General features: G+C 47.8%; 1 protein-coding gene across 1 annotated transcript; it reads right to left on the reverse strand.

The window, feature by feature from the left end:
- Positions 1-19,455: 19,455 nt before the first annotated feature.
- On the reverse strand, positions 19,456-56,385 carry GSC2 (goosecoid homeobox 2). Its single transcript, XM_069620293.1, has 3 exons — positions 56,274-56,385; positions 32,017-32,264; positions 19,456-19,879 (listed from the first exon to the last, which is right to left on the reverse strand). The coding sequence occupies exons 1-3, from the start codon at positions 56,383-56,385 to the stop codon at positions 19,772-19,774; spliced, it is 468 nt and encodes a 155-aa protein (XP_069476394.1). The 3' UTR covers positions 19,456-19,771.
- Between the last annotated feature and the right edge of the window lie 15,704 nt (positions 56,386-72,089).

Genomic DNA, 72,089 nt, shown 5'->3' on the forward strand with positions numbered 1-72,089 from the left:
TTGTTGTGAAGGCCCAGCTAGACTGGCTGGAGCCTTCCCAGTGACTGTATGTTGTGGGTACCTCCTGTGGGTGGGACCTGGGTGAATGGAGTGTGTGACCAATATACACTTCTTGTTGTGGTTGTCTGGTTTCTGGCATGAGAGACAAAGACTGAGACAGCCCTGCCCGAAACTGGCCTGAATGCAGTGTGTAGTGTTGAATGGCTGGGTACTTGTCCCAATCCACATTCCTTGTTGTGAGTGTCTGGAAGGGAGGAGTGTGGCCTGAATGCACTGTGTGCCTGATTGGCTGACTGACTGCATGAATGCCCTGCAGTATGATTGGCTGCTGAGTGTGTGCCAGCAGCGTGGATGAGAGAGAGGATAGTATATCTGGGGACCTCTCACCACTGAAAAGTGTTCAGAAGCGTTCAGAAGCTGAGTCTCCACTCAAGAGTAACTGGAACTGCTGATCCTCGACGTCCAGCTGGAAGAAGAAGACTTGCTGTTGCATTTGCTTCGACCGATCCGAAGGCTGTCGAATTCGTCGAGGGCTGACCCGAGAGAGGACCTGGTAAGGCGCCCTCTTCCCGTGCTCTGAGGGACCATCGAGCACCGCTCCATCTTCGCCGAAGCGCCCTGGAAGACAGATCCTCGAAAGGCTGTCGACCCGAGACAGGACCGCCGGGGAGATCGAAGTGAAGCACCCGGACATCGACGCCGTCGAAGTCCATTGCCGTCGACCAGGGTTCGCAGGTTTGTGGAACCGCTGGAGGCCCGTCGAAGTTGTGTTGCCCAGCCATGGGAACCACTTGACGCCGTGCCGCCGACGACCGGAGCCGTCCGCTCCATTGCCTAAGAACATTCAATCGAAGGACTCTCTCGACCACATCGTCGACCGCTTATCCTGCCGGAGAAAGTCGAGGACGACCAACGCGCCGAGGAGAAACCTGCCGGTGGGTTTCCCGCCACCCGACGACCTCAAAGACTCGGACTCGGCTGGGCTCCCGTCCCTACAATCTTTGCGGTCCAGAACTATTGTCATCGAGGTGCCCCGCACACCTCCGCCTTGCAGGACGCCGATGCCCCGACGCCGACGAGCACCGCTTGGACGAAGCTGCAGCCTCTTCGACATCGTTCCACCTCGTTTGTCGACGGACGTTCGACGCCCCGTGCCTCCCGCTTGAAAGGGAAGGCATTCAAGAAGGGCCGTCGATTCCCCGTCGCCGAACAGCGAGTCCCTCGACGCTTGTCGACGCCTTTTCGAGGAACTCGACTCCACCAGGTACATTGGGGGGGTACAAACATTATAGGAGAAAATAAGACTTGCAGAGCAATATATGGACTGGGCTTGTACTATATCTTTCTTTACAGGTTGCCCAGGTGGGGGGATCTCCACACAGAACTGTGCCTAGTGGTAGGGGTCAGTATTCTGCCTATTGCTCAACCATCTTATTTTCTCTCCTCTCTCTATTGCTGGTTTCACTCTATTGGTCTGTGTGACATTGTACAGTATTGTTCATGCACTTCAATGAGATCTAGGGTGGTACCACTTTAGGATTGTAAATATTTGTCATTGTAGATTTTGCCGGAGTACAAAGTGAGTTATCATGATGAATGTACATAACCTTAACTATTGATTATATAAAGACTGTGTTCTAACCAATACAGAGTGTGGATATTCCTTTGTGGGGTCTTGGGGATACACTGTACTTAAGAACCAGCCTGCATCACCTCCTGAGAAGCTAGGCCTTGATTGCTTGACCATTGCTACCGAATAGAGAATCTTGGCTGGGGTCTCCTGTGCCTCTCCTCCACCATATAGGGAGTGGGAGTACAGACACCCCCCACCAGTCGTTGAGGCCCGTTCACTCACAGCGGCGCCGACCCGAAATGTGGAAGAAAAGCCGGTAAGTATTATGGCTGTTAATCAGGCTTTCCTTCTGTGTTCCTTCTGCTCACCTTTTGTTTCTTCCTCTCTCCCCTAGGTGCAGAGATGTGGCGTCCGATGCTGACAGCCGCGATGGAGCCGGGAGATGTCTCGAGGACAGGTAAGTGAAGCGTGGCGCTGCAGCGAGCAACACAATGCTTTTAAATGGAAGTCTTTCTTCAGGGATGCTGGCGAGAAGATTCCGGATGCAGGTAAGACGTTTGAAATAGTTCTTGGTTTTCACCTTTCTCTTCTCTTCCTTCCTTGCAGGTCTTCCAGGTTCGAGGCGGGCGTGGCTGGAGTCCAGGAGCAGGAGCAGACATGGTGAGCGTTAAACTGCAGGAAGCAGAACAACGCGAAGCATGAGCTGCTGTCTGGGCGTGGCTTAAATAGCCTCCAAAGACGTCCCAGGTATGTATCCTTCCCCAACTAGGTATGTATCCTTCCCTGGCCACGCCCGAGTGAAAAAATAGTCCCTATGAAAAAATAGTCCCTTTCAGGTCTCAGGGAGGCCTGAAGCGTGCAGCATGGTCTGCATCAGGTAAGTGCACAAAACACCTCCCTTTATGAGCCTGGCGCCTATGGCGCCAGGACTGATGTCCAACATGAGCCTGGCGCCAAAGGCGCCAGGACTGATTCCAAAGAGCCCCTATAAGGGGCCGCTGGGCTTTTACCCGAGGGCATGATGCCTGCTTCCGGGGGTGCTGGGCCTGGCCTGGTGCTCCGGGGGTAGGCAACATGACAGCACTCCCCCCCAGGGTCCCTCCCAAGGTCGTTCCTTCTGGAGGTTTCGGTTTGTTTGGGAAATTCCGATGGAACCTTTTTACCAGCCGAGGTGCATGTACGTGATCACTGGGTTCCCAAGACCTTTCCTGAGGCCCGTACCCTTTCCAATCAATTAGATAGAAAAGTTTTGATTTTGAGATCTTAGAATCCAAAATGTTCTTCACCTCGAATTCAGGCTCCCCATCTATCTGAAACGGTTCTGGTGGCTTTGTTAATCTGGTTCCTGGGTGCACTGGTTTCAAAAGTGACACATGAAAAACGGGGTGAATCCGCATGTTAGCTGGTAGATCAAGCTTGACTGCCACTGGGTTGATTATAGCTTTGATCGAGTAAGGGCCTAAATACCTTGGATTAAAAGTTCGAGGCCCCTTGAGTGATAGGTGTTTGGTAGCCAACCATACTTGATCCCCTATTTGGTATGGAGGCGCCTCTCTTCGATGCAGATCCGCATTCTTTTTGTATTTCCCTTTCGCATGTTGCAAATGTGCAGTTGCATCCTTGAAGGCTTGAGTAATCGTAGAATGCAAATGGTCCACTGCGGGCATTTCAAAGCTCAGAGGTGAGTCCAAGTCTGAAGTACGAGGGTGATGTCCATATAGGGTATAAAAGGGGCTCTGACCAGTTCCAGAGTGTATCGAGTTATTGTATGCATATTCAGCCACCCATAAAATGTCCTTCCAATTACCCTCCGATTGGTGCAACATACATCGTAGATATTGTTCAAGGGTCTGGTTTGTTCTCTCCGTCTGACCATCGGTCTGTGGGTGGTGGCTGGTCGAGAGTCTTACGTCGATTTGTGCCAGTTGACAACACTTTTTCCAAAAATGAGAAATAAACTGGCTTCCCCGATCGGAGACTAGTATGGACGGGAATCCATGCAAACGGATGATATGTTCGAGGAATTCCTTGGCAAGAACAAAGGCTGAAGGTAATCCTTTCAACGGAATAAAGTGGGTCATTTTGGAAAATAAATCCACCACGACCAGAATAGTATTGCAACCATTACAAGAGGGCAGGTCCGTGATAAAATCTAGTGACAGGGTGTGCCAAGGAGCTGGTGGAATGTCTAAGGGCTGAAGAAGACCGGCGGGTCTTGTCTTTTGACCTTTGTTTTGGGCACAAACTCCACAGGACATCACGAAAGATTTAATATCCTTTCGCCAGGAAGGCCACCAGAATTGTCATTTAACCTTTTCCTCTGTTTTGGCAATGCCAGGATGTCCTTCCATCAGGGTATAATGATGACGGGAAATAACCAGTTCTTGCAATTCCTTTTCTGGCAAAAATAAGCGTCCTTGGAAGTAAGGTAAGCCATCCTTGACTGAAAAGTTAGACCCCCTTTTGATCCAATCCTGCAAGGCTGAAGAGTCCAGGAATTGTTTCACTCGTGCTTGAATGTCTTCAAGGGTTTGTAAAGTGGTTATCCCCAAAATTCTTTGTTCGGGAATTATCGGCACAGGTTCTGCGTTTGTGTCTATTTCTTCCATTCCAATTCGGGATAGAGCGTCCGCCTTACCATTCTTATAGCCGGGGCGGTAGGTGATTACAAAATCGAACTCAGCAAAGAACAAAGCCCATCGGAGCTGTCGAGACGATTGAGCCTTGGCAGTTTTTAAATATTGTAAATTTTGGTGATCAGTGATCACGGTGATGGTATGCCGGGCGCCGAGGAGATAATGCCGCCAAGCCTTAAAGGCGGACTTAATGGCTAATAGTTCCTTATCGGTGATCGCATAATTTATCTCCGGCGGCGAGAACTTTCTGGACCAAAATGCTACGGGGTGTAGTTGGTTGGTTTCAGGGTCTCTCTGAGACAGGACAGCTCCCATGGCTAAGCTGGACGCGTCGGTTTCGACTATGTATGGGAGATCGGGACGCGGGTGCTTCAAAATAGGTGCGGACGTGAACTTAGCTTTCAACTCCTGAAAGGCCTGTTCGGCTTCCTCGGTCCATTCAAAACTTTTTTTTCGCAAGAGTGCAGTGATGGGTTGCACCACACGTGAAAACTCTGGGATAAACCTGCGATAAAAGTTGGCAAAACCAAGCACGCTTTGGACACCTTTCACTGAACTAGATGATGGCCATTTGAGGATGGCATCCACTTTCCGTGAATCCATTCGGACCCCTTTAGGTGTCAGGATGAATCCGAGAAACTCAACCTCGGTGGTATGGAAAACACATTTTTCCAGCTTGGCAAACAGTTTGTGCTGGCGCAGTTTCTCTAGGACGGCCCTGACATGCTTTCTGTGATCAGATTCCGAAGAGGAGTACACAAGAATGTCATCGATATACACGACAACACAGACATTGATGAGTTCCCGAAGGACATCGTTCATGAAGAATTGGAAGGCTGCAGGCGCGTTGCACAACCCGAAAGGCATCACCTGGTATTCGAATAGTCCATATTTTGTACGGAAGGCCATTTTCCATTTGTCGCCTTCTTTTACTCGTACCAGATGATAAGCCCCCCGGAGATCTAACTTGGTGTATATGCAAGCGTCCTTCACCTGGTCAAGGAGTTCAGGGATCAGAGGCAGAGGGTAACGATTTTTAACAGTTATCTGGTTCAATGCGCGGTAATCGATACAAGTTCTAAGGTCACCTTCTTTTTTAGGCACGAAGAACAAAGCTGAGGATGCCGGGGACTTTGACGGGCGTATGAAACCATTGGCGAGGTATTGATCTAAATATTGTCTCAAATGCAGATTCTCTGGTTCAGTAAGGGCGTAAATCCTGCTACAAGGGGGTTGTGCACCGGGCACCAGATCGATTTGGCAATCGTACGATCTGTGGGGAGGTAACGTGTTGGCCTGTTCCTTTTGGAAGACGTCCTGAAAGTCTTGGTACTCTGGAGGTAGTTGCACGGGGACAGAGGTTACTGATGCTAGATTAATCTTTGGATTTTCTGGGTAGCAGGTTTGTGCACAATCCGGGAAGGTTATTCTCTTCGCTCGCCAATCAATTCGAGGATTATGTGTCTCTAACCAAGGGATTCCGAGAATAAGCTGAAACTGTGGAGCCTTGATTACATCAAACACAACTGCCTCCCGATGGCCATCCGGGCCTACAAGTGTCACCTCAGCTGTGTTACCGGTCCAGAGGCAATTTCGGTTCCATCTACTGTGGTGATGACATCTTTGTTGGTTTTAGGACGCAGAGGGAGGTTTATCCTAGAGACCAATTCTCGATCCACATAGTTTCCTATAGCCCCGCTATCGATGTATGCCTTTATAGCATGCAACCGTTTAGGCTGTTCCGGATCTACGAGGACCATTGGCACAATGAAATGCGAGGTCTGAGAGTTCGTTTTCAAGCTCGGCAAGCGGACACCTACGCTTGCCGGGCGTGGTCGTTTCCCGATACAGAGTTTCCATGGATTTTATCAGCGGCTCCTACCACCTTCTTGGGTGGCTTAACCGGGCAATCTCGTAGAAAGTGTCCAGAGGACCCACAATAAAGGCATAATTGCATCTGTAGTCTTCTTTCCCGTTCTTTTTGAGTTAGGGGTCCTTTAACCCCTCCGATTTGCATAGGCTCCAAGCCATCAGCCCCCTTGGGATTAGCGTGGGTCTTGGCCAACACCCGGCTTTCAAACTTGGACCGATCTGCTTTTCTGTTTTGCAGCCTGTGATCCAATTGGACCACTAAGTCTACATATTCAGCGCATTCTTGGGGCGGATTTACAACTTGTGCCAGGACATCTTTAAGTTCTCCGCGTAGACCTCGATAGAATAACGTGATTCTTTTATCCTCTGGCCAACCAGTTTCCACAATTAGTCTATTGAAGGTTGCAATATAGGATAGAAGGTCTTGATTGCCCTGTCGCAGAGATAGAAGTTCGTCATCCAGAGCCTGTCCCTCGGAGTGTCGAGCAAATAACCTTTCCATGCTTGTTTGAAATCCTTGAAAATCACAAAGAATCGGGTCATCTTGAGTTACCAGTGGGACTGACCAATCGACAGCACAGCCGCTGAGATATGACAACACAAAGGCTACCTTGGTCTGATCATTAGGGAAGGCCCCCGGTCTGCATAGGAAGTGCAAACGACACTGATTCATGAATACGGCGAATCGTTTGGGGTCCCCAGCAAAAGCGTTCAGGTGGGGCCAGCGGCATGTTTCCAGGTAGATTAATCTGCACCGGGTTACTGGAAACCACAGGGGCGGGGTTCCCCCCGGAACAGGGTAAAGGAGTTTGTCCAGCTTGACCTTGCAAAAGCTGTCTAACCAGGTCATCAGCTCTATCCTTTATTACAATCACTTCCCTCCTGAGGGCACTAGTCTCTTGACGAGCGGCGTGTACTTCGCCCCTTAATTCCCCCAGTAATTGGGCCAACTGGTCAGTTTCGGAAGTTTCCATAGCGCCTGGGTGGGAATTTGTAGGAAGGCTTCGCGTTCTGTAACGCTCACTTGGTTCCCACAGGGGCGCTGGTCTAGTCTGGATTGCTGTGGCCTCTTCTAGCGTGATGCGCAGGACCCGGAACACCGATTGGACAGGACCTCCAAATCGTGCTTGCCTGGCCCGTAGGAATATCCTTCTGCAGATGAGAAAGGGGATTAACAGTCTGCAGAATAGTGTGCTAGCTCTCCCTTATCCCCCCTTCGTTCCTCTCTAACTTCCTCCAAACCCCGGTTTAAGCTCACCTTATGGTTTGGAAGGATGAACTCTCCATCCTGCTTTTGGTGCAGGGCCGCGCGTTCGTCCAGTTACTTCACTGGTTTTCAGAATGGCGCTGGCAAAATCCACTTGACTTTCCTGAGCGATGCGCCGTAAGTATGAAAGTTCAAAGTTCAAGTGAGGCCCCCTTTATGTTGTCTTTCTAACCTGTGATCTGTCCTTTATTTCAGGTGCAGAATGAAGGCGATGCGTCGAGGGGTTAAACTGCAGAGGTGAGTAGTGATGAGGGCGATCCCTCTAAATGTCCTTATCATACCCCAGAAATGTCTCTTGTCCTTTCCCCATAGGGGCCGGGGTACGGTACCTGCCAACGGGGCGGCGCCGACCCGAAATGTGGAAGAAAAGCTGGTAAGTATTATGGCTGTTAATCAGGCTTTCTTTCTGTGTTCCTTCTGCTCACCTTTTGTTTCTTCCCCTCTCCCCTAGGTGCAGAGATGTGGCGTCCGATGCTGACAGCCGCGATGGAGCCGGGAGATGTCTCGAGGACAGGTGAGTGAAGCGTGGCGCTGCAGCGAGCAACGCGATGCTTTTAAATGGAAGTCTTTCTTCAAGGATGCTGGCGAGAAGATTCCGGATGCAGGTAAGAAGTTTGAAATAGTCCTTGGTTTTCACCTTTCTCTTCTCTTCCTTCCTTGCAGGTCTTCCAGGTTCGAGGCGGGCGTGGCTGGAGTCCAGGAGCAGGAGCAGGCACGGTGAGCGTTAAGCTGCAGGAAGCAGAACAACGCGAAGCATGAGCTGCTGTCTGGGCGTGGCTTAAATAGCCTCAAAAGAAGTCCCAGGTATGTATCCTTCCCCAACTAGGTATGTATCCTTCCCTGGCCACGCCCGAGTGAAAAAATAGTCCCTATGAAAAAATAGTCCCTTTCAGGTCTCAGGGAGGCCTGAAGCGTGCAGAATGGTCTGCATCAGGTAAGTGCACAAAACACCTCCCTTTATGAGCCTGGCGCCTATGGCGCCAGGACTGATGTCCAACATGAGCCTGGCGCCAAAGGCGCCAGGACTGAGTCCAAAGAGCCCCTATAAGGGGCCGCTGGGCTTTTACCCTAGGGCATGATGTCTGCTTCCGGGGGTGCTGGGCCTGGCCTGGTACTCCGGGGGTAGGCATCATGACAGCGTGTGAGCCGTTTTTCCAAACAGAGATTTGGGGGTAGATCTTTATCCTCTGCAGGTGCCTCCCTCTGGAACAGCCTCCCTGCCTCTCTCCACCTTGAGTCAGAGCTCCTTAAGTTCTGGAAACTCAAGACCTTCCTCTTTTCTTCCTCTTTCTCTCTCCCTCGCCCTTGTTAGCCTCCTCTCTCTTTTTCTCCAGCCTCACTCCTCCATCTCTCCCTTAACTCTGTTCAGCTTTTGTTGACTGCTCGCTTGGTTCACCTCCAGAGCATCACCGGTCCCAGGCTCCCCCGCCAGTCATGCACTTGCCTCCGGGCCTCTGCACTATGCTCAACACTACTGCACTTTCATCATACGTTCCATGAGAGGGGTAACCTCTACTGCACTTTCAGGATACGTTCCATGAGAGAGGTAACCTCTGCACTTAACCCAGGGCCCTGCTGGACTGGGCGCACTTGATCCCCCTAGCCCCTCCCTTCACTTCCGATTGTATAGTTGAATGACCTGAATTTACTAGGCCTAGTAAGTTCATTCTTTTCCCCTCTTTGCTTCCCCTCCCTAATCTGGTTGCACCTGATCTACTTCAAGCACTTGCACTAGGAGGAATGCCGTCAGACCTAACACGCTAGTTACTTTTTTGTCAGATCATTCAGAAACTTCAAGGCCTAAGAATGACTACTGTATTCCCTTGCTGCCTTCCCGCCTTGAAGCGCTTTGAAACACTTCACTTGTGTATAAGCGCTGTACAAATAAACAATTACAATTACCTTCTCCTGGATGGGATGAATTAACGCGATTAAAATGGTCATCTCCCCAAGATTCTTTATCTGTTCCAGATGCTGCCCATACAGATCCCTGACTTCTACTTCAAGGCAACCAGGGATACTCTCTTACGATTCCTCTGGCAAGGAAAGAAATCCAGGGTATCTAGCATGGTCTTGAGTCTTTCAAAGGACAGTGGGGGACGGGAGGAGGTACACTCAGACATACAATTGTATTATAAAGACACTCAGCTTAGGATCATAATTCCACATTTCAGACGGTGGGAAGATTTGCAATGCGTGGGCCTTGACAACTATCACTTACGGCTGGCGATGGTTGGGGAATCACTGTGGGCTCCTAGGTCGAAGCTACTGCGTAGGATAAGGGGACACCCCATTTTGGGCACTATTTTAAGCATTTGGCGACAGGGAGCAGGATTGGGTGGCGTTACAACTTGGCCAACCCCACTGGGTCATCTTTGGGTGCTGGGGATCAGGGACACTATTCCGAACCCGGAGTATGAAGTGGGTCTGGAAAGGGTCGGACATTTTTGGAGGGATGCCGGATTCATTACAATACAGGAGTTGAAAGAGGCATTGGGACTGGGCACGCTCTCCTTCTTCTCAACCTACAGTTGAAGGGGTGATGATGAGGGAGGCCTGGGAAGAGAAATTACAAAGGGAGCTTACATCCTTCAGAAGATTTTAGACACCGGGTCTGGTTCTAAGGGGCTAATTGATGCATTATACAGGCCCTAGTGGAGATGACAAGGGGATCCTCAGACAGGATGAGCCAGCGATGGGAGGGAGATCTGGGGTTGGAGCTTTCCCCCCGGACTTGGCAGAGGATGTGCCAGGGGGCCTCCCGGACATCAATTTCCTGCCAGTACAAACAGCATTCTATTAAACTGTTGCACAGGTGGCAATATGACACGGTTAGGCTTTCCAAGATGTTCCAAAGTATGAGCCCCATGTGCTGGCATGAGTGTGGATCGAGAGTCGATTACTGCCATATGTGCTGGGGATCCGAGGTGGTCCAGTCCTACGTGGATTAGGCCCTTAATTGGATTAGGGAACTGGATAGGATCACGAGGGGGAAATCACAGATGCTGATACTGTTTGGCCTGCAAGAGCATGAAGGAGAATACATAAGGTTGCCGAAAATGGTCCATAGTTTGCCCCTGGCTGGGAGGGCGTGCTTGGCTGCACACTGGAAAAGCAAACTCCCCACTGAAAGGAAGAATGGGTCATCACGGCCCGGAACTTATACCGGATGGAACGTTTAACAGCGGCCATTCACAGTGACGCTGGGTCTGTTGAAATGGAATGGTCGGATTGCTGTGAAAAATACATCCAATAGGACTGAGGAATACCTGCCTCATATGTTAGTGGGTGGTAGCCACAAAGCCTTGACTTTCCCAATCCCGAGGTTAACATACACAGACTGGAATCGACACTTCCCCAGGAGACAAAGGATCCCCCCAGAGGTGTAACAATGTATAGGTGAACATGCGAGAGCCGTTCTTTTGTTAGGTTAACTAGGGAGGGGAGGTTTACAAGTGGGATGGGGAGAAAGGCGGTAGACGAAAGGATACATTTGCGTAGTTTGTTCTCTTTGTTTCTGTTGTACTGCTGTCGATCCAAGTTTACGGATCTAATGTTTCATACGTGAACTGTAATCCTCATGAAAATGTAATAAAGCTGAAATTAAAAAAAAGGGTTCGCATCTTGGGTTGGGTAATGTTCTGTCAGTTTTACAACTTCTAGGTTTAAGGTTTAAAGAATACTTGTTCTTAATGTTACAAGGTTCAATCTTCAAAGGAGAAAGTAAATTCTGTTGTATAAAGCACCTTACAAATGCTCAATAGATAAATAAATGAATTAAGCAAACGCAACCACTCTTTAAGGTAGATCTTTAACCTTAAATAACTGTAAGTGATTGTATTCCCATTAATTAACACAGAGATTCTGTCTAACTCCTGTCGGGAATCACAATTGGCCAAAGGCGAACTTCCTTCGATGCCATGAGCTCTTGTAACAATTGTAAAAGTTAACGATAGGGTTTTGGAGTAATTTAGAAAGCGTTCCCCTTTTTAATTGGTGAAACGCGACCACACCGGCAAAGTTAATAGTTTAACAATGGGAAATGAAATGCTTGTCTTCTTACACAAGCACTCCGACTGGTACTTCAAGTGCGTGTGATACATTTCTATTGTCAGCAAGACTCTTCACAATGACCAACAGTTTATACTCCCTTCTACTCTTACGCAAGTCAATTTAGAGCTGGTAAAAGTTCCCGGCAAGGTTTTCAGAGTGATCTTAAACATGGACCTTTACTCACCGGCTCCAGGAACACTGGGGTTGCGGGCTGCTTCACATTCCTGACTTCTTCCTCTGCTACTACGGCTTCAGTTACACTTTGGATCCACACCCTTTTGCAGCATGCGTGTCTCAGGTCCGGCCATGCCAACTGGGAGTCTCCTTTACTCCTCTGTCCATTGGTTCGCTTCTTGCTACGGCCCTCTGTCTTCAGCACGGTCAGAGCTCTGCAATTACAGCCACTATGTGCACCTGTGAAGACCTTCACTCTCAGCACATCTCTCTCAGTGCAGCCACAGCAAGGCACGGTTTGTGAACACAGGACCCTCTCAGAACTTGCAGGTGAAGTCTGCTGTTTCCACGTCCCGGTGTCCCTTAAGTGATCACACTTCCTCATGAACTGACAGCCTTGTCCTTTTCTGCTTCTGCTACTACTTCCAGCCTTCCAGCTCCTGCTCCTTCCTTCTACCCTCTCCTTCTTCAGCCTTTTATGCCTATTAGGTGGGGCAATTGGTTTCCGGTGCAAGCCATAGCTGTCAATTTGCCGACCCCTGCAAAGGCTATTAGGCTTAATTGCCTGTCCTCTGCATTGACATGCCTCTTCAGCCCTCTTCTTTATCTCAGTCCCTGTGGGATTCTGGGACATGTAATTTATTTTCTCAAATGAGATTGTTCTATTTCTTGTGTATTTTATAAGGGTAGATTTTATTCCCTTACCACTTTTAATAGACGGCTGTAGGTTTTAACTTTATTAGAGGAAATGGAGAAGGAAACACTTTTGCTATTCCTTGTATTGGTATTGAGGAAGGCATTTGATGTTAGAGACCAAAGGGATTCTTGTTTTTAGTATAATAGTGTGTTACAACCTTAGGTTTTACCACCTTAGATGTAATAGGAGTTAGATATTAAAATGGCATAGTGGTAAGAATCTCTGGCAGAAATAAAAATACTGTGTCTCATCCCATGGAATCTCCCCACTTCCCTGGGCCTTGTCTCCACCCAGGAGATTCTCCTGCATTACACCACCCACAGGGTTGGGATCAGGGGAAATCTGCCTTCCTCGGGCCACCTTGGAGGAGAATTTAGGCTGGTTTTCAATTCAGGATCTGCAGGATTCTTCACAACCCCCAACGGATATAAAATCACACTAGTATATGGACCAATGGAATATCATGGTTTTAACTATTACATCCACCCCACCCTCAGCAGGCTCCTAAGTGAGCTGTCTGAATTTAGACTTCAAAGACTCAAATGTGTTATCCCCACTCACCCACCGACTATGCAAGTATAACATGATGGAAGCTGGGACGGCTCACTCATACGTTAATAAAAAGGCCAACATAGCAGCAAGCCTGTTCTCGATCAGGGGTCTGAAACCTTTGGCTCGCCAGATGTGTTGGACTACAACACCTCCCTGCCCTAGCCAGCATAGTGAGGCATCATGGGATTCATAGTCTTAAACATCTGAAGAGCCACAGGTTGTAGACCGTTGCTCTAGATGAACTAGCAGTTGGATTGACTCAACACATCCATGCCTATAGCTGGGTGGAACCATTTGAAACCCATCTGATTTGTGCATCCCGACATTAAGAATTGGCCAAAGCAAACTGATTGACTGATGCAAGCATAGTTCATGGGTCCATCTATCTGATTGGCATACTACTGAGTTCATGTCAATGACTAGGGCCCTCATGGATGTCACGTATGCATTAGCGATAGTTGTTTGTTTTCCTTGAAATCAGTGTGCCCAAAACAATCAACGAGTTGGAGACAGATCTCTCGCTTCGGCCTGTGCCTCCCTCTGGAACAACCTCCCTGCCTCTCTGAAACTTGAGCAGAACCATCTCCGGTTCCGGAAGCAGCTCAAGACTTTTCTCTTTGATTCTGTCTACTTTCTTTCACTTCCCTGTTGATTTCATGCCTGAAAATGCACTGGTTACCTGGATATCCTCTGAATCACGGACCCAGGTCCCTGCACTCCCAGATGCACGCTTGCATTGCCTCCTGGTAACCCTGCACTCTGGGGCTGTATTCTGCATCCCTACAGTCTCCCCTACTTGCACTTATCCAACACCTGGTGTCTGCACTTAACCCCTGCACCGCCATCTGTTGGCTGCACTTTTTGTATGTCTTTGTTTGTCTCGTGAGGATAGCTCAGGGGCAACGTGCTTGCCTTGGAAGCAAGACGACATGCAGCAACACAGGTTCGATCCCCGGGTCCGTGCTTAGAAACCTCGGAGTATTAAGCATGTTATAAATAACATATATCATATATTGTTTCTCGCACTTCTCCTCCTCCCCTTGCCCCAGCACTTTTCCCCTTCCCTCTCCCTGCACTTGTGCTATCTCAATGTCACTTCGCCTAGTAAGACCGTTGTCTTGTCCTCTCTTGCCCCCCATCACCTAGTTGCGCCTTGAAACACTTGTGCTATAAATAAAATATCATATCATATCATTCTGCTTTCAAATCCAGGGGGCAGTTAGTTCTCCGAGCTCCACACACAGACAAAGAGAAAAGAACTGATACCCTTTCACTCTTTGACAAAATACTGAGCTAGGGGTGTACATTTGAGGTCAATGAGGATTGCATCTGCAAGCCCAAGTCTCACCCTTGCCTACCTTGTGTCTGCATCTGGATCCATTTATGGATGGGATTTATAAAGCACAAACTTTGAAAGGTATTTATTAGTTGTACACTTATTATACAGTTTTATACCCACAGCCTGTGATTTTTATCATGGCCAAAAAATGTGTATTGAGCTGAATTGCCACCATAGTTGTTTCAAACCTGATTGCGATCAAAAGTCCTATGTTGTCACTTCCATTGATGGCAGAGAATCAGGGGGCATGTGATATAACCCATGATACGCCTGTTATTTTGATAAAATGACACAAGAGGGAACCAGAATTATAGTTACTCCAATATTGATAAATGATGTGTTCCAGTTGGACCATTATTGATCTTATCCCTGGTAGTGTACACCGAAAAGACATATAGAAATAAACAATTCCGGAAGAAGACGTCATAAACTTTCAGATAGCAATTGATATAGGTTGAACTTAACACTAAACACTGTACAACCTTACAAATGGTAGACCGCCTCCAAAATGTCATAGTGACAGTCATACCAACACTTCTCGCCCAGTTCCAGGAAAGCAGCAGGCCACCTTGTAGCAATCTAGAGGTCCTTCCTCGTGTTCTGTAGAAGGATGTGTTGTTATTGCTTTTTGCCGGAACCCATCACAGATACTATTGTTCCCACCCTGGGCTTGAGGCCACAACTGTTGAGAATTCATTGAGTTGGAGGTGTGTGGGTATTACCCCTGTGTTTTCCGGTTAAGTGTGTGTCCATAGTGCTTTTCACAGAAATCCAACATGGATATTACTGTTCCAAGGCGCTGGGGTGGGTGCTGTATGTGAAGATGTACCAGCCTTTTTTACAGTCCAGGTGCAGCAACCTTCAGGCGGTGGGGCGCTCTCACCGGAAGCCTTTGGTACGTAGCCATGTCGTCAGTTTCCCCCTTGAACGCTGGGAATTCAGGGATACGGGTAGGGGGCATAGGGTCCCAGAGTGAGACTGCTGTTGTGAATACTCTGCACATCTTAGTGGGGAAGGAAAATGTGGCTTTCAACTGGAGAAGCTTCTTGTGTTGTGGAAGAGTTATCTCCCATTGGGCACTGTGCTCAACCTTTGACTTTGGGATGAGTGCTAGTACTAGACCTCTGTCTTCTGTAGATTTCCCAAGAGACCGGTGTCAAAAAGCCAGGAAAACTGAGTCCCATTCCAGGCTGAGCCAGGCTGGGTTCTTTCCTCGACATAGCATCTCAGAAGATCATACAGCCAATTGAAAAGCAGATCCTCCCCATCAAGAGCTAGACCGTCTACAGGCATCTCCTTCCGATCAATCTTGAATTGTATGGAATTGACCTTTAAATTAATGTGACTGCGTTCCTTTTGCTACACATTACAATCTAGATCATATTGCATCATTAATTCTAAAAGGAGGCTCTACCCACATTGGTAAACACCAGGTTTCTGAAACTACAACACCCAGAAGCCTCAGCAGGGGTCACGGCCATCATTCACACAGAACAGTTGGGGGCAATGGAAAGCTCTACCTGTGAAAAGGCTGGCACCTGATGCAGGGGTTAATTCAACACTAAATATCAATGGCGCCTGGTTCTCACATTCGCATTCACGGACTGGCTTTCCTGGAATGTCTCCCTGACTTCCAAAATCAGTTCCCAGAATGACCTGGCCATGCATTCCCTGGTTATCTAGCAGTTACACTTTGCCTATACCTTGACACTCTTGGTTACCTTATAATATAACTGGGCTCTCTGTGTAACATCCCTGCTCTTTATTTTTTTAACTCCTTCTTAGCTACTGTTTGTCCTTTTTTTCCCTGAAGCAACGTGTTATTTACAATGGTCTCTGCCCCTGTCGGAAACCATCTGAGTCTCTTTCAAATACTTACTTCTTCTTACCTCTCACATTTCCATCTGGTTTTATATTGGGTTTCTATGCTCCTGTCTGTACATGGCTTCCCAGAACCTGACCACAGTAGCCTGTTTCTCTTTTATGTTATTGTGATTCTTTGGATGGTTCATGGAAATGGCCTCCAGCTGTGTAGTAGTGTATTACACTACCTGTCGGGTCTGATGGCATGCCATATAACCAGGCAAGATGAAGTACATTGGCTTTGAGGTCTTTCGCTGCGGTTGTGGTCTCGGTTGTGGTCTTGGTTATTAGTGATCTTTTCCTGCAAAATAGGAGCAACAACTGTGCTTTACTACAAATCTCACTGACTTTGCAGTACTGGAGATGGTCCGATCTGGTAAAGGCCTGGTCTGTATTGTGCTTGTCTTCAAAGGTCCTTCCCAATGCCAGAGCAGGTGAACACATTTTTATGTTTGTGGATGCTTTGTGGTATTAATAAAAGTGCACCAACAGAAACATCTCGAGCATCAGGGGGAAAAGTCACGCCCAATAAAGACCTAGGGGGGTAGGGTAATGTGTGTGGTCCCCCAGGAGCGTTGCCTGGCAGGGGTTCGCTCTCAGTAATGCATATACTTCCCCCAATAGTGCTATTGGCCTAACAGCCATCCCACCCTACATAGTGCCCTTCCCCTGATGCAGCGGCACTAGTGGCAACCATAGGATTGCAACAGCTGAGTAGATGAGTCCTTTTCCCGCAGTGCATCCTCTGCCAGCCCAATATACCACTGGTCTCTTTTTCCACTGGTACCACCACTGCATGCAGAGGAAATATGACTGCAGCGGCCATTAGAATCTTCCTCCGAAGTAGGCACCCCCAAAAGGCCAGTGTTTCAGGGAAGGTCTTGCCTGAACCCACAGCAGCCTTGCGGGCTCGTCTTCCCATGGTGTGCCTAGCAGAACCATGTATCAGAGAAAGTCTTTGGTATTTCTGATGAATGTTCCTTCCCTGTCCCCCATGCACACCGAGGCTGGGGTTTAAACAGATAAGCATATAGTGGAGCCCCTGCACATGCTGATACCTGCATCTTATCAAAGAGAGTCACAAGAGGGCGGCACGAGCCATGCTCTAGACCAAGGCTGTGACGTTCCCAGGGATTCCTTTGGAGAAGGGCCAGGTGGCTATTCTGCCGCCACGCATGGATGTGGAAGCATGCCCACTGGCAACGAGTGAAGAGGAGTGGGGCTGTTAGCAGATGCAGCGCAGTGGCTCCTGGCATTACCGAAGATAAGTAGGACGTTAAGAGGAACACTAAATAGATTATTTTTTCTTTATGGGGTGAAGTGTGTACTGCTGAGTAGGGCTTGAAATGTGATCACGTTCAGTTCTGTGGGGACTGCCGTGATAATATGCTGTACTTAACCTTACTTCATGCATGGATCCTTTACATCGAGGAGGCCTTGAGCAACGTGTTGCTTTGCAGTGTGGCATCACCCTTCGTGTGTGCATGTCCACTCATCCAAGTGTAGGGCTGATGGCTTGAGCATCACTGCAGTGCATCTTTGCTGGGGACTATAAATGCTGCAGACCTCTGCTCTAGGGACTTTTCCAGGACTGGTACTTTCCGGTTAAGCAGATCCTATCCAAGAGGGCTTTGATCAGTTAACAGGTGCACCTTCTGGATTACAGTGCATGATTTCTGTATGTGGATAACCGGTTTCAGATTTAGTTCATTCTCTGTTGTGATCTTGCAGGAAATGCCTCAAGTGGAACTTGGGCCCCAACATTTTAGGAAAGTCCACTTTAGCATTGTGTGTAGTACTCTGCTGGAGAGATCCGTGGCTTCTCCCCATCAGCTACGCAGTCAGTCATCGCAGATGTCTTTTAGCTGACAATTCTAGAGTATCATTGAACTGCGCCCTCCTCTGACACTGATTATGCACCCAACGCCATTCATTACCCCATTAGTGCTGTTTGCTTCACTGCCACCAGCCCTAGTGTATCAGTGTAATGTGCACCCTAATGCCCCCCTTAATCCATCAGTGGTCCTCCCAGTCTGGATGCGCTTAGCCTGTTAGTGCAGCGCATGCCCAGCACTGCTTCTCTTGTTGTGTTCACATGCTGTTTTCAGATAGGCCATTGCAAAAATACAAGGTAATCAGTCAAGAGATACAGAAAGACAAAGACATGGACATCTAAAGGTTGCTGCCCCTTCCATGATGGTACCTCTAAGACATGAACATCTAGAGGTTGCTGCCCCTTCCATGATGATACCTCTAAGACATGGACATCTAGAGGTTGCTGCCCCTTCCATGATGGTACCTCTAAGACATGGATATCTAGAGGTTGCTGCCCCTTCCATGATGGTACCTCTAGGACATAGCCATCTAGAGGTTGCTGCCCCTACCATGATGGTACCTCTAAGACATGGACATCTAGAGGTTGCTGCCCCTTCTATGATGGTACCTCTAAGACATGGACATCTAGAGGTTGCTGCCCCTTCCATGATGATACCTCTAAGACATGGACATCTAGAGGTTGCTGCCCCTTCCATGATGGTACCTCTAAGACATGGATATCTAGAGGTTGCTGCCCCTTCCATGATGGTACCTCTAAGACATAGCCATCTAGAGGTTGCTGCCCCTACCATGATGGTACCTCTAAGACATGGACATCTAGAGGTTGCTGCCCCTTCCATGATGGTACCTCTAAGACATGGACATCTAGAGGTTGCTGCCCCTTCCATGATGGTACCTCTAAGACATGGACATCTAGAGGTTGCTGCCCCTTCCATGATGGTACCTCCATGTCTCTACTTTGGGTGGATTTGGTTTGGAATGTTTGCTTACAGGTTAATCCGAAGCTCACACCATTACGTTTGTTGGTTTTTTGGTGAGACGCCATCTGGCAACCATGCGGGTTGAACTTGGCATGTATGCTTTTGTTCAAGCTTCATAACTGACCGTCATTGTCATACACATTTCCCCCTATTCCCTCGGTTCCATGTCCTACAGGATGGTGGTTGCATTCTCCATGTTTCCTGCCCACTTCCTGGTTGCTCAATGCCATCCAAGGCCAGCTGGCAGATGTGTGTCAAATCTCCCCCTCTGTTTTCTCTAACACCAGGCTTTACCCCATTCTTCACATTAATCGTCATGTGGTTGGTGTATCATCAGGCGGCCTGAATAGGAAGTGGTGAAGGTATGAACTTACAACCTCACAACCGCCTGTATTTTTGCATTGTTCAAGATACAGGCAGCTCTTTAATTTGACTGTGCTACCCTTAGTGTTGATGTCCCCGGTCTATTAGTGTAGTGTGTCCTTCAGTGCCATTACATTTAATCAATCAGTGCAATGTGTCATCCTATACTGATGCAGTGTCCCCAGACCATGCCACTTCTCTTGGTCCATATGTGCAACTGTTCACAGCCAATTAGTACAGTGCACTCTCACAGTGCTGATACTTTTAATCCATCAGTGCATTGTGCTGCCAATGCAGCACCTCTTGGTTCATCAGTTCAGGCAGCCCCCAATTCCTTTGCCATCATTTTATTAGTGTAGTTTGCACCCAATGCCACTTCTCTGAATCCATTCATACAAGGAGCGCACGCTAGTGCTACTGCTCTTAGTCCATCAGTGAAGCAAGCCCACCAGGTTTCACTGTTGTTACTTCACTAGTACAATAGGGCTCTAGTGCCACATGTCAGTGTGCTTGCTGTTCCTATTCCAAGAGCAGGCTTCCACCAGTTGGGGTTCTCTTGCAGTGGGCTAGTGGTCTTTCTCATTGATGGATTTCTTCGGTCCATGAAGGAGGAAACCAGATGTTGACACTCTCTTCTGACGCCTCCACTTGGCTCTTCGGTTCTTGAACCAAACCTGCAGGCAGAGCAAAGAACATGTGAAGACTTAGTTTAGTGTTTTCTAAATAATATTGCTCCTTTTGCTCTAAGTGTTGCACACTTTAACACGGAACACAGTCACATCACCACGCATGGCAGAACGCATTATGAGGTGCTCCAGTCATAGCAGATTTAGAGATGTGATCAGACCAGACAGAGTTGGAGAAGGCTTGAGTGTTCCTGAGAGAAGTACTGGACCCATAGCAAGATAGTGAAAAGTGCAAACCCATGCACCTCCCGTCCTCCATGACTCTTTATTCTCACTAGATCATATGACTAGTGTAACAAATGTATTAGGGAAAATACACACAAAACTCCTCATCTCTGCCCCACGCGGAAGAACTTGAGTGGTAGACACAGAGTGGGATATTCCTTTCCTCCTTTTCTTCATCTTTATCCTATTGCTCTCAGCTCACTTGCACCCATCTAACGTTCTTCCATCCCTTACCTATCTCCGCCGCCCTCACGCTTTTCTCCTCCTGCTCTCTCATCACTCTCACATTCATACTCTGACTACCCCGTCCCTTAACAACCCACTCAATTTTAACTCCTGGCTCTTAATCGGCCATGGGGCGAGCGTTTCCCTGTGTATCTTGTGTTTTTCCTCCCTCATAGTTCTTCAAAGCACAGCGGTCTTTCTCTGCACATGAAAGGAATTGCAGACCTCAGCACCTCTGACTGACTCTATGACGCCTTCAAACGTTTTAGTAAGTTGCTACCATTCACAACAATATATGTAAGCACAACACGGAGGTTTCTAAGCGCAGACCTGGGGATCGAACCCGTGTTGCTCCCAAAAGTGAGCACGCTGCCCCTGAGCTATCCTCCCTAGACCAGGTGGTGACAGAAACCTGCTTCTAATAAACTATTTATATTCTTTGATGATGTTGACCACACCATTCTTCAGGACTGCCTTTATAAGCCTCCAGTACGTAACACGGGCCTCTGACTGAATAGAGTTATTTTTATAAGGTCAATTCTCCCTTTGAGTCAGTGCCCAGAGAAACATTCTATGGGGTTTCTCAGGGTTTTAAAAGATCCCAGTTATTCAAGATCTCAGGGGGTTAGAGAATGGACTGGACATAATGTTCAGGTGCAACTCTGAAAGAGATTAATCTATGCAAGACAGTGCACCTAGAAGGTTTTGACCAGTCAGTGAAAAGGTACCTAGTCTAAGGGACTGGCGGTCCAAAATCCATCCCATGTCTAATATAAATTAAAAAACTCCCAGGCATATGACCAAAACAGAGTTTCGCCAGTCACTCACAGTCTCACGGTTTATATTTCTATTTTATTGAATTTGTATAGCGCTAAATGCCAAAGCGCTTAACAAAAAAAAAAGCGCAGTGAATTCATGAAGATGACAAATAGTCGAAAAAGGGTGAAAGAAGACATTGGCGGTGCAGCGAAAAAGGTACGGTAATTCTGTTACCGCCACCTTTCCTGCACTGCAAAATTACAAATTTACCAGAATTACCAGCGGCAGAATTACTGAGTGTAAATTCCCCCTATTTTTGGAGGAGAAGTGGAGGATTCACCTCCTGCTAGATGCTGGAGGTAAATCCTCCACTTTTAGTCCAAAAATAGACAGAATTACCATTCTGTAATTCTGCCAGAGGTAATGCTGCCAAAAACACTGCCTACCACCACGGTAAACCCACTGGACCAAGTGGTGGTAACAGTAATTCCATTTGGCAGCATTTCGGCAGATTTACAGATGAAATAACACAAAACTCGTAATGAGGCCCAAAGATCGAAAATCGAGAGGGAGTTTATTCTAGAATTTAGAAGCAAGAAGTCAGAAGGAATGAAAACCATTTGGTCAAATGGGGGGAGAGCAGGCTCAGCACCAACGGCATGCCCGCGCCTCTCCTCCCTCCAGTCCCCGCACACATGCTGGCCAGAGGCTTGCGCGGCACCCGCGGCTCCACTTCCCCTCATCGTGACGTGTACTACCAATTCCCACCAGGCCCTACAATCCGTCACGTGGCATTGATGCACCACGCCATACCGCATTACCCAGAACTGCCCGCATTTAAGGAAACATCACTGTGGAAACCGTGCCCCTCAACTGTGTTCTTGTTGCTATGAGTGGTGTTCTGATTCTTTGATCTGTTCCCTGTATTCTCTGACTTTGGCTTCTGTATTACTCGATTGGCTATGGCCCCCCTGTTGGTTTACTGTATTGGTGTGCTGTAACTTCCTCACAAACTCCTTTTTTGTTTCTGGACTGCATCTTGGATTCGCGTGCCTGCTGTGTTGCTTTGGAACATGTGCCTTACCTGGAACTCAACCTTGTTTCTGTTCTTCTGGATTGGTTCTGGATTTTTCTGAACTGTGCGTTTTTTCTCCTAGATCCCAAGAGTGTTTATCCTTGTTTCCGGGATTTCATTTTCTTCTCCCTTAGTTTTCACCCTCGAGGCATTCGGGTCAGGTCCCTGCGTTTTCACCTGCAGACTTTTTCACCCGTTGGCACCTGCGTTGGGCGGGCATCTGTGACTTATGGACTTGCATCAGCCAGTAGGAATACTATTAGGTGCATCAGTCGTTTGACCTCTGGAATCAGGTAGCAGTACTACAAGGGGGAGGTGGATGGTCTTGGCTGTTCTCAGCGATTCTTTTAGTGAATGTCTTAAAAGGGTTTCCCTGCTTTTTCTCCCATGCAGTGCCTGCTTCCTGATGTATTTCTACCGTTTTGCCTGAGTCGTGACTTATAATCACCTTGTATCTTTCCGACAGCCCCCTCAGGTGGAAAGTCTCCTCTGATTGGGGGCTGCTGTCCTTCGCATTACTAGGAGAGATAGTGGTGTTTGCGGAGGTCATATAGTTCATGACAGAAGAGCAATGTCATGAAGACAGTTAATCCGACAGAGAGAAAGTGGAAAGGTAAGCAGGATATAAAAGAAAGCCATTGAAGGAAAAATAGAGTCCAGGGAGAGAGAGACGAGAGAAAAAGAAGACAAATAGAAGAGCTGTAAATGGAGCGGATAGGAACTAGCTGATAGGCAGGAAGACCCAGAAGCAGAGTAGAACAGTAGAAGAGCTGAGAGAAAATGAGAGATGAAACAAGATTCTTAGTGCCATGAAAAGAGGGTAAAGGACAGACGGGCCTGTCAGACATTATGGAAATCGAAGCGATAGAAGCGGGCAACAGAATAAATATGGGAAAGGATAGGAAAGAGTCAAGAATAGCCACAATGGTTTACAATGTAAGTGCACACTTCTTTCAATAGTACATGCTTCTTGTCATGGCTGGAGCCTTTGTCTTGATTAGGTCTTGACACTTGGCATAGTCACATTTGATGTTTTGGTCCTAGAAGGACGAGGCAACAGCCTCAAAGCAGCTACTGTGAGACAGGCATGGTATCTAGAGATGAGACGGACAACCAAGGTTTAAGTGTTAAACAGTTAACTTCTTTATTTAAGGTCAGGATGTTGTAAAGCCTAGCTTGCCCTATATCTAATTTGGGATTTCCCTCAACTGATGCAGTCAAGGAAAATCTAAGTCTGTATCTCCAAAACAAAAGTTTGTCTGCATCAAAACCTATGCTTGCCATCACATCAAACTAAACACAGTATGGGGATTGTCTTGCTCAACAAAAATAGTGTTAAAAAGTAAAATGCAAAAACAGAGTTCAGCTGGAGCGCTTCTCTGGCTCCCTTCTTCAAGTTCAAAGAATATCAGTTCACAAAGTTTAGCAAGGTTTCTCAGGGTTCCCTTCCCCAAGCTTTAAAGCATTCTGATTCATAAAGGTCAACGGGCTTCTTAGGGATCCCTTCCCCACACTCAAAGCCCCCTGGTTTCACAAAGTTCAGCAGGTTTCTCAGGGCTCCTTTCCCAAGCTCGAAATGCCTTCTGTTTAACAATGTTCAGCAGATTTCTCAAAGTTCCCTTCCCCAAGCTGTAGTACTTTGATTCACAATGTTCAACAAATGTTCTCCATTATTCAATAAGGCTCTGGGTTCTCCTTCTCAAAGTCCAAAGTCACTTGTAACACTATTTAACAGTCTCACTATATTTGACAGAAGCTCTGGATTCCCTTTCCCAAAGCTCAAAGCACTTTGAATAGTTCACAATATTCAACAGTAGATTTCTTGGTCTCCTTGATTACTTTCATTGTTGGTTGGGGCCCTCTAGTCTAGGAGCGGTTGATACACCACACTGATCTGGTTCTATGTCCTTGCATCGGCAGGCCTTTCAAAGCCTGCATTTCAAACGTGCATAAAATAATGAAAAAGTTCATTGATTTGTTTTTGGGGGGGGTCCAAACCCTCCTCCCCCATTTATTTGTAACTATACCCGACCCCCCAAACCCTTATCTGCCTTTTCCCAACCCCCAAAAGAAATTCAATTAACTTCTTTTGTTATTCTTTACACGTTTAAAATGCAGGCTTTGAAATTCCTGGTGATGAAAGGACGTTGTACCCCCGATCCACCCTTTACAGGTTGCGCAACCATATGCCCTTAGCTTCCGAAGCTCTCCTCGTTGTGTTTTGTGCAAGTTTTGCTCACACTTCATTTTGCTCACACTTCAATGTGCTCTCCGTTTTTGTTGCTCGCTATTCGGCCTTCAAACACATGTCCCTCCTTGTACGCGGTCACTCTGATGCAATGTTTTAGCTCACATCTACACTCGATTATCCTCTTCTTAAGGCTTCTCGCCTTCGCGCAGAGACTTTCGACAACATGCCGACAGCATGCGACCACTCCGCTACACTGCTCCATTCAGTTCATTATTCACTTCTACACTTGATTGTCCTCTTATTAAGGCTTATCGCCTTCATTCAGAGACTTTCAACAACATGCCGCGGCTGGTTTCTTCCCTGGCAGTGCAACGACCTTCAGCTTTCCTCCACGTCGAGATCTTTCGACAACATGCCGACAGCATGCGACCACTCCGCTACACTGCTCCATTCAGTTCATTATTCACTTCTACACTAGATAACAGCTCCTCAGGTTTGGCAAAAATGTCGCTTTAATACAAAAAATGATTCAATTATGACTTCCTGGTATATTCCCCTGCCAGGAATCATTCAGGAGCTTCTTAGGATCCCCAGGTATACTCTCCTGCCAGGTATCTATTCACAATGTCTTTGTATTTTCCTGTCAGATACTTTACACGGATTTCCTCGTGTACTCCTCTGCCAGCTAGCCTCCTCTGGGCCTTGCAGATCCCCTGGAATACTCTCCTGCCAGGTATATCTTCTGCAAAGGTTCACTGCCTGATGTACTTTGTTTACCAGGACTTCTTCCAATATTCTCTCAGTATGTCACTATAGCACAGTTGCTTCACCAATGTTCATTTGCTTGTGGCAATATTTGTTCCAACGTTCCCTATATTGTCATCACACATTCTGGCTTTTAACTTCTTCATTTACATTTATCTGCTTGTAAATAATCTTTGCTCCAACTTTCCCTATCTTGGCATTTCATACATGAGGATATGTGCAAATTCAGTCTTTCTGCTTTACTTGGTCAATATTCAAAATTAACTATCAATTGTTTCTGTGCATGTTGGTACACCCTGGGGTTCCCACTATCACTGGGCCAACTCACTGTTAGGGAGAATTCTCTGTTAAGGCTAATTTCCCAAACCTAGTGAGTCCCCCAGCAGCTTTGCTGGATTTTTTGGGGTTTATTCTGTTCTCCTGCTAAGAGTGAGACTCTTTTTCTCCCACTCTTAGACATGATTTGAGATATCCTTTGATTTTGTAATGTGTTGTATGGGCTATGGGGTCTTTTACTCCATAGGGCTTCATGTGGTTTTTGGTAAGTGTGTTACACAGCACCCTCAGTGCAGTAACACAGGGGTGTCATAGTGACCCCCAAACATAGACTCCATACCCTGGGACTGACTACTGTCTCCCAGGGCATGCGCATGTAAAGTCACCATTGACTTTACTAGTCTTAAATTAGGAACAGAACCAGTACAAACCATCATATTGTGGAAGTACTGGTAGGGGTAATTAGATTGCCCATGGGTCTGTTTTTCGAGGGGGCACTGTGCAGTCCCTCCTCGTCGAGTTTCTGGCTGGTGGCAGTGGTTACCATGCAAAATATTCCACTGGAATATTTTCTATGGGATTTTCCCATTCATTTTAAACGCACCACTTTTTGGTGCAATGTTAAAGATACCGCCGGGTTATTTATTTAATATTTATTCCCCGTTTGGGGACTCGGTTTAAAATGGCGTTTGTGTTCGCCTCTGGAACTCCAACCCAAGTCGACCCCTTCGTTCCACTTTTTGGCGGGCTTCTACACAGATGCCTCCAAAAGTGGTGCACTCTGTCTGGGTCTACAAGATGTGTGGGAGGGGGATTTAGGCACCTTGGACTGAGTTGCCTCGGCAACTCAAGTCGCTTTCTTGTATGATTGGCCCAGGGGTGAGCCGCCCGGCTCACCACTTAGCATGTTTGAGTGACAGCTAGGACTGATGAATGGGGGTTTTCTGCATAAAAGCAGGGCTTTGGGGACTTAAACTTCAGAAGTTGCCACAGGATCTAAAGAATCCGAGGAGGGAGAAGCTGAGCCAACCTGCAACAATGACACCACCGGTGGAGCCCTGCTGAACCGTCTCACCACTTTTCCCGGCGACAGAGAAGATCTTCATTCCGAAGAGTCTTCTTCCTTTTACTGGTGGGGATTACCAGTTTGCCCGCCTTTTCGCCTTCCCGAATCATCTCGTGGCTGCCTTGCCTGTGCCAAGCACACCGGCAACCGGGACACCGCGATTTACCACTACTACGAATAAAAGGGTAGTACCTTTTAACCGGAGAACGCCGCGGCTGGTTTCTTCCCTGGCAGTGCAACGACCTTCAGCTTTCCTCCACGTCGAGATCTTCTCATCCTCTGGACGATGCCGCGACTTGCTCCCGCTGCCAGGAACAACTGCCCCCGCTGGAGGATCCTCTCCATCTTAAAGGTACCATGTCCGCCTAGCCTCCCTTGCAACGGTCTGTACGGGGTGTCTATTAAATCCTCCACATACTACCTGGGCTGACCCTAGGCTGGCTAACTGAACTTTTCTGAGCTGAACTAATTCCTTTTTGAACTCCCTGCAAGACTTTTTCAAGCCTTTTAAACTGTGTGATCTTGGGCGCATTGGTGCTCTGCTCTCTCTAAGAGGGAGCCTGGCCTCTGAACATTTTGCTCACAAGTAGACTTTGACTTTCCTGCCTTGCTGGGTGCTTCTAAAGTATTAGTGTTGTGTGCTTTTCTAATTTCTGCCTCTTCCCTCCCTTTTTTGATAACTTATTGGAGTGCCATCTTCAATTAAGCGCTCACCTCTGTCTGGAAATAAGTGGTGTTAACTAAGACTTGTCTAATAAGGAATAAGGGATGTATATATATTAATAGTAACTGTGTTTTGAACTTGCTTACATTAATAGTGCTGGAGTGTTTCTATAAGTGTGTCTTTAAATAAATAATTATATACTTGGATACTAAAGCTCCGGTCAGTGTTTGCTTGTGCTACTGTATTTTGGTACCTGTCTTGTATACTCTATATACTGTCTAACTCTTCTTGAGAGAAGTCTGGCTGCTCAGCCACAGCTACCAGGTAAATATGGGTGGTGCAGACTGCTACCAATTGGGTTTACTGCCAACACCTGTAGTCTTAAGCCTTTTGCAGTGGTCCCTAGGGGAACTGCACAGGTTTCTGCCTAACACACACCAGTGTTTTCCACCCTGTGGCACGCAGCTCCAGTGAAGTCCTTACTCATGAATGGCTTCTCCTACTTTGCAGAGCTTGTTTCAGCCCCCCATCGGCTCCACGGTCACTTGCCGGTGAAGCTGTTATTTTCGGCATGACTGCTCTCTGGGCAACATTGTTGCTGCTGCCGGCTCTGGAGTGGCTCTTCCCTGGGTCTCTCGCCACTTCGGTAAGGAAGGCTGACAAGTGGAAGCTTAAAAGCCTCTGCCTTCTGCTGCACGGTTCGTTCTCATGCGACTGCCTTCACTCGAGGTTCTGCTTCCCGATTCGGCTGCTCTGCTCTATGATGCTGATTTGAAAGTGCAAGTCATTTTTAAATGGTCTGCGCAGCTGATCTCCACTATAACAACTATCCTGCATATTTGACTTGAGGTTTCTTTCAATCCCTACTGACTCCTTCATCAATGATGACTGCAGGATTCATCACACAAGGGACGGTGACAAGGAGATCCTTCCATACTGTCCCTCGGCCTATCAGCCTAGCTTTGGGAAGCATCCGGTCCTCTGCGTTACCCCACAGCAGGGCTGCAGATTGAGGCAGAGTACTTTATCACAGGCACTAAGAAGGCCAATGAGCTAGTGATGTTGGTGGCACACACTAAGGCAGATTACAGTGGTCTTGGGAAGGATGGAGGAATAAGATTGTAGTAGAGCATCGACTAAGTGGATAAGTGGAGGGGAAGCACCAGACCAGTAAGAAGACAAGATAGAAGTAAGGCTGAAGGAACTCCAGGGGTGATGGGGGCAGGAGGTGAATAGTGACAGGAGGAGTTTCAAGGAACACAACAGAGAAGTCGAGAGAGGGAATTCCACCCTGAGCTGAGGGGGTGTGATGGGAGGTTTGTTGGAGGTATGATAACATGGTGTAGCATTGAGGAGGTGGAAATAAGAAAGAGAGAGAAGTAGAGAACTGAAAATGCAGGAAATGTGTTCTTAGGTAAGAGACCATTGCAAGTTGTCAATGAGGTATCAGAGTATTAGGGATTAGAGTCAGGAGGGAGGTGGAGGCTCCCTAACTGAATCTTTAGAGAATCTCTAGGTGACAGCCTTTTGGTAGAAGCTTCCATGTCGCCTAGCCCTAGCTCTCGCTACAGCACACAGGGGCCAAAGTCCATGACAAAGGTGTCTCCCTGGAGAAAATGACAAGAAGCAGAGGACCTGAGATGACAGAAGGAGAAACCCAGAGGCTTATGTTTAAACTCAGAGACTTGTGTTGAAACTCAGGGACTTCTCTCAAAAAAGGTTTTGCTGGAATCCAAAAACCTTTGTTTGATCACAGAGACATTTCTGTGAAGCCAGAGACTATATCACTGCACTCAAGGAGAAGACATCTTGTACAGTGTTGGGGAGTACATTTAAACCGTCCCACCATTTGCATGCTCTATCATATGTGGCGCCTGTTAAGAGGGCAGAAGAGGTTGGTAATAGCCTACTCCCATCCGCGAGTGTGGGCATGTGGCCATTGGTGAACTAGAGGAATGCTTTAAGGGATCGATGGTAGGGCACATTAGTGCAAGGTGATACAGATGAGACTGTACTGACCAGCGAAGAGCCAAAGAAGGTAAGGAGACATGAGAGAAGAAAGTGTGGGCAGGGTTTATCCTAAAATATTATGGGGGCCAATAGGTAGTAAAAATAGATGTCAAAGGCGGGGATGATAGGACGGGCAGAGGATCTATTTGGTGCTGAGGGCCTACCCGAAAGGCCAGTCAACTGGCCCAAGTCTTCCAGTCGAGACTTAGGAGGGTGCTGCTCGTAGTGGCCACAGAAACCAGCAGCAATGCAGAGCTGCAAGACACCCAGACGCAACTCAGAAGCATGACAATGCAGCTGGAAAGGCATGCCGCCTTGCTCCTTCCTCAACATAGCCTGAAGGGGCCCTTACCGGGAAGCCGATTTTGGGTTTCCACTAACTAGCATCTGCCATCAATAGCAGCAGTCCAGTGGCCAGAGATATCAGTGGCCTGATTGTGGTGAAGGGAGGGTCAGACGGACAGTTTGTGGATGCTATGTTAGGTTGTATCGCCCTCCATTCCACTGGACACCTGAATGGGGGGTTTGGGCAGAGAATAGGTTCGATTGTCTTGCCCTTTTCGGAAAGCAGACTGCCCAGCGAACAGAAAACGTTGGAGCTAGGCCATAGCAAAAGAGTTGAGGACCCCTGTATCGCAGGAGAAGAATGACATGCCCACCTTTTCCCCATTCTTATTCTCCTCATTCAAGAGGTAAACCAGCACAGAGGGTACTGCTACCATATGAAGAGGAAGCTGACCCCCTTTGCTTTGTGGTTCTTTGGAGCAAAAGACATGTTTGTCTCCTTTGATCCCTAAAAGAGAACACATTGCTGATGAAAATCCCTGATGTGCTGCCTCCTGCATCTGCAAGCTAGCAAACAGCTGGAGAGAAGAGACAAGTGAAAAGGAACAATGAAATGCAATAATAAAATATATTGTGACTCCCATGGAACAGAATGCATTTATCTTCATTTATCCTACAGTCCCTGACCTGTCACAAAAAAGGAAAACTAAGGAAATGCAGATGGGAAAACACCTACATGCACGTACATACATATTGCACTGTATGCTAATGCATTCTCACACACAGAGAGCAGTTAGGGGTCTGCACAGCCTTTTATATGTGATAGGGCCAGTGTCCTGATCTCTGTCAAGAGGAGATGGGGGCCCCTCACAACTTGGGGCAGGAGACCTAACAGGGTCTTTACAAGGGCTAGTCCTTCCCCAAAGGTGGGGTGTGGGAGTTGTGAGGGCCCCGTCTCTGTCCCTTCTACCTGTGCTTGACTATGTGAAACAAGAAATAGCATTTCTTCCCCCAAACCTTTTTTGCACAATGCTGGCCAGTTTCTTTCCGTTTGTCCAATAGGACTACATCACCCAGACGGCCTGGCAGTGGAAGAGAGAGTGAGCAACCCAATCAGTAGAGAGCCGACGAGGAGCCACAGGACCACAGAGCGATCCGCATATGCAATTCGCAATCCAGACACTCTACGTGAGAAACTTGCCAACTTGATTGTACTTTCAGTGGGACCGCGGAATGGTCCGTGTATTAAACTGGCAAACTGGACACTCCATATAATCCTGACACAAACTGTGGAACTGAATATACGTTGAATGTGCCACTCTTTCCAAATGCTGGCAGACCTGCATACGAAAAGGGAGCGGGGCTTAAAGCCTGTTACATGTGCTAGTATACCTGTAACCCAGCCCCTGTGGAGAACAAAGCCAGTGGGTGGCCCAGGGAACCAGTTGAGGAAGAGAGCCAATGATGGGAGAAAGGAGAAGATTAAAAGGGACACAGGAAACAGGGCAGAGTGGGTTGTTCGGGTGAGGTCAGGGAGCAGAAGGAGGATCAAGAGAGGGAACGGTGCAGAGGAGCATGGAGGAGGATTGCTGAAAGTGTGTACAAAGTGAGGTGTTGGGTACTGGGAGAAAGTGGTACTTGGGTTTGAGCGTGTTTACAAAGTGAGTGAGTGGGACTGTCGGAGGAAGAGAAGGAGAGTGACTAGGAGAGTGAAAGGAGGGTGGCTGTGGGGAAAAGGTGTTGGTGGAAGGTAGAGTACTAGGGTAGAGAGGGGAGAGAAGACGTGTGGAGAGTAGTAGGGTGGCGAGGGGAGAGTAGTAGTGCATAGGGGGAGAGTCGTAGTAGGAAGTGGAGGAGAAGAGTAAGACAGAACATCGGAGGGACAGAGGAGAAGAGCGAGAGAGGAAGAGATGACGTAGAGCAGGAGGCAGAAAGGGGAGAAGAGAGTAGACGGAAGGGAGAGGAAGGATAGAACATCAGGCAATGAGTACAAGAGCGTGCACAGAAAGGACCAAATGAGACCTGGGTGTTTGGAAGGCACCACTTCTTGTACTACATTCCTGGGAGACCTAGTTTAGGATTCACTTAGATTGTTTCCATAGGGAGAGAGAGAAAAATGGCACTTTGCCTATCACCCATCATGAGCAGCCTGCCAGTTGTGAGACAGCATAGGTTACCAAACTGTAGTGGCCAATCCGGGGTTTAGGGACACTTGGGCTAGGAAGGGAACCAACCAAGGCAGAAGAGAGAGCGCGAGGGAAGGCTCTTAGTATGCGCTTTCTTAATTACTTCAATAAAAACGCTTGAACTGTCTTCGAGAGTTGATGTGTTCTTGAGGCCATCCGGTACATTATCCCCTCACACAAATATGGCCCCATTTTAAGTTAGTTGTTAAAATGTCTGGATCAGAGTTTACAGACAGGGCAAGCACTTCACATCTAAAATATGATCTGTGCTCTTTTTAAAGGACAACGAACAAGCAAGCCTTGGCGGATGCCTTCCTCTCCCGGTAATGTACGGGCCACTTAAATTGAGCCTAAGACATTGGCCCACCCGCAATGCCTTTCCCAACTAGGTGTAGTACCTCCACTCTCTCCTCCTTAAGCTGGATGCGGCCAGCCAGGTGCTCCCGGGTGATCACATCGGGGTACTGGTTCTGGTGGAAGAGAGCCTCCAGGGCCTGCAGTTGTTCCTCAGTGAAGATGGTACGGTGCCGTCGGGTTCGTCTGTGCATGTGCTGTTCGGGGCGCAGCTCACCTTGGCCTCCAGGAATCGGGTCCTCAAGCCTGGCACTAGGAGGAAATAGATGCCTGGACCACGGAAACCTGGTGGCTGTAAAAAAAAAAAAAGGACAATTCTGTGTCAAAATGTTTATATTAATATCTCAGCAAGAAGAGGATAAGCATTAAACTCTAGGGCATATGACAACCCGAGCCACTATAAGACAAAGCAATACAATTTTTCAACGCGCCCTTCAGACTGCCTTTTCCAGGATCCTTTATGCTCCAGGCATTATTAAAATATGCATTGCTCTCCCCAGGGTAGTTGCGCACAGTTATCTTTTCCCAGGCTTGTTATATTATGAGACATGCCCTTCTGTCATATTGGCCAGAAATTGCTTGGCCAACAAAGAGATACAAGTACATGCCTGGCAAGGGTTGAATTTGGGGTCCATGAGTGTGATGCTGGAAATGCATCGGAGGGACAGGGCCTCTGTATCCTTGTCCTTTTCTGCCTTTTTATCGTGTGTTCTGTCGTGTTTTCTGCGCAGGAGTTCATGTGGGACTCCAGGCGGGGCAGCTCTTCCTTTTGGTTTGGTGAACAGACCCATGGGATACCCTTACGGCACCCATGGGTGGGGGTACAACCCTGTGCCCCTAGTATATGTTTTTGGGCACCTGTGGGTGGCCCACAGAGCAAGGTATGGGCTGGTGGCAGCTCCATGCTGAATTTGACCGGTGCTCTGAGTATCCTCCATTTTGGGATACCCAGGCCCTGCCACTGGAATCAGTTGATTCCTGATAGAAAACAAGATGGCCCCTATGGCCTCTTGCTTTCTGTTGCCTGTTACCTTGTTTTCCCAAAGTCCTGGGAAGCCCTGGCTCTGTCCCTTCCCCCTGACTGGCTATTGGGTGGATGGAAGTGCCATATATGGTTGTTGTGAAGTCCAGTCCAGACTGGCTGGAGCCTTCCCAGTGACTATATGTTGTGGGTACACCCTGTGGGTGGGACCTGGGTGAATGGAGTGTGTGACCAATATGCACTTCTTGTTGTGGCTGTCTGGTTTCTGGTGTGAGAGAAAAAGACTGAGACACCCCTGCCCGAAACTGGCCTGAATGCAGTGTGTAGTATTGAATGGATGGGTACTTGTCCCAATCCACATTCCTTGTTGTGAGTGTCTGAGAGGGAGGAGGATGGCCTGAATGCACGGTGTGCCTGATTGGCTGACTGACTGCATGAATGCCCTTCTGTATGATTGGCTGCTGAGTGGGACCCAGCAGTGTGGATGAGGACCTCTCACCACTGGAAGTTGTTCAGAAGCTGTGTCTACACTTGAAGAGTAACTGGAACTGCTGATCCTCGACGCCCAGCTGGAAGAAGACTTGCTGTTGCATTTGCTTCGACCTGATCTGAAAGCTGCCGAATTCGTCGAAGACTGATCCGAGAGAGAACCTGGTAAGGCGCCCTCTTTCCGTGCTCTGAGGGACCATCGAGCACCGCTAACCTTTGCCAAAGCTCCCTGGAAGTCAGACCCTCGAAAGGCTGCCGACCCGATACGGGACCGCTGAGGAGAAAGAAGTGAAGCACCCAGACTTCGCTGCCGAAGTCCATTGCCGTCGACCAGGGTTCGCAGGTTTGTGTAACCGCTGGAGGCCCGTTGAAGTTGTGTTGCCCCAGAAGAGGGGACCGCTTGACGCCGTGCCGCTGCCGACCGGAGCCACCCGCTCCTTTGTCTAAAAACATTTGAATCAAAGGACTCACCGATGACCACTTACTCCCGCCGGAGAAAGTCGAGGATGCCGACGTGCCGAGGAGAATCCGCCGGTGGGTTTCCCGCCACCTGAAGGCCACAAAGACTTCGACGACTCGACGCCCTTGCTGGGCCACAGCTCTTCTGAAACTCTTTGCGGTCCTGAACAATCAATTGCCGAGGTGCCCCGCACACCTCATCCTCGCAGGACGTCGTTGACGAGCACCGCCTGGATCGACGTTGTGGTCTCGGCACCCTCGAACTTCTCATTGACGCCGTCAACGTCAAGTTCACCTTCTTCGACGCCTCTCGATGATCCGTGGCTCCAGCTTTAAAGGGAGTCACTCAAGAAGGATCCGTCGACTCTTCTTTGAAGAACCCTACTCCACCAGGTACATTGGGGGGTAAAAACATTATAGGAGAGAATAAGACTATTGGACTGGGCTTGTGCTATATCATTATTTTACAGGTTGCCAAGGTGGGGGAATCTCCACACAGAACTGTGTCTAGGTAACGGGGCCAGTATTCTGCCTATTGTGTCAACCATCTTGCTTTCCCTCCTATCTCTATTGCTGGTTTCCTTGTTATTGATCTGTGTGACATTCTAACAGTATAGTTGATGCACTTTAATGAGATCTGATAATATTGGTGGTACCACTTTAGAATTGTATATATTTACCATTGTTGATTTCCGTGTACAAAGTGTGTTATTGTGATAGTGTACATACCTTTGAATATTAATTATATAGGCTGTGTTTTCAGTAATACAGTGTGTGGACATTCCTTTGTGGGTGTTCGGGGACTACACTGTACTTAAGAACCAGCCTGCATCACCTCCTGAGAAGCTAGGCCTTGATTGGTCGACCATAGTTACCGCATAGAGAATCTTGGCTGGGGTCCTCTGTGCCTCTCCTCTGCCATATAGAGAGCAGAAGTACAGACACCCCCCACCGGTATCTTTAAAATGCGAACATACATGCGGGACCTAACCTGTAACGAGAGTGAATACACATGCTGTCTGGGAGAGTGGACATTATGATGTGCTAGCGTGCTATATGCAGACAGCCCAACCTCTCAAATAGGTATGTATGGATCTATGGCCTTGATGGTAAACTGTGTTGAGTCCCGGTTCTTGTACAATCTGGTGAGGTTTATAGATACAGCCTTAAACAAAATATTGTATAAAGCACATTCTCGGGCGCAGAGGCGTTGCTGGGGGGGGACTGAGGGGGCTATAGCCACAGGTCTTTTGGTTGTAGCCCCAGATAGAAGCTCAGGGGTTACAACCAAAAAGGCTAGCTAGCCCCCAGTGCTGACAGTCCCAAATTAGCATAGCCCCGGATCTTTTCCAGGCCCAGCAGCACCCCTGCTCAGGCAATACGCCAAGAGCCACTAAGGGTGGTTTCTGCCAAGCAGATTAAATATGTAACAATATATAGGTTGTATTAAGGATCCTTATGGGGGATAGCCCGAATTTGCTGACTCTGATATTTTATTTGAATCAATTAGTGATTGTTGTTTGTCAGTTATTGAAGATTTACATGGCAGATTAATTTTGCTATGTATGTACATGTTAATGTTAATGGAGTAATCCGAAATAACATTTTAAGAAGAAATATGTAATGAGGGTCATCTGACATCAAAAACTGTGAGTCCAACATTAACTTTCATTTCCTCTGTGTGGTGCATTTACTTTATTCTTACAGTGAGGGTCACCTTTCAGTATTGCAGTAGTAATGACATGTCCTGTGTAAGGGGTGATTATCACAGCCATTCAGTGACAGTCACATTTTCAGTATGGTAGTAGAGGTGTCCTCTCTGAGGGGCTCATCGCTCAGTCCCGCGGCATAAGTCACGTTGTGAGTAGTGGTATCCCGGGGCAAACGTAACCCCTGAAGTCAATTCCTCTGACAAATTATAGGTTCAACAAATTGTGATAAGGTTGTGCTCTCTGGGTTGAAGTGTGGATTTCCCTATTGTGTCCATCGAGCACATCTGATACCCTGGCGGATCCAGCAAACACATGACGCTGACGTACGCTTCAAGGTCCGTGTTAACTATATTAGAATGGATTTGGGATAAACACTTCTGGGGCCCAGGATGGTGCTACAAAAAAAAGGGATGTACTTTCTTCAAAACAAACTGGGCAAATGGTGTAGGCATGTTATAAACTATGAGGTGTCAGGGTGCCTAGCCTGATAGGGATTCTGGTTTCTGTCAAATTCCCTATGCGAATGCACAGAGTCTGAGATATAGCGCCTGCCACACTTCCGGCCTACAAGTAAGAAGGAGCTGAGATAAACACTCAGAAAGGTTTACGTTAATCTCAAAAGGGATTCCTTTCATGGAGTTGGTCTTCATTAGCATCATCAAGATGGGACAAACCACACAATGTTTGGGGTATTCTTATTGTGAGCATACTGGCCTCCTTCAGGTGCTCTTAAGTACAATAAAGTGCCAGGGATATTTGTAATGCACAACCGAAGGATAGTATCTGGCACACTGCTTCCTGGTTTCTCACGGTGAGGTTTAAGGGGTCCTTCTCATTCAGTAACGGAAGCTTCTCTTCTGCCCGTTTGCTCTTTCAGGGATGGAGTACCTTTCCCACTGTCTAGAGCGCCTCCCAGTATTTTTCTTTCTCGGGAGGATAGCTCAGGGGCAACGTGATCGCCTTGGAAGCAAGATGACACAGGGCAACACAGGTTCGATCCCCGGGCCCGTCCTTAGAAACCTCTGGGTATAAAGCGCGTTATAAATAACCTATCATATCATATCATATAGTGCCCTTCTTACTATAATAAATATGGCAACCTTCAGTCAGCATTAACTCACTGTAATAATAGGGTGGCCTCCTGACCAATAGGCAGGCCGATTCTGGAATAAAGCGTCCCTCCTGCGGAGGCTTCTTCTCAGATGTAACCACAGCTGTAAGGCTCGCTTTCCCAGTCCTCAACCAATGATCAGCCTGACACCTCTCATGACTCCTGGCCTGCTAATGCTCCTGGGGTCTCGGCGCCTCTCCCCCAGTCTGCTGTTCCACCTAGACTGAGGAAACAGAGACCCCTTTACAGTGCCTGGGGCAGCCTTTCTCGCCAATGGCTATGAGGGCAGTTATGCGTTTTTTGTTACTCTCTCATTCGCAGTGACCTTATAATGAGGCCCATTGTCAAGCAGTTAATCCCCCTATATCGCCAACATTGCCACCATCATGGACCTGCGCACCATACACAATACAGGCCCCCCCCCCCGCACCCCCCTGCTGAAGATGGTGTCTGTCCTACATTTCTATGCCACCGGCACATTTCAACACACTGTTGACACATGCGGCATGACATGTCACAGACAACATTCTCAGTAGGGCCGTAACAGGTGTTTAATGCACTATTGTGACATGTACACCAGCACATCTCCCTGCCTACCACCCCAGCAGAGTTAAGTGTCACCACGGGATGCTTTTACAGCTTTGCGCATTTCCCCAACATCACCGCAGCTTTGGACTGCATTCACATGTTTTTGCCCACTCACCAGGCATCAGAGCAGGTGCTCCGGAACCGGAAACAGCAGCACATAATGAACAGCCAGATGCCCACGTAGCAGACCTGACAGTGAGCCACTGCTGTACTAATGTTCCTGGTTCTGCCCCTGATGCCATTCTGCTATGGAATACATGGACACCCATGGTGGGCCTGGATCTTTTAGTATGTAACCGTATCAGAAACATAGGTTGCATGTGGAAGGGAGGATTTGGGAAGTGGAGGACCAAAGTATGTGATGTATGGTAACACAATGTAAGCGTCATGCACAGTAACTCACTGCCATAGCAGAGCACGACCACGCAAGATGCATACAATGCACTGCTACAACAGTCAAAGCACTCAATGAAATGGGTCAGAGAAGCACCAGTCAATGGGTATTGAGAGAGGTCAGAAATGAGACGTGGACACAAAGTGGTAATATTCGCAACATTAGCCATTTTATTAACAGAAAGGGGTTTAGATAAAAGCCTAACTTTCCCTATCCTTTTTTTTAAAAAAACGGTTTGTTTATTAACACTTGGCATATGGAGCCAAGTGTTAAATATATATAGTAAATAGAGGAGCATGACAGTACTTAGTACAATCATTCAGTTTGTATTAATATACTCATGGATTATTGCAGTGGGGGATATTAGCTGTTCAGTTCATGGCAAGGGGTCTCCCCTGGCTAGATACGTACGGAAGTCAGACCATATGTCCTGTGGGCTGCTGACATTTGGCAGCAGGGTGATGTACAGTTCCTCCATGTAATTTGCCCAGACAACATCCCTTATCCATATCTCTCTCGTGGGAGGTTGTTTATGTGTCCATCTTATAAGAATATCCCTCTTGCGCAGCAACAGTCCCAGGTTCAGACGCTGAACTACGCCCAGCCAGCCAGTATAACCAGGTACAAAGTCACAGGCTGACAGAGTCAGCTGGCACCCCAATACATCAGAAAGGGTAGTTTTAACAGCATCCCAATATTCATACAGTTTTGGGCAAGACTATAGCATGTGCAGCAAATCCTTACACCTGGGGCACACGTGTATCTTATCAGCCCGAAACAGGTTCAGCCTGGATGGGTTAATAAAATCTATTTAAAATCTCAAGATGAATGAGTCTAAACTTAGAATTCAACAACACTCCCTTCGATAGGGAGCAGAGTGTCCTCCATTGTGTGTTGTAAACTCTACTTGAAGATCCCTGCCCTATCTGGAGCGTATAGTTCTTGTAGTGCCTGTATTCATAGATTGTACCAATTTCTACAATACAGAAATAGCTGCATCAGTCGAGCAAAGCCAAATGCAGCTTCTTAGAAAAATCATAATGCCAGAGAGTCTTCCGATTTATAAGACTATCCACTTGGAACTCCAGCAAGGCCGATGCAAAGCATTGAATATCTGGGAACAGAACCTGAAGAGCAAGCTGACAGAATTAGCTTGTACCCAAGAGGACTTGGTCTACAATCCTGAAAGAAGAAAAACCAAAATTGGACTCTAAAACTGGATCAAAACATGTGAAAATACAACAGCAAACAAATTATTGGTACACTTGCCTCCAACGACGAACACATTGAAACTACCACTGGCTTATTGCTTAAAATTCCCAAACAAACAATCCCAATTTTTTTTATGAGAACCAGGCTAAATTTGCTACCAACACAAGAAATTCGGGCCATCCGATCTTTAGCAACCTCTAACATCTGCAGATTATGCGCCGAAGATTCAACGGTGGAAACAGTAAGACACCTGTTGCTGACATGTCAAAAAACGATCTTCCTGTGTGAAGCCTTTCTACTACCGCTATTTGGTGAGACCACGCTCAGAGACGAAGAGACGTGGTGGCGCGGCCTAATTGCAGGAGAAACCTAGATGGGCTATAGCAACAGTAAAGATGCTAGAAGCCGCGATGAAAATGACCACAGAGATCCAAATTGTTTGATTTAAGGACCGAGAGCCAAGGTGCCCAGACTGCACGTGCCTAACATACTTTCACCTGAATAGTCATGATCTCGCAAAAATCTAAGGTCGAATCTACTGGAGTCTGTAGAAATGAAAAATCGGAATCTGTTCAAATGAAAAATCTTGTAAAAATTTAGAAGACGCAATGAAAATGACCACAGAGATCCAAACTGTTTGATTTAAGGACCGAGAGCCGAGGTGCCCAGACTGAACGTGCCTAACATACTTTCACCTGAATAGTCATGAACCCGCAAAAATCTAAGGTCGAATCTACTGGAGTCTGTAGAAATGAAAAATCTGATTCTGTTCAAATGAAAAATCTTGTAAAAATCTTTTTCTTGATTATAAACAAGTAAATAAAAAAAATTAAAAAAACAGAAATATTTTTCTTGACTGCGGATCTCTGCAAGATATATGACAGGCAGAGACGTGTTGGGGGGTTGTCTGGAAATGTGGGCCAGTGCGTGTGAATACGTAACACGCATGCGCAAGTAATACAGCTTCTGCAATGGACCATCCCCCACAACTGTCTTCAGTATCCCCCAGTCCACAAAGTGACCCTCTACATCTAAATTTCCGGCTGAGTTAATGCCCTCCACACTCTAGGTCTTTACAATACCTTCATCCATGGTGGGTGGGAGCATCGGAAGCCCCCATAAAGGAAGAAGCTTATCGTATATAGGAGCCTGTGCCACCTTTGTGTTCAGCTTCTTCCATGCTCTCCACGTTACCTGATAATTACCTCCCACTAACAGTGATGCTAATGACGTGGGGCTAACTCACGCCCTAACTTTCCCTATCCTAACGTGAGAGTCCTTTCCTATGAAACAGAACTAAAGCAGGATGACCTAGTGTCCAAATTCAATGACCCTCACACTAACAAACACAATTAAACAGTGCAAGGTAAATGTTTCAAAGTTCTACTCAACAGAAAAGAGCAACAACTCAAACATGTAACTTCAACCAAAACAATCCTTTTATCCATAGGGGGTGGCTCCCTTGCTCTGGATTATTTCAGGTAACACTGTTCACAATGTTTCATGCCAGTCTATTAAAGGCATTGAACATGTATTTTATCTACTACTCTCCTCAGGATGTCAAAACAAAATGTATTTTCCACAATGCTGATTGGAATAATGCAGAGGAAAGTCTTTACTACTTTTCAGGATGGCAAAACAAAAATGTCTTTTCCAAAGGTGATTCATGTATGGCAAAAGTCAAGTCTTTTGAAAGTCTCTGATTACCAAAATGTTTAATTGAAAGAAGAACTTAATATGATCAAGTCTCTCTTCAACACACAGGTTTAAAGTGTGTTTCCTCGTACACTCTCCTGCCAGGAAACATCTCATACTCGTGGCTTAGCCCATCAAGGTCAACCCCTGCCGACTAGGGGCAGTGGCTCCTCCTCCTGTTCAATTTCCTCCTTCACTGCCGAAACAAGATGCCCCAACAGCAGCACTTTACCCCTCAGCACAGCCGCCCAAGGCCCAGACCAGGGGAACATACACCCTTCAGGCCCTCGGCTAACAGTATCAATGAAGGCACTAGGTCTAGCACACCCTGAAGAGTGCAGAACTGTGTATCCCATGCCCCACCAGCTCCAGTGCGTGCCTGCGGCCCCCTCTGTAGGTGATCCTTACTCAGTTTGGCAGATGTCACAGGCCAGACAGGGACCCACTTGCCGCTTAGAGGCCCTGCAAGGCTCCCCCCACCATGGGTTTCCACAGCCGCCGGGCTCCAGCACCGTTTCCGGGACCCAGCAAGGAACTGCTGATGAGAGACAGCCGTGGGATGGATGCAGACTCCAGTCAGGGGGTCACTGAAACGCAGGCCCGGCCTAGCGCACAGCCAAGAGTTCTCCAACGCAGAGGTGCATGCACTTCGCCTCCCCGCACCAGGGCGCCCGCACACCCAAGTCACTTATGTTGTCACTGTGAACAATTTCCAAAGGCAGCAGGTCAACCAGGGGGCCCTCATTAGCCACCCAGAGGTATCCCCCTGGGCTCTTCGGCCAGCCAGCGCAGGTCGAAGGGACTCAGACTTTCTCACTCACCAGTTCTACTGGCACAGTAGGCAGGGGGAGCACAGGGCGAGGCTCAGCGCTGCCCAGGTCTTGCTGGTCCCAGAAACGTGGGGGCAGGCCCAGTGACCCATCGGGCACCACTCTTCATAGCAAGTGCACCCTACGCCTGGGCCACGCTGGCACCCAAGACTTCTCGATGCAGTTCGGTTATTAAATCCTTCTGGCCAGTGGGAGAGGAGCCCTCAGCCCACCAGCAACACTGCTCAGCTTGGTCTGTTTGCCGATTCTCCTTACAGGCTTGCTGGACCAGTGGTGTGCCGTGCCTCCGAGCCCTCCAGCATCTTCTGTCCAGACCAACTGTTACACGGGCATAGCATGCAAGGCCTCCACATTCAGAGTGCTCCCCAGCCTTCTCCTGCACTGCTGCTAATGCTCTCAGGTGCCCGCCTCACTGCTTGTCCCACTCCAAGGCTTGCTGTGGGGCTACCGTGGCACTTTACAGCAGGAGACATCGGCTATGCCACTTCTTCCTCTCAACGTCCTCCGCCGAACAGAGGGACCCCTGTGTGCCGAGGCCACTCAAAGCACATCTTCAGTATTTCCGGAGCAGGGCTGCTAGCCATGCCCCCCAGGTTTCCACTTTTGTAACAGATGACTCTATTCTTCCTTGCTTCCAGTCTGGTTTTCATCCTCTTCACTCAACTGAAACTGCTCTTCTCTCGGTAAATGACTCACTGTTTTCTGCTTGTTACTCTAAACACTCATCTCTTCTTATTTTATTGGATCTCTCAGCTGGGTTTGACACAGTGGGTCATACTTTACTGTTGTCTTCTCTCTTGGTATCTCTGGCTCTGGTTTATCTTGGTTTCGTTCTTATCTATCCAACCCTACGTACTCTGTATCTTGGGGTGGGTCTTCTTCAGATACTTTACCTCTTCTTCATGGTGTTCCACAAGGCTCTGTTTTGAGCACTTTTCTTTTTTCCCTTTATACTTCTCCTCTTGCGGCTATCATTTCATCTTTTGAGATATCTCATCATTTCTATGCAGTTTACACTCTACTTTGTCCTTTTCCTCTTTTCGCGTTCAATATTACTGCCTGCCTTCTAGCTATTAAATCATGGGTGTCAGACCATTTTCTTGTTTTGAATGCAACCAAAACCATAGTTCTCTTTTTCCCCACAAATACTATTCCCTCCTCCTCCTCCCTCTTTAGTCTCTTTTCCTCCTTCTCTACTGCCTTGTGTCTAGCACTGCTCGAAACCTTGTTCTCTATTTTGATACTGACTTACCTTTCTCTCATCGCATTTCTATCATTTCTCGTTCCTGTCATTATCATCTTTTTAACATCCGTAAAGCTCAGCCCTTTCAGACGTTAAATGCTACTAAACGTTTGATCTCTTCACTATTTTCTCACGCCCATTCTATTGCTCCATTGCACTTTTTGGTCTTCCTGTTTCTTGCTTAGCTCCTCTAAAATCTGTCGTCAATGCTTCCATTTCGTCTTTTATATTCGCTTTCCCCTCGCGATTCTATTTCAGTGTCCCTATCTTATCTCGGCTGGCTTTCTTTTCATTCACACCTTAAATTCAATTTCCTCTGTAATTTCTTTAAATCTCTTTATGGCCTTGCACCTTCCTATCTTTTGATGTCAAAACTGGCAGGAGTTGAGAGAGTGATCTATAGATGTCAGAAGAAAAACAAGCTCTTTGAGACTATCTGGGCAAGTTTCTGGATTTGTACTCATTCTGTGATTATGCAGGTGGGGTGTGGGTTTTGGAGTGGGGGTTTTGCTGTCAGTCTATATGTACTTTTATAAATATGTGAATTAAAAAAAGCAAAAAAAGAATAATAATAATAATAAATAAGATGAGACTGCCCCATCACCTCATCAAGGCTTTTTGCTTCACTAGAACAGCTACAAACATCCAGTGTTATAAGTGGGGTGGGAAACCTACGGAGGCCCTTGTGAATCACATATTTGGGGAGGGGCCTAAGAAGTGTCTTGCGTGGGCTAAGAATCACAAGTAGCTAAGAAAACGTTAAAAGATATGCAGCCTTTGTTCCTAAATGAGTGGCTGCACCGATACGGTCGATCGAGTGCTGCATGCCTGGCATGAAAGGGAGTAACATTTATTTTAAACTGTGTGTCAAAATATAAATATGATGTGTTGCAAAAAAAACAATGTATTATCTATGTTATTTTGTCCCCTAGGGGTATCGCAATAATGTTGCCAAACGTCTGAAAGTGATGGTCTTGGATTGGCCAAACCGTGAACTAACTTGCTCCAATCAGCAGAGCCGGCAGATGGAGCCGGCCATCTTCGAAGGCCGGATCCCAAGGCTGCCTGTCTGTGCCAGCACACTAGCCCCCAGCACCAGGAGCGAAGAGAAGCTGCCCCCACAGTGCTAAAGTACACGTGAGGACCTGCACCGTGTGCCGAGGCACAGTGAATCCAATGCGGGCCTAACGCATCCAAAGATGGCCGAAGCTGCGATGAAGAACACAAAGAAACCCTTCCTGGGTTCCATGGAAACAGAAAATGCAGCCCTAAGCAACATGCGCCAATTAGCGGAGCCGGCAGGTGGAGCCGGCCATCCTCGAAGGCCGGACTCCAAGGCTGCAAGTCTGTGCCTGTCCGGGCCGAGATGGCCTGAGGGAGCACTGCCCAGCTTCCCACTATGAACTACCTGCTCCTCAAGAACCGCTGGTCCCAATGATCCTTCCAGAAAGGTAAGCTATTAATACCTGTGGATGTATCTTTACCCATTGCGCCTGCAGCCTACAGTGTTGTTCGCTTAAGTTGCTGTCACAACATTGCCTCCCAGCCACCAAGCCCACCTGGAATTTTCTTGTGTTCAAGCCAGCGCTTAGCGTGAGGCTGTGTCACTTACCAATGCTGACCATAGGCACCCTATCAATGCCAGCATTCTGAACCCACATGTACGGCCGTACAATGGTTGCTCCAACACCAGCGCCCCAACCGTTGTGCTACGACACATGCCCCTTAACACGCAGTTCACGCTGCAACCTATTGAGACTGCCCACCCTAAGTCGAATACAGTACTACACACCACTCGCCAACCCCGCAATTCCGATGCAGCCTATCCCACTCTGAATCAGCCTGGGGCCTTACGTGCCGCAAACAACTTCGCTGTCAATGCACCTGAGTCCCCACTCACCTTCAAGGCCCAAACCAACACCTGGTCTAATATCTTACCTCAGACTGCCACCTGTGCCTGCCCAGCGTAGCTTGCACCACCGACCCACTTCATTGCACCTTTAACCACACCCCACTATCACCAAGCCACTCATCCGTATTGCCCCAGCCTGCCTAACACTGTCCTCAGGAAGAGAGCCACAGTAGTCTTCACCACGGTATCCACTCGCCTAACCAGATAGTTCAGCACTACCCCTCTGAGGTTCCCCTGACTGGTAGCCCAACAGCACACTGCCATTGCTTACCATGACTTTCCTTCCATGAGTCCGGTACACAGGAACAGTAGGCCCAGCTCCAGAACCAGCCGAGTCCCAGCCACATCACGCCCTCAAACTAGTCAGATCAGAAACAGCCAAATGGGTGAAGGTTCCTACCCCAGTAGGTCCCGCAGCAGAACTTCTCCTTTCCCAAACTAGACCTCCCACACAATACCACCTGGCCTAGACTCAAGGTACAGACTACCCAGCCTCCTAAAGGCATCCAGTCATGGCCCTGTAAACTCTCAAAAATGATCAACCCAATATGGCAAAGACCTCTTAGGTCCCAGACAGCAAACCCATAGACTCACTCGAACCTAAGCCGAACACACCCTTGACACCTAACAAGACAGACTTACCCTACAACCTCCTAACAGGGGCCCTGATTAATGCCAGATCTATACCCATACACGCCTTGATAAAGACTGTTGTTGGGTCGACACGTGTCGGCACCTCTAATGTTAATAAAATAAGCACTCAAAATAATTTCAGTCATAAAGACTTATAATTTCTCTGGGCTGAAACCAATTCTTTCCAACTAGAAACACAACCATCCAGCGCCCAGGCTTTTGGGGTTTTCACAAACCACTTTTAACTTCGAATTATTGGGACCGATGAGCACTGTCCCTTGGGAACTGACAAAGTGGCAGCAGGACTAATGTTCTCTAAACCATGTTCATCAGTGCAGCACCCCACTGTTCCGAGTGCTCAACCCCAAATCCATTTAGCCAACTCACTCAGTGCCTTTGGCTTCCGACACTGTGTCCAGAATCCCACCCACACAAAAGGTTGCACACTAGACTGGGTAGCCTACTCCAACTGCCAGGTAACCATCCTTGCCATCACGCCTTGCCCATAGTCTGACCACCATATACTCTCCTTTAACCATCTCACTCCTCGAGATCACCACACATGCTTACCCATCCTTGAAATCTCACGAGGGATATCAATGCGCCTCTTCTGCAAGCGCTCCAACCCCACCACTTGCACTCCAACAACCCATCCACACTAGCTCACCTCTACACAAGCACCCTATCAACTGCAGTCAAGGCAGTTGCCCCACTAGCATCTAGAAAATCCCCAAAAGCCACACATGACAACTCCTGGTACACCCCAGAACTCACTGAACTTAGTAAAACCAAACGCCTGGCTGAAGCCAACTGGAGAAAAATGCCCTCAGCATCACTTAAAATGATATTTGCTGCGGCAGCTAAACAATACAGACAAGCTGTCATCTCGGCAAAATCGTCCATCTACAGTCAGAAAATTGACAATGCTAAATCCAACACCTATGGGCCTTAGTTGCGCTTTATACATTTTATAATAATATAATAATAATAAGTGAGATTTGAACAATCCTGAGGGAACTAGAATCCCCAGCTACTCTCCCTCCCACCATCGTCAAGGATGAGGCCTGGTGCTCCAAAATCCAAACAGCTATGCTGGAGAAGATTGAGACCCTACATAAAACTAAATTCCCCATAAGCTATTGTTGATCAGATCTACTGCTACCCGCTGTCCACACCCGATCCAGTGTCTACGCCTGAGACTACCAATCCCCGCTGTTTCACTTCACCACGGTCACCCTTTCTGAAGTACCATTGATTCTCAAATGTCTGAAACCCTTCAGATGCAAAGGTCACATTTACCCTGCACCCATTATAAAGGACTGCGCAGACAAACCTATCCCTATCATCACTAAATTCATTAATGTCTCCTTTTCATCAGGCCTAGTGCCAGCCAACGTCAAAGAAGCACGGGTACTCCCTCTGATCAAAAAGCCCTCCCTTGATCCAGCAGTCCCCAACACCTACCGGCCCATCACCACCGTCCCTTTCCTCTTACATATTCTGGACAGAGCTGCATTAATACAGATTCAACAATTTCAGGAAACGCACCATATCCTGGGCGTGTGACAATCTGGATTCCGAACAGGCCACAGCACAGAATCTGCCCTACTTGAACTAAAAAAACGGATGGATGAGATCAGAGATCAGGAACACTCTCCCCTCCTCCTGCTCTTGGATCTCTCAGCTGTATTTGATCTGGTTGATCACCAGATCCTCTGCCAGCACTTGACCACCACAACATGCTTTTCGCCGGAAGCCACTGCTTGGGTGGTCTCCTTCCTTGAGGACAGATCCATGAGAGTGTTCACTGAGAACCACAGCGCCCCACCTGTCCCTACACTTGCAGAGTCGCCCAAGGTTCCTGTGTGTCCCCCACACTCTACAATATATTCACAAGACCCCTTTTCGATCTTCTCGATTCCATTGGCATCTCCTACAATAACTATGCCGATGACACCCAAGTCCTCGTACCTCTCTCGGACAACTAGCTTGAAGACACCTGTACTCTAAACAATGTCTACTCCATAACACAGGCATGGATGGCCACTTACCAACTCTGTATTAATGCCGAGAAGACAGAACTCCTCCTGGTGGGGCCGCCGGCTACAATAAAGAACCTTGATACCCATTACACCTCCTTCTGCATTGACGGCATCCAAATCCCTGTTTCACCCTCACTTTAAACCCTTGGCGTTTACCTTGACTCTACTCTCTCCCTCACACGGCAAGTGAATGCTATTGCCTCGTCTGCGTCAATACTACTAAGCTGATTAATACCGCAAGGCCCTTCTTCTCCCAGGCCAGCTGTCTCACTATTGCCCGGGCAATCGTAGGCTCAAGGTTGGACTACTGCAATGCCCTGTTTGCAGACACCTCTTGCAGGAACATTGCAAAGTTACAGGTGATACAAAACAATGCTGTTCGAGCTGCACTGAATATCCCAAAACACGAACATATTTCTGCTGCCAGGAAAAATATCCATTGGCTCCCAGTCAGAGAGCCCATCATCTTTAAATCTCCATCTATCATGCACAGATGTCTATTTAACTCTGCGCCACCCCATCTCACCCAGTAAATCATCAGGGATCAGTCGAGCAGACCTTGCAAAGCCGCCCACAGCAACAAACTACTGCACCTTTTTATTTTTTATTTGTATGTGGTTTAAAGAAAAACACTTTACAAATATAGTAAATTAAACATTAAACATCAAACTTTCATAAAGTAACACAAATATTAGTTTTGTGCAAAGTCGAAAATGTGCAAAATATAACTAAGCAGTTGATATAAAAACTGAATAGATGGGACTTTGTTAAAAGATAAAAGACCAATTAACATTAACATTCTTTAAGGTTAAAACTCACTTCCAGATGTGGTAATGGTCCTAATAAAAGATAATGGTAAGATTTGCGACAACTACTGGAACCTAGATTCAAACGCTCTAAAGCGGCTGGTGCCAGTTTCCCCACCTTCGCAGGAAAACAATGGAACTCTCTCACCCCGTCCTTGAGAGCAGAGAAATCTTACTGGGTATTTAGGAGATCACTAAAAACCTTGCTGTTTGCATAACTCCATATGGTGGGCTGCATAAACTTAACTTGCACACTGTAGCATTGTACTCTTATCCCTACGCTCTCTTTTTTCCATATGTGTAACTGGTTGTAGCAGCGCCTTGATGCCACTGGGCTTAGTGCGCTTTATAAATGAATAAATAAATGGTGTGATTCTAAACCTAGTTCATAGTGACATCTACTGGGTAATAGCAGTATTTCCGCTCATCTTTGTGTTGACTGTTAGCGTGGGGAAATGTAGTCAGGGAGCCACAACACAGAAATGTTTTGATACAACCAGGGCTGAGATTCTGCTAGCCCTGGCCCACTTAAAGCCCTGCATCATCTCTGCAGTGAAACCCATTGGCCCAGCCTTGTCCTTCTCAATGGCCTGTCTTCCCGCTGCTCCCCAGCTTATCGTTTTTCACAATGTATTTCTATTCTCCCAGCTATCCATGTATCGGACACCTTTTGGCTCTCAACCAGGTGAAGGAGAATCCAAGCCGCTGAGGGGTTGAAAAGCAATGTCTACGGGTGTCTATGAGAGGATGGCCTGTGTGAAGGAGATGTGAGGGGTACAATGTGCAGCAACAACAAATTTCATCTAAAGCCAGGTGCCCGCTTCGTGAATGCCAACCAGCATCCTTGGCACAAGGGCTAGACCCTGGCAGTCTATGCCTCTTTATTAATGTCCGAAAATCTTGGAGTGAAACGGGAAGTGTCCTGCACGCCCTTGAGGGACCCCAGCGGGCCAAACACTCCAAACACGCAGCTTACAGTCTAGACTTTGGGGTCTCGTGTAGCACCCGCCTTGAGCAGTAGTGGCTCTGCAATTTGAAGGAAGGTTGCCCAGGGCTACGAGGGTGCCAGCGACTGGTCTGCAGATTTTGTATTTAGTTTATTTGTATAGCGCGCCTGGCCCAAAGGCATCTCCTTTGATCCAGGTTGCCTCAGTAAGCTTCAGTGCTGTGAGAAACTAGAGGGCACAGTACAATACAATACAAGGGGCTTTATATGCATAAAGAAATTCCTCAAATATTGACCAAGTAAATACAATTGTCTCAATAAGAGTTTGGTGCTATTACCAGTAGTAATACCACCAAATGGAATTACTCTTACTATGCACTAAGCACGAGGTAAAGGAAAGGCTCTGTATTATTCTGAGTCATGAGGACCCTTCCGTAATTTCCCATTTTAGCCCCTAGGAGTCTATGGTAATCGGTCATTACTGAATGCTGTAATTACTGCATGTGGTAATTACTGCGTGCACTAATAGTTTTGCGTGGAGGAAACTTCTGTCACACTAAAGCAGGGTGCTTCTACCGATTGTCATTTTTGAAACTCTAAATTTGGCGGTTATGAGGTTGGTGGGAAAACTCGCCAGTAGCTTTCCGCCGCCCGATATCCCAGTGCCACCGGATATCATGAGCGGCGGCCGAATGGTGAATCCTCATTCCCGTGGAGTGCCATATGACCTTTGTTATCGGTGCCGGTGCTTCAGTGAAAAAGGTTAGGCCAGCTGGGAGTTCCGTGCTCCTACCAGCAAATTCAAAGATTGGCGGTCTGAAAAGGGTACTGGTACGTTGCTACTAAGCACCAAGCACCCTTTTTTCCGGGCCGCCAAACTTATAATGAAGCCCAATAACATGTAACTTCCTCTCTGGTAGTAGTAATTTTGGCTTCCAGAGTTTCTAAAGGTGCACATTGCACGGTCTCTTTTTTGGTGACTTCCATAAGCATATTTTGCTATCCTCGCTGCTAATGCTGATGTTTGTTTGAGGATGGGGCAGAGAAGATCTTGTCCTGTTATGCTTGCAAAGAATCCCTTATTCTCACAGAATGTGGGGGAAAAAGTCTCCCGAATGTGACAGGACAGGAGCAAATATCTCTCCGTCTTGAGTTCACCTAAGTCACCGTGCTGACATATTCTGCCCTCCCTGGGCGTCTTCCTTGAACTGTGCCAGCTATTGTGTATTAAACGCAGCAAGTTGTTTGAAGGGTTTGTGCATGGGCAACTCCACATCCTTCTACTAAGGGCAGGGCTTTAAGTGGGCAATTACGTTGCTCCAGCAAAATGCAAAAACATCAGCAGACATTAGCAGCTCTGATCCAATGGTCTCTCAGGTCAGTTTCGGTGAAATTGACTTTGTATCATTGGGTGGGGAATGTGGTCTAGAGGGAAGTGTTCATTACACGGTGCGGCCATTTTAAGAGTGGACTTAGCAGAGGTTATGGGCTGCAGAGAGATTGGCAAGGCAGTGTCTCAGTTCAACTTACGAAGCGATGGGTATGAGGCATGAAGTGGTGGGTGGTACAAAAATGGGCGGTGGCATGGAGTAGGCGAGGTGGTCAGCGAATAGGTGACTAGAGGGCAGAGTGCGTAGAAAGGGGCATGGAATTGATAAGGGGCAACAGAGTGAATGAAGGAGGCACAGAGTGGATGAAGAGTGCCCAGTATGCGGGGGGGAGGGCATAGAGTGAGTGATGAGGCATTGAGCGTGGGTGGGGGCGGCAGCGCAACATGACAGAAGGCACAGTGGACTAAGGTTAATGTAGTGGTTGAGAGTATTCAGATTGGATGCGTGGCAAAGAGTGGGTGACGGGCGCAAATTGTGAAAATATGACCCGCCCCGTCCAGTACGCATTTGACCCCAAACAGCACATGCATTTATTTTTTAATCAATCATGCTGATAACAAGGCTACTGACTCAAAGTGCTTTAAAGTGCAATGCTTACCACTATTTCTCAAACAAACATTGTTCATCAGAGAATGTCGTCAGGGTCCACACAAGTAGCTTTGACCTGAGCCCCACCTCACCATTTTAAGTGTTATCCTCACCAGGGTTTGGATCTAGTCACGCCTTTGATCATAGGCCTGCCCCCTAACCTGCCTCCTCTGCTGTTAAGGTCTCCTGAAGAGGATAGCGCTTAGAAACAACTGAGTATTTGTGGCGCATATCACTAGCGGGCCAACTCTTTCCTAGTGTTCCTTGCTCTAGCAGGTCTTGGAAGTAGGGTGCAGCTGTCCCCCTAGATATTAACACAGGGACCACCAATCCCTATGTTGAGGAACCAGTCCAAACCAAAAGAGACCTCAGTGCCCCTGTTGATATGAATATCAGAAAGCCTGGACAAATATTTCACCCACATATTGACTGTCTTCAGGATTCGCGTGCTGGCCACATTTTCAAGAGATGCAGGTGACATATTTGGGTTACGCTCATGACAAGTTGCCACAGTTAGAATCGAGAACATTAGCCTGCGCCGTATCTAGATAATATTGTGAAGGTTAGAGCACGCCACAATTAGACAGAACTATGTAGGTCAGCAAGTGCTACACTTAGACAGAACTGTGAATGTCAGCATGTTAAATGTCATACAACCCACTCACCAATATAAGCTCAAACACCTGGCATACTTATCTCACTCAAAAAACTCACACAACCATCTCTCGCACAACAAGCTGCACACACTTGACCACACCGCAACAACACATAAGCCGCACCAACAGCACACGTGGACTGACACCGATCCAATACTCGCACCAAAGAAAAGCACCCGGTGTCTACCGGTGTCTACCGAGTTGAAGCTGCCAACAGTATACCACTCCTCTCACTATCCTACTCCCTCTTCACCTTACTAACCCCTCCCACCTTCTCCTTTCCAGGTCCGCCAGAGCGCCTGGGGACCAACTCCCTTGGTGGCAGTGCGCTATATAAATACCATTAACATAACACAACAAGTTCATGCTGATTAAATGCTGTTGTAAATAGTGAGCTGGAGAGGTTAGATACTGGGCCTCATTACGAGTCCGGCAGTACCCGTGCCAGAAAAACCGGCAGGATACCGTCGGACCCGTATTACCATTCCGCCTCCGTGATTCCCGGAATCTCCGGGGCATTACGACCCCGGTGACCCGGGAATTCCGGAGGCGGAATTCTGTAAGTCTCCGTCTATGACGAAGCCAGTGTTTCCATTTGCGCCTGCAGGCAGGTGGTGGTACTCACGCCAGGTCAGACCTGGCGGGTGGACACCTCCTGCCTGCAGGACTCTGAATCAGCTGGTCCGGAAAGAATGGTGGCAGCGTTTTTACTGCCACCGTTCTTTCCAGACGGGCAGGTTCTCAATGAGGGCCACTGTCTTGCCAGCAAATGTTCAAAGCATAGTATAAACGTAATGGAAATGTTGAGAACCTTTTCTGACACTCCCATGAATGCCCAAAGAAAACGATGGGCCAGATTCTCAAAGCTTTTTTCGGAAAATGAGGAGATGTGCATCTCCTCACATCAAAAACACGAGCCGCCCAATTCACAAAGGGCAGCTGAATGATGCATCTTAGATGGATGTGCTTTCAAATAAGCAGAAATGAGGGTTGTCTCCTTGCGTCTGGTGCAGGGTGTGGCGCAAATCACGACAGGGTAATTTCTTTCCCTGGCATGGTTTTTCTTTAAGTGTGACAGCCATGGTTTAAACCGCAACTGTCACACTTGCATTTCTATCCCCCAAACAGGGATAGAAATGCTTTTTTGTATTTTACAAGGATTTCACAGAGACAAGCCCTGAAAAAGCATCAAACATACATCGGGTGTTACCAACCGATAACCCTGTGTTGCACTCCTAATGGGATAGTATCCCCTATGTGTTTTAATAGTCAATCGTGAGAAGGGATCTCCCAGCAATCGGAAGACACCCTCACAATGATATGCGTGAAACTCTTCAACAAAACAGGGTAATCTAGTACTCATAAGTGTTCATAGCAGAAATAAGCTATGTATTTAAATGGAAAGATGTCCACCTGATATAGTCTGTTCAAGAGCCACCAAGAACCTTCACACTACAGTTGCACAACACGTATATTTTATATATCACGAGGTATTCAAACACATTACAAAGGATAAATGAAAAGTAAAACAGTTCAAATCCAAGTCTCAAATATATAGTTGGATAAGGTATCAAACTCAAAGTTAACAGACAGCATCAAAGAACTCTTCATTTGATGCAAGTGTACAATACATATGATAATTCAAATTCAAAGGTAACAAACAGTGTGTAGAGCATCCATCAGAATGGATAGTCTGTAACAAAACATACAATAGTTCACATTCAAGAATAACAATAGTACTTTTGTCCTAAACACTCCTAGATGTAATCAAGTGCCAAAGCATTTCGGATTCAGAGACAAGCCCTCCCAGCAAACATTTGTTTGCTGGGAGGCTGTCATTCATTACTGTTGGAAGCATGCTCCTGACGCTAATGTATGCAAGGAGGCTGGACAGCTCATCTTTGCGCCATTGTCCAGCTCCTCCTGAAATGCCCTGGTTACCATTGAGCAATGAGCTCAAATTGTATTTGTATTATATTTGTCATTTATATAGCGCCATTTACCCATTTGTATGGCCTCATCGCGCTTTGTGGTTGGAACGCCCTCAGTGACCACAGTCCATGTGCAGGAGGATCTAAGAGTTTGAATTAAAGATGCTTGTGTGCATTCTTGCCTGGTTAGGACTTAGGTGGGCTGGCTGGGCTACTTTAAGCAGCCCGGAGGTCAGGCATGTGGGTAGGTGCTGTTAGTGTTTTAGGATAGGGTTCTAGTGCTGAAGATTCAATGTGTGCCTAGCCAAACTGCATTTTTTTAGTTGGTTGTCGCTGTATACTAATGGCAGATTTGTTGAGGTACGTCAGGAGTTTCAGTGTGGACAGCTATATGTGCTGCTAGGCCAGAATAGCATAGCTGTGGCTGCATTTTAGCGTGCATGGATGGGGCCGTGCCTGTGGCCTGTGTTAACAGACGTGGTGTAAGGTATACGTACTGTCGCCTTGGCTGTAATTCCACTGTTTTCTACTTTTTCTTCTTGGTCCAGTGGGATTGCCTGGTGTCGATATTCGTGGTCTCCCTGGAACGAAAGTCTGAGCAGTGGGAGAGGGCCCAGAGGGATGGTGGGCCGGGGTTGAGGAAGGGCGATAGTTTGATACAGTGTGCCTCTGTGTACGCTGCCAGCATCCGTGGGGTGTCAGTATGGAGGGGAGTTGTGTTTGGGAAGGAAGAGTTTGTCATGATGTGCCGCTACGAGTGCTGCCGGCGTCCGTGGGGTATTGGTGGGTTTGAGTCTTGTTGTGTTTGGGACTGTGTTTACCTGTGCCTATCAAGAGTGTAGAGTGATTGAGGGTTTCAAGAGGAGGGAGGGAAAAGCCAGGTTTTGAAAGTCTTCCTGAATGCCAGGTGATTGTCAATATTGCGAATGTGCAGGGGTAGGGAGTTCCAGATGGTCTGTGATGGTCGGCGCTTGGCTGAGAAAGAGGATATGCCGAGTCTCGGAGTTGTACTGTGGTACTAGTAGTAGAGATGCTGTGCCAGATCTAAGAGTCCTTGAGGGGTGGTAGTGGGTGACTTTGTTTTGAAGAACTCGGCCCGTGTTGTGGATTGACGGGTAGGTGATGCACATGGCTTTAAAGGTAGCGCGTTTGCCAATAGGGAGCCAATGGAGGACTCTCAGTGTAGGGCTGATATGTTCTCAGGGAGGTAGGTTAATGAGCAGGCCGGCTGCAGAGTTTTGGATTCTTTGCAGTTTCCTTAGCTGAAACGCTGGTGCGCCTAAGTAAAGGCAGTTTGGGTAGTCTAAGTAGGAGAGAATGATGGAGATGATGGCGGAAAAACAGTGAGGATAGGTGAGGTAAGGGAAAATATGCTTTAGGATGCATAGGTGGAAAAAATAGGTTCTGGAAACAGAATTCATTTGTTGGGAGAGGGATAAATCTGTGTCCAGTGTGCATCCGAGGTTTTTAACCGAGGTGAAGGTTGCCGGTGGGGGCCTAGGCATTGTGGCCAGGGAATAGGTCGGGGGAGGAGCAATGTTTTCTGACAGATAAGGATTTCACTTTTCCCAGGATTGAGGATGAGGTCGTTTGTCGTCATCCAGTAGTCAATGGGCCTCATTCTGACCCTGCCGGCCCGGAAACAACGGTGCCGGTAAACTGGATAGAGGGGGAGAGGCCTAAATGGGCATACAACAGTGGACTATAAATACAGTAGCACCTAGATTTTGGACACTTGAATAGTGGGAGTAACGCCTACATGGGGGTGCAACAGTAGACAGTAAAATACAGACACCTGGATTGTGGGAGAAAGGCCTAAATGGTGGTGCAACAGCAGACCGTAAAATACAGTAGCACCTAGTTTGGGGAATAAGAGTGTGGTAGCACCTAGTTTTGGGACACCTGGAAAGCGGGAGAACCGCCTAAATGGTGTTGCAGCAGTAGACAGTAAAATATAGTAGCACCTAGTTTGGGGAATAAGAGTGTGGTAGCACCTAGATTTTGGACACCTGGATAGTGGGAGAAACTCCTAAATGGGGTCGCAACTGTTAAGTAGAGCATCCCGCTGGTGCTTAGTACCTGATGTTCCTGGAGAATGCGATGTTGACGGCAGACTGTCTTGAGTAGATTAGGCAGCGCGGGAAACCAACCCAAGACCCGCCAGAATGCGACTAGGGAGTCCTGAATCATTTCCCCACGCCACGCCACAGCACTTCCCAGATTATCGTGTGTGCAGGAACAGTGCAAGCACTGACTGGGAAGGCAGACGACGAAACAGTCCAAGGTTCAGGTCTCACAGGTGGCAGTAGACAGCAGACGCTGATCGCAAAGAAAGTCAGGGTCCCGACCAGGAGCTCTATAAAGGTTAAGTGGCTAGGACTTCCAGAGGCAGGCAAGGAGGAGCAGGCAGTAAAATGGCTACAAGACAATAGGAAGACTGTGCAGGGGACACAGGCAGAGAGGAAACAGAAAAAGAGGACAGAAAGGAGTAGTACCAAGAAGGCTGGAAGAAATAGAAGGCAGCCAAGCAAAAGGATGGATAGCAAGGCACCATGCTGGGAATAGTAGCCAAGGGCACAACAAGGCAAGGCATAAGAAACTAGCAAGGCTAGGGCAGGAATAAACCTGGAGGGTAACACGAGTGAGGGACATGTGTTAATACGCGATGCTCAGTGCCTCACCAGAATCCTTTATGTTGCCGGGATCATAACGAGGCTTGAACTGAAGGCCGTCATTGCCTAACGGCCTAAACACTACGCATGCACGGAACAAAGAACACAGCAGTCCGGGCATGCGCGATGAGCCTACAACAGCCAAGTCCAACAATTGCTTCGACCACGCATAGCGAAGCCGAGGGGAACGCCAATGCGGACAGAGGCGCCACTGCCCAAGCAGAGAGCGAGGAAGCCGGGAAGCACGAGAGGGAAGCCTCTGACAGGTAAGTGGAGTCGGGTAGGAGGCTCCTCGCCACGGGCGAGTTGTAACGGCAACAGTAGACAGCAAAATGTTTTTGGGACACCTGGATAGAGGGGGAGAACCGCCTAAATGGGATTGCAGTAGTAGACAGTAAAATATAGAGTTACACTTAGTTTTGGGACTAAGGGTGCAGTAGCACCTCGATTTTGGACACCTGGCTAGTGGGAGAAATGCCTAAATGGGGTCGCAAAAGTAGACAGCAAAATACAGTAGCACCTAGATTCGGGACACCTGGATAGAGGGGGCGAGGCCTAAAAGGCACATTCTCTGCATTTTATTAATTTCCGCTCATGTTTGAGAATCCTTGAAAGTCGACCACCATTCCGAAAGGAGCCCTGGTTCTCCTAACATGGAATATATCTTTTTTTTTAACAAATTAAAAAATAATTCTTTCTTTTCACCTGACAAAAATAAGCTTTTAAAAATGAGTTAGTGTAGAGATATGTGATGTGTTTTATGGAGGTACACAGCTTCTAACGATTGTAATGGGTTATTTATAACATGCTTAATACCCAGAGGTTTCTAAGCGTGGACCCAGGGATCGAACCTGTGATGCTCCGCGCCATCTTGCTTCCAAGAGAAGCGTTGCTCCTGAGCTATCCTCCCGAGACTACATAACATTGCAATAATACCTGAATACATGAAATTCATTTGACCAATGTCAGAGGGAAGAATGCTTGACATATGTCTGACTTTGTCTCAACCCTACCTGCCTTTCTGAGGTTATTGATCCACAGCCGTGGACTTTCACTATTTTAAATAAATTGGTCTAAGTGAGACTCGTGGCAGCAAACTCAACAGTATGAAAGTTCATGCACACGGATGGATGCACGGCTGACTCTGTCCCAGCTTTAAAGGCTTTTCAGAGGTCAAGGTCTGCTATGAATTCTCTACATTGTAATATTAGAACACTCAATAAAACACAAGGCTTCAACCTCCAAAAGATGAAAAGCAGACCCAGACATCCCAGCCATGTAACTGACCCTACTGGTCTGACATGACATCTCATATTTACCTACTTCCACTTTACTAATGTTATCAACTTCAGAAGGATGGACGACTGTGTTGTTTTTGCTCAGGTGTAAATCTGGGGCCAGGTGGTTGCCCGTAGAACTCTGCAGCAGGTGCATTGACCGACTGAGTACCTCACTCTAGAGCAGTGTAATTCAAACTTTTTTATTGCTGAGCCTCCCCTCAAGTAAAGATATTGCCCTGGCCCCCCCTAGATGTCATTTCTGCTTATATTTTCTATTAAAATCAGTCAACCTACTTCCTTTTGGGAGAGCCTCATACTCCCCTGGATACGCCAGCAATTCATGGGGGCCAGCCCCACAGTTTGAAGACCACTATGCAATAGCTGGATAACATTCCCATATGCAGTAGACTCCATTTCCTCCGGCAAAGACCCTGTCCCGCACCTCTCACTTCCTGCAGCTTTGTGAAGATACCTTGTGTATGCTTTTTGCCCACGAATCAAGCCAAACCTGCACGAAATTTTCCTGAATCTCCAGAATAGCTATGGCGCTTAACCCCTTAAGTGCCAGGCTATTATGCAAGTCTATGCAAAAAGGACGAGCATACTCGTCCTTGGCACTTAGGTGATCCGCGAGAACGTGAAGGTTCGGAGGGATCGCATGGATCACTTTTGAGAACGTTTGCCTGGGTCTAACCACCAGCCTATCGGAGAGAATGACCACGTGATTTCAGTGCACATGTCCTCCCAATCCCAATATGTGTATATGCCTGAGCACAGTGGCCACTGCTCTGTCAATCATCTCCCTGCTTCTCCATGGGACAGCCTATGTCGGTAAGATAGCTCAGGGAATTAAGTGCTCGCCGCAGACATCTGATTTCTGCCTGCATGGCACCGGTCCGAATCCAGAATTGGCAAAAGGGAAGAATCTGGCATGCAGCGCTATATAAGAATACAATAGTATTATTTAGAAGCGAGTTCCTGGGGCACAGGAAGGATGATCTGACCAACATCAGTGCTGTTTCTCAGTTATATTACAATGCCACTGTAACTAAGACATTTTCCTGAAACAGCGCCTCCATGCCTGTGGGCTGTAGTGCGTTTTTCAAATCCAAATAAATGAATAAATATGTCCAGCACCTATGTCAGAAGTGGGATTTGAACCCACAGACAATGCCTTCATTCAGAAGGACATGCAAGAAAATCATGGAGCTCTAGGCAGCCCACCCCACCTTCCGCTTCACCCCGCCAACTGTGGGCAGAATACTCACCCACCCAGTTCCCGGGCTCCTCGGGGGCGTGTGCACTTGCATGGGAGCAGCAACAGCAGCCACAAGGCCCCACAGTTGCCTCATTCCGGTACCCGGCGGTGGCGGTGCTGAGCCCAGCCGGTCCTGGCACCCGCGGGGAGTGGGGCGTCAGTACCAGCCCCGCAGGTGGGCCTGCCAGGATATTCTCAATGGTGAAGGCGCTCTGCTTCTTGGCGCTTGGTCTTCTGAGGTCAGTGGCCTGAACCACGCCGGCAGACATTCTGGGCCGGGCCTGCAACACTGCTGTCTTCCGGCTGGTGGCCTGGAAGGACCATTGGCTGAAGATAGCCCTGGATATGGCAAACAGCAAGGGTTTGTTAATGAATTGGCCTCAGTATTGCTGTTCCATCAAAGGTAGAGACTATCCCATCAACGGCATAGCAGCTCTATGCAAAAGCGCCGGCACTACCCCATCAAAGGTAAAGCAACCCTGCCGAAAAGTGCTGGTGCCTTCCCATCAAAAAGATAGCAGCCCTGATGAGAAGTGCGTGTCCCGTCTCATCAAAGGTATTGTAGCCCTGCAGAGAAGTGCTGGCACTGTCCCATCAAAGGTATAGCAGCTCTGCAGAGAAGTGCTGGCACTGTCCCATCAAATATATAGCAGCTCTGCAGAGAAGTGCTTGTCCCGTCTCATCAAAGGTATTGCAGGCCTGAGGAGAAGTGCTTGTCACATCTCATCAAATGCATAGCAGCTCTGTGGAGAGGTGCTGGCACTGTCCAATCAAAGGTATAGCAGCCCTGCCAAAAATCGCTGGTACTGTCCCATCAAAATGATAGCAGCTTTGCAGAGAAGTGCTCGTCTCATCAAAGGTATTGCAGGCCTAAGGAGAAGTGCTTATCCCGTCTCATCAAAGGTATAGCAGCTCTGCGGGGAAGTGCCTGTCCTGTCTCATCAAAGGTATAGCAAGCCTGAAGAGATGTGCTTGTCCAGTCTCATCAAAGGATTTGCAGCTCTGCAGGGAAGTGCTTGTCCTGCCTCATCAAAGGCATAGCAACCCTGCTGAGAAGTGTGTCCCGTCTCATCAAAGGTATTGCAGGCATGAGAAGTGCTTGTCCTTGTCTCGTCAAAGGCATAGCAGGCATGCAGAGAAGTGCTTGCCCCAACTCATCAAATGTATTGCAGGCCTGTGGAGAAGTACTTGTCCTGCATCATCAAAGGTACAGCAGGCTTGAGGGGAATTGCTCGTACTGTCCCATTAAATGTTTTGCAATACGGCCAAATTTGGAAGTAACCTATAATCAAGAAGTACTGAATTTTAGAGATAGGTGGCAGCACCACCGCATTAAAGCATAATAGTACTTCTTAAAAGAGCTGATAATGTTCCGTCAAAAATTCTTGATCTGCTGCTGAGAACTTGCAATGCATTGTACTGAAACACACACTCCCAGTACTGTCCCATTAAAAGCATAACAGAACTGTCGAGAACTGCTACCACTTTCTCATTAAAAAAAGTTCTGGTAAGAGTGCTAGTCCTGTCCCATTGAAAGTCCTTTTGATAAGTGCCAGTAAGGTCTCTTTGAAGTTATTGCAGTCCTCCAAAGGAGTGCCAGTACTGCAAATGGTGGCAGCTCCAGTTCCAAGTGCCGGTACCGTCCTGCGGGGGAGTAGCCGGCAGTGCAGGTATCCTGAGTGCGATCTTCCCTGTGGCCAAAGGAAGTGGTACAACGGCCCTTCCGGTCCGGCCTGTTGTTTAGGTATCCAGGAGCTGAGCGTGCAGCCTGGCAGGGGCTCCCTGACTGCAACCCATGAGAAACGAGTCCCCCTTTTAAGAAGGCCTGTAATTCCCCTGCATTACCTTTCGAATAATTCCTTTAGCTATAAGCTGTTTGCTTTCAATCTAGTTGCACATTTTTTCCCCTCAGTATTCTAAATACCTATATGTGTTTTTTTTCTAAGCTGTCTGTTGTACGGAAGGCCGCCTTACAAAGATAATAATCCTCTTGGTCCGTGCCAGAAAACTATAGCCCCCTGTGCGCGCACAATAACGCCCGCTAATCTCGGAAGGCTTTGTTTGGGGTGAGTGTGGGATCTAAGATTTAGCTAATCCGTGGAAATGAGTCCGGCCTGGAATCAGGCGCGGCCATCTTCGGCGGAGATTTGAAGGCGGGTTTCCATGATCTCTATTGTGGCGCCGGGGTCCATGCAATCCCGAGGCGCGCAGAACCGCCGCGGCCGGGCCTGGAAATGGCGGCGGATTACAGTTCGACGAGCTGTGCAATTATCGCTCGCCCTTGGCCCAGCCTGAGGGCCGCAAGCCCCTCCAGAAAGGAGCTGTCAACGCCACAGGGACGGGGGCCTCCGCGCACCTCGCCTTGGCGCGTAGGTGGAATGTATGGCAACACCTACCGGCGTCTTCATCTGACACAACAAAGGAATTATTTAGAATGGTATGTGACCCTAAACGTGCAACCAGTTTGGCTTGGCACTATCCTTCCATCACTCTGTGTTGGATTTTTAGTTTGGGCTATTATATTGCATTAGAGTCCAGTAAGGGAGAACTGGCATATGAGGAGGGACACAGAGCCTGTAGGTGTTGTTTGGTTATTTGTCCACCCATTGGGCCTCATTACGAGTCCGGCGGTAACCGTGCCGAAAATTCCGGCAGGTTACAGCCGGACTCGTATTACCATTCCGCCTCCGTGATTGCCGGAATCACCGGGGCATTACAACCCCGGTGACACGGTAACTCCAGAGACGGAATTCTGTTAATCCCCAGGGAATGGGGAAGTGGAAACACTGGCACCATGCTTTAATGGTGCCAGTGTTTCCTTGTCCGCATGCAGGCGGGTGGTGTTAAACCCGCCAGGTCAGATCTGGCGGGAATGACACCTCCAGCCTGCAGGACTCTTAATCAGCTGGTCTGGAAAGAACGGTGGTGGCGGATTTACCACCACCGTTCTTTCCGGACCGGCTGACTTGTAATTAGGCCCATTGACTCCCCATAGCCGTGCTAATCCATATTAGTATTTCGGTACTTACTCGCAGAGCATTGGTATAGCACAAAATTTGGGAGGGCCCCTGCGAGCCATACTGAGGGGCCCCTTCTCGAGCTCGGGAAAATATCATGAGTCGCGCCACACTCTGGGCCGGCCTAGGTTACCATGCTTGCGCAAAATACGCACGAGTGTGCTGCTGCAGTGGTACGCCGCACACTGCACTAGGAGAAAGCTATATATATATATATATATATATATATATATATATTTATATATATATGTTTTAATGCATTACATAGCACACTTTCTGAGAAAAATTGGCTAAAAAGCCAGAGCGTTTGCAATTGTTTGTAGGGTAACACCAAACGAAAAATCCAATAAATGCAAGTCACCAAAAGTGCACAAGAACATTAATGCTTTAATTGATGTAATGCTTTGCTGTTAAAATGCCATGCCACAATGAAAACATGTCCATCTGGCTGCACAATGTAGACCACTCTAGACACGTAATAACATATTACAGTAAAGCATGCCGGGCTACATTTAGCCATACCTAAATTGGTTGCACCAAAATGCTAGTCGCATCAATAACACTCATCATGATTGTTGTTCACAGAAGCCCAGAAAAATATACAATGCCACAGTAAGAAACGGCTAAACTGGCAGCACCCAAATGCCAGTCTAGCCAGGTAATTACACTTAGCAGGACTGCTTTAGCAGAGATGCCCTGTTAAAATAAAACATCAAGCCATACTAAGAAATGACTAGACTGGCTGCACCAAAATGCCTCTCTAGCCACTAATACCACATATCATGCCTGCTTAGCGTGGACATGGATGACCATTAGGACTTATCATACAATCCCCGCCCGACCATACCCCCACACATCCCCTCTCCCTGCCACCCCCCACCCCAACCCCCAAAATCAGCTCCTCGGCCCAGAATTACCTCCACGTCCCTCTTCCTTGTCCCAGTGCTTAAGTATGAGGCACCTTGCCTCATAGGTGAGTACTGGGATGAGGAAGAATAGGGCTAGGAGTAATGAAGGTTACCATTAAGTAAACATGGCTTTAAACACAAGCAGTGGCACAACACCATTGCTTTGACTGGGCTGCAGCCCTCCCCCCTGATATTTTGGGCTATGCAGAGTCACCCTGGCTGACCTACAGAGCCGTTGCCGGGTAGAGCAGTACACAGATGTTAAACGGCACCTGGGTTTCGCCGTTAAAAAAGACCTGACAATTACTAACGTAAAGCATTTCACTGTTAGTACTTGTATTCAAATGCATACATTTTTAGGCAATTGAAATCATGATGTGGGTTTAGTACTTGAATGCCAGGGGGAGTGATTGGAAGGGTAGAGAGGGGAAAGGAGACCGCTTATTCTCACAGCAGTCCATAAGTGGATGCTTTCAGACATAAAGGAGAGACTGCTTGTAACATTTAAGCTGCACTAGAATAGTCTCATTAGAATGCGTAAAGAAGCTAAATGTCCCCACACAAAATACATTTGCCTCTACCCCAGTGCCCATGAAGTTAGCACCGCTACCCAATATTTGAAGGGTTAGCCCCCCCAAAATGTAGGTTTTGTTGCGCCCCTGTACACAGGCAAACACACCATTCACTATGCACACCCAGCCACCTATACATTTAAATGTGCACCCTTTCACCATACAGGCACACCCAGGCAGCCACCCATACATTGAAGTGTGCACTGTTTCACCATACAGACACACCCGCATACCAAGCCACCCATACATTTAAGTGTTTACCCTTTCACCGTACAGGCACACCCACGCAGCCACCCATAAATGTAATTGTGCACCCTTTCAACATACAGACACACACGCACACCCAGCCACCCATACATTTATGTGTGCACCTTTTCATCATACACTCACAGGCACATCCAGGCAGCCACCCATACATCATTCACTCATTCATGCATATTACATAACACACATATATATGCACACGCTTACATGCATGCACACACATTGAAAGAAAATACATTTTCTTACCTTTAATCCGCTGGTCAAGGGAACAAGGCCTTCAGTTCCCTGCAGCAGCTTGGAACACTTGTTCCTGTCATCTGCAGAGGATCTGGAGGCCTCCATGTCATGGGGTGGAGAGGAGCCTATTACTTCTAAAAGAAATAGTTTCTTTTTGCAGTCCCTCTGACTTCATAAAGAAATGATTTCTGTTAAAGGACCAAACCGTAACGAAAATCATTTATTTATGAAGGCAGAGTGACGACAAGAAGAAACCATTTATTTTTTAAGTCCTAGGGCTCCTCTTCAAAAGGAAGTGGTTTCTTTTTGTAGTCACTCTGCCTTCATAAATAAATGATTTCCAGAAATGATTTCCTTATGAAGTGAGAGTGTTCTGTTTTTTCAAGGGGATGGGGGTCCTTTCAGTACATGGGGTGGCAGGGTGAGTTCATAGAGGCGTAGACAGGGTAGGCCTGAGTGGGCAAGGGCCACCCAAAATCTTTAAATGGCCACTCAGCAGCACTGTGTACAACTCTACAGATGTTAATGTCACTGCGGCAGGCATAGCTACGTTATCTCCAGGCCCCACTTGTTAGACAATCCTGGCTATCCCACTGCTTACCCGTATTGATGGGTTTCATCCTGCGTTTTGCAGGTACCCTCTGCCGGACAACAAAGGTCACGTCTTTGCCTCCCCCTGGCCTGCTGAAAGCCTTTCTGCTCTGAGCTCACACTTCTGTGTGCTAGACCTGGGCAGAAGAATAGCCCTCCCCAGGTCCCTGCAACACCTTAGCATGTTGCTCTGTATCCACTGAGCATTCCAATGGGAGCAATGAGGCACTTACGGGAGGGAGTGGGGACCAAGGCTTCCCCTAGGCAGTGCACATGTGCGCTTGCCCAGCTTCCTTCCGGGTGCCGCTCAGAGGAATTTTAGCAGCACACACAGGCAATTCCCACCTTCTCAAGAATTGGTAAGGCACAAGCCACAGCATTTATCTGGCATTTACCTGGAATTTGCTTTTGCTCTTAATGAAGCTAAATTATACTAACTAGTGTTCCTATACTGGTCTAGCCTATTTGCATTACCCACCTATGCAAGCATGATATGATATGATAAGTCATTTATAACGTGCCTGCACACAAGGGTTCCTAAGCGCGACAAAACAAGGGAGGGAAGAAAGAGGGAGGACAAGACAAACAATCTTACTAGGCCTTGTGTCATTCAGATTGTTTAAATGCAATAATGACAAGTGCAAGGGGAAAGGGAGGGGGAAGTGCAAGGGAGAGGGGAGGGGAAAACAGGTCAGCAATGCTCTGAGTAAGTGCAGCCAGGGCAACGCTGCTCTGGGTAGTGCAAGGAGAACAAGGGACTGTAGGGTTACAGTTACACCCCCTAAGTGCGTGGCGGGCCCGGAGGCAGTGCAAGGGTGACTTATCAAAAAAGAGCCTGGTGCCCAGTGAGGCTCTGAAGATAGCCAAGCTACCAGTCGATGCAGCAGACATGTAGGTCAGCAGGGGAGGGAAAAAGAGAAAGAAGAGAAGAGGAAAGTTTTGAGCTGCTTCCGTAACTTCAGGTGGTCCGGCTCAAGTTTGAGAGGGGCAGGGAGGCCATTTTAGACAGAGGCACCTGCAGAGGAGAGATATCTACCCCCCATTCTTTGCCTGTTGAAGCATCTAACCTTTAGAGAGTTGAAGGTATTTTGGAAGAGTGCATTTGATGTAGTGCAGGCACCAGCCCCAGAAAGCCATGTGGACAATGCAAAGGGTCTTGAACTTGATCCTTGCAGCCACCGGGAGCCAGTGGAGAGATTTCAGGGCTGGAGAGATACAGTCCCCGGGTTTGAGGCCAAGAATACGTCTCGTAGTCCTGTTCTGGATTAGTTGCAGATGGCACCTGCAACAGTAGAGGAAGGCAGATTGAGAAAGAGGCTGTTGTAGTAGTCCAGCCTAGAAAGAACCAGGGCATAATCTTAAGAACCCCGAAAAGGGCCACAGGAATTTGGGGCGTCCTGAACACACGAAGCATAGTGAACAGAACCGGGAGGAGAGAGAACATTGTAGGTTCCAGTGTTCAAAAGCAAGACAAGGACACTGTCAAGCACCAATTGACAAATGGTGTAATTGTGTGAAGAAAACCTTGATTTTTCTGAGTAAAGTGAACTGTATGGAACATTTGTAAAGATTTATAAATTGGCATACAAAACCTGCAGAGAGTCTGAGGACTGTAGTACGAGAAATTGATTCATTTTTTGGAAAGAGATGCAGAACTTGATGAACTTTTAAAACCGTCTTCTTGGAAAAGATTCCAAGTGTTGCGCCAGGCAGAAGCCAATGCTAGAGGTTACTGTACGCCTCCTGGTTTTGTTAAACTTTCCTAAATGGTCGGGCCAGTTAGCTATTAGGATTTGGACTAAGGATTATTTCTTTTGGACTTCAGAGAGCATCATTAGTTTTAGTATGGTAGACACAGAACTTTCCGCACAGCAGTAGATTTTTTTAATTTTACACAAAAAGTCGTGAACATGTCAGCCCTTAGACCGGATACTTCTTCTGGTTAGCCACAGTATGGAATATGCCTAGCACCACTCGTACATTGTATTAGGCACAGGGTTGTCCAACTCCGGGACTCGAGGGCCAAAATCCTGACTGGTTTTCAGGATATCCCTCATTAATATTCATGTGGAAAAAATTTCATACATTTAGAATCATTGTAAGGCACACTTATTTAATGCATATTAATGAGGGGTATCCTGAAAACCCAGCATGGATCCAGACCTCAAGGCCTGGAGTTGGACAAGCTTGTAGGGCCACAGATATTCTGGCAGCTACAATGCTTTTAACACCATCTGCATCCTTTCTATGTTTTTAGAATTCCGTCAGGCATGACCCTTATCAAATGATGTGGTAAATCTCTGCTATTCAAAAACAGTTTCAGTGAGCACTTGGACAATCGTACCCAGCAGTATCGGGGCAGGGAACGTTGCAAACATTCTTGTATGCACTGCAAAACAATAGGGTACATGCATAATCATGGCATTTTCTTAAATAGCCCATAGTATCATGGTGATATGATATATTTTGCTTACGGTTACTTGCTAAGTATTGTGGGTATGCAAATATCCCAGTGAGTATTTTACTGCTACAATGTCTCACTTTTACAGAACCCTGTCAACAAGTATTGGAAGCTTGCACCGGTGGTGGGGAGGGGCACAGGGAAAAGGCACAGGAGAACCCTCCTTTGGGGTGAAAAACAAATCAACAACTTTCAAAAACCAAGTGAGATGTTTTGGCAATACAGTACAGTGAAGGCAATGTGTTTGCTAAAGGTTAGGATACCCTAGTAACAGTCTAGGACACTGCTCCTGCTTCTTTCTATGCTCAGCTGCTGAGAGCTTTTCAGTGTAATGAAGTGTTCTGTGTTTAGTGCCTCTAGCATCCCCATAAATCTAATTTAACTAATAACAGTGAATTGCAGAAGAGGGACTCCTAGTTACAGAAGTAGATACTCAATCTGGTTTCACACTGAGCATCGCTCTTATTAACTTAAGAGGCAACTCTATGTGATATTCTTCAACAGGGCTCCTTAAAAAACATCAGATAGGATCTGGTTGAATTTCATGTAGGCTATGCCGAGGAAGGGTTGGCAAAACTATAGGCTGGATTATGTGCCCTGTCATTTCACATCCTATCTCAGGGATATATGCAAGGCTCTTATAAAATATTACTCACTAGTTGGAATCAAATGATTTTTCAGTAAAAATGGGTGGCGTATACACCTCTTAGCTGTAAGGTTAGTTTTGAATAACTGTTGTCACAGCTTTGTTCACAGGACAATGTAATTTGGATGGAAAGGCACAGGAATTCTAATTGTTGCATTCTCTGTTGCAGTTATTGGGATGCCATTATCATCGTTACACAAATTATGAGAGGCATGTTCTTCTGGCCCTTGCATTTCATCATTAAAGTGGCACATGAACTCCTACTGGCATGTCTTCTGGCACTTTCCTTTAGTTGCCATCATTCCCTCTGCAAATAATGTATCCGGTCTGAATTTTCTGCCAGCCCCATCAGTTATAAGTGATACTTGTTTTTTGTAAATACTGTAAGGAACTCATGGTGCCAACAATAAAGACAGACACAAGTGATCACAGTTCAAGGGTGTTTATTAAACTGTAAATGCAGGGTGGGAAACACCTAATCTAAACCGAAATCTAAAATGAGAGCAAGCATTGATAATCAAATGAAAAATAAGGCAGTACTTGTGGTGTTGTGTCAAAATAAAATGGCCTATACTAAAGAAAAACCTATTGCCAATTTCTTACAACTAATTACAGAAAGAGTGTGGGATAAGGATTCAATAAAGGAAGAAGTGTTCACAAATAATAAGTCAGGATGTGATTGCCAGGGTTCTTACTTCCCCATGTTTTGAGCACGGGACAAGGAAGTACCTTGGAACACAGCACATGCTCGAGCTTCCCCAGCATGAGCTGACAGTTCTGTTCCAGTTATCAGGTTCTTCGATGGTTAAGTCTTTTATATATTTTTTTAATTATTATTTATTGTTTTGGTTTATTTAAACCTTTACAAAAATAGAAATAGAAAAACAATCTTTGACTTTAAATGACAATACAAGTAATTATGTTTGATGCAAAAATAAGAAAACATAATTAATTTCACTTATTTAACAATCAATATACTTCAATAGAAATCCTCATAAAAAACTAGATTCACTGAGCAGCCAAAATTCTGAACAAATTAAGATAATTCACAAATATTTTTCAGAAATGCGATCACTCACATTTTTAAAACGCTTATTACCATGCATCATTTGAGCCCATAAACATTCTCTAAGTACTTGATGTATACTGTTCACAAAATGTTTAAAATATAACAATCTCGGGGGGCGTGGCTTGGAGCGCTAGCGATGCAGTCGCTCCTCTGATGCCGCCCATGGGAGACCCGCCGCCGCCACAAATATGACGCGGATCCCGGCAAGTAACTCGATCGCCGAGGCGACCCAAGGCGATCGGAACCACTGAAGCACATCTGGGCCGTGGATGAACTCCTAACGCGTGTGCATCGTGCCCAAATCCACCCTCCGAGCCCACCACCCAGCGCCCTCCGTAACATCCAAGATGGCGGACGTTCGGGAGGCCGGAGTGAGGAGGCGAGCGACGATCGAGTGAGGGGGTGCGCACTGACACGCGCCGCCGCCCCAGCAGCAGTGGACCCAGCGGTGGACCCAGCCACAGGAGACAACCCAGGAACAGCTCTGGCGGACGTTCGGGAGGCCGGAGTGAGGAGGCGAAGGACGATCGAGTGAGGGAGTGCGCACTGACACGCGCCACCGCCCGAGCAGCAGTGAACCCAGCAGTGGACCCAGCGACAGGAGACAACCCAGGTACAGCTCCGGCTCCGACCTCCGCCTGAGCGGTGTGGGGACTGCAGCGGCGGCCGCACAGGAGCTCCTGCCGAGGATCCTCCCGATTTTCGGGACACCGGCGGGGACAGACAGCCCCGTGGTAGACTGCCTCCCGCCTCCCCCCTCTCGACTCCCGCATTAATCCAGGCCCCCTAGCTGAAGACGCCGGGGTCCGGTCCATATTGGGGCCCAGGTGTGAAAGCCCACAATACGGGAGATCAGCGGCAACACCCCGCGCCCTTGCCGGAGGGCACCCTAACGGCAGCAGGAGAGACCAGCATTTCCCCCCCGACGAGGGGCGGGGGACCAGAAAGCACCACGAGTCACCAGGAGGGCCAAGAGTAGCCCGTACCAACAGACCCTAACTCTCGGAGCCTCGGGAGGCTGAGTCGGCCCCCGCAAAACACCCGGGGGGCCCCACGACAAACCCGGCCCGCCGCATAAGCGTCACCAAAGAAGGCCTGAGGTTCGGCCACACTGCCAAACACCCTACTCAAGCACCTAAGAACGGGCCCCCTCCCCAGTGGCCGCTTAACGCAATCCTGCGCACCGTCCCCATCTCTGGGGTCAACCAACGGCTGCAGAGGAGGCGCCCCCACGACAGCAGAACCTACGCAAAAGAAGGACAACAGAGGCACGGACACAACCTAGCCTCTCCAGCTAAAAATCCCATAACCACTAACACGTGTCCTCCACACTCTTCCTGGGGCGCCCCGGCCCACTCCATTATTTAGCAAACCCACGCATCACTCGTCGTAACGACCCCCCCCCCTCACCTATCATGTCCAGGCAATCGAAAGCTAACAAAACAACGGACATCCCCACAATGTTTGCTGGCGCGGACAAAAACAAAAAACTAGACTCTACCAAATTGACCCCGCAAAAACAGCTGGAAGAAAAGGATGCTCTAGCCACCAGAGGGGACCTAGTAGCCTTTATGGCGGACATTAAAGCTGAATTCCGCTCCTGCTTAGCCGACCTCACCTCTAAAATAGAACAAACGGATCAAAGAATAACAGAGGCGGAACAGAGGCTGGGGGAGGTTGAAGATCGATCACAAGTTCATACTACCACCCTTAAGGAGATCCAACAAACTATCCATACAATGCAGGACAAATATGAGCTGCTGGAGTTTAAGCAGGAGGACCTGGAAAACAGGGCACGCCGCAATAATCTCCGGATTCGGGGGGTCCCATCCTCGGTCCCCGACAACAAGCTAACGGAATACATAGGCGACTTCTTCCAGGCCCTATTACCGGATCTAGACAAATCCCAGCTCCTGCTGGACCGGACCCACCGGCTGCGCCCGTGCCGGGGCATGGACTCAGACCCTCCCCCAGATGTGATCACCAGGGTCCATTTCTTCACAACCAAAGAGGCCATAGCAGCAATCAGCCGTACGGGAGACAGTCTCTCATTCCAAGGTTCCCCCCTCCAGATTTATCAGGATCTCTCGCTACTTACCTTACAGAAACGAAGGGCGCTCCGCCCCCTGGCGCTTTTTCTTCAAAAACAACAGGTTCGGTATAGATGGCTGTTCCCCACGGCACTGCAATTCTCATACAGAGGCACTCTCCGACGGATCAGCCACTTGGAGGACGCAAATTCAATCATGCAGCCAACTTCACCCAGTGAGACCTCCTCGCCAAACCTAGACAAAGCTGGAGACTCTGAACCTCCTCCCTCCCCAAGGCCCAGGCGATCATCCTGGTCAAAGATCCAGCGAAACCACAAGAAATGATAACTAAGGATGACGCACACCACAGAAACAGGACGTCCCCACGGACTCTGGTCCCGACAACATCCACCCCGGACACCTACGACCTTGCCAAAATCTAGATCCGCCTCCTTCTCGTTGAAGGAACGAGCCTATCGAGCAGCGGCGGCGGACCATTCCCGTGGTTCGTACCCATTCCAGGGAAACTTTCCAACAGCGGTTCCCTGGATACCCGTAGTTCTCAAGACGAGATGGGACAGTTGGCCCCGTTGGCCAGGGAGAGGCCCATACCCGAAAGGTCGGGCCCCCCACAAGTTAAAGTTGCGGCCCCCCATTGGGGTACCGCTTTAAAACCTCAAGTGCAGAACGATACCATAGTGGCTCCCGACAGACATGGCAGCTGAAGCAATAACTCACGACCCCCCCCCCAACCCAATCATCGGAACAAGGGACCCAAACGGACCACCAGACCCTGCGGATCCTCTCCCTAAATGTGAATGGGCTAAACTCCCCCAACAAACGGAGGGCAATTTTACTAAAACTCCAAGATGAAGATGCCATGATAGCCATGCTACAAGAGACCCACTTGTTGCCGGCGGACGTAACTCGGCTCCGCTCCCGGCTGTTCCCACTTCAATTCTTCGCCTCTGGAGGAAGCAAAAAGGGAGGCACTGCGATCCTCTTTCGAAAAGACTTACACCCGCAAATCCTAGAAAGAAAAACGTGCCCGGAGGGCCGGTACATAGCGGTCAAATGCCTTCTTAGGGGAGACCTATACACCCTGGTCTCAGTCTACGCCCCCAACACGGGACAATCCCTCTTCTATGACTCGCTGGGCACAGCTCTTGCTGGCTTTGTGGAAGGCCAAATAATCGTAGGGGGGGACTTCAACGGGGTTCCCGATCCCACCAAAGATAGATCGCACCCCCCAACTCCAGGTGACTTTGCTCAGGCTCTCAGCCTCCTTCGGCTCTTCAGGTCCCTGGACATAATAGATTCATGGCGAGTGTTCCACCCCAACGAAATAGACTACTCTTTCTATTCATTTGTCCATCGCACCTTTTCAAGGATCGACTTGTTCCTGCTCTCTCCGCAAACTTTCCCCTCTGTCAAGGAGGTCTCCATTGGCACCAGAGCCATATCCGACCACGCTCCAATGCTCCTGGAACTC

This window comes from Ambystoma mexicanum, chromosome 10, assembly GCF_040938575.1.
Source record: "Ambystoma mexicanum isolate Mex_15411 chromosome 10, UKY_AmexF1_1, whole genome shotgun sequence".
Classification (NCBI taxonomy): domain Eukaryota; kingdom Metazoa; phylum Chordata; class Amphibia; order Caudata; family Ambystomatidae; genus Ambystoma; species Ambystoma mexicanum.

Excerpts from the sequence above, each read along its gene's own strand:
- GSC2 (XM_069620293.1), bottom strand. The coding sequence starts at position 56,385 with ATGCCCGGACTGCTGTGTTCTTTGTTCCGTGCATGCGTAGTGTTTAGG. Across the intron at positions 32,265-56,273 it reads CGGCAACATAAAGGATTCTG|CCACCAGGTTTCCGTGGTCC; the intron begins GTGAGGCACTGA and ends TTTTTTTTACAG. Across the intron at positions 19,880-32,016 it reads TTAAGGAGGAGAGAGTGGAG|GTTTGGTTCAAGAACCGAAG; the intron begins GTACTACACCTA and ends CTCTGCCTGCAG.